This window comes from Anopheles merus, unplaced genomic scaffold (assembly GCF_017562075.2).
Source record: "Anopheles merus strain MAF unplaced genomic scaffold, AmerM5.1 LNR4000147, whole genome shotgun sequence".
NCBI classification, from domain to species: domain Eukaryota; kingdom Metazoa; phylum Arthropoda; class Insecta; order Diptera; family Culicidae; genus Anopheles; species Anopheles merus.
Genome location: NW_024427727.1, coordinates 9,530 through 74,828, shown reverse-complemented (window position 1 = coordinate 74,828; position 65,299 = coordinate 9,530). Strand labels below are relative to the sequence as shown.

At 41.8% G+C, this 65,299-nt stretch overlaps 4 protein-coding genes, 1 long non-coding RNA gene and 1 pseudogene across 6 annotated transcripts; 4 read left to right on the top strand and 2 right to left on the bottom strand.

The window, feature by feature from the left end:
* Positions 1-8,558: 8,558 nt before the first annotated feature.
* On the bottom strand, positions 8,559-9,495 carry LOC121601691. Its single transcript, XR_006006159.1, has 2 exons — positions 8,804-9,495; positions 8,559-8,738 (listed from the first exon to the last, which is right to left on the bottom strand). It is a non-coding gene; the product is annotated as an uncharacterized LOC121601691 (long non-coding RNA).
* A 1,091-nt stretch (positions 9,496-10,586) lies between these two features.
* Positions 10,587-25,670, top strand: LOC121601694 (annotated as a pseudogene).
* A 5,636-nt stretch (positions 25,671-31,306) lies between these two features.
* Positions 31,307-31,761, top strand: LOC121601693. The gene is made up of 2 exons (XM_041930502.1): positions 31,307-31,463; positions 31,527-31,761. The coding sequence occupies exons 1-2, from the start codon at positions 31,342-31,344 to the stop codon at positions 31,759-31,761; spliced, it is 357 nt and encodes a 118-aa protein (XP_041786436.1). The 5' UTR covers positions 31,307-31,341.
* On the top strand, positions 31,591-32,381 carry LOC121601696 (putative nuclease HARBI1). Its single transcript, XM_041930505.1, has 2 exons — positions 31,591-31,973; positions 32,043-32,381. The coding sequence occupies exons 1-2, from the start codon at positions 31,806-31,808 to the stop codon at positions 32,145-32,147; spliced, it is 273 nt and encodes a 90-aa protein (XP_041786439.1). The 5' UTR covers positions 31,591-31,805; the 3' UTR covers positions 32,148-32,381.
* Positions 32,382-53,601: 21,220 nt separating this feature from the next.
* On the bottom strand, positions 53,602-55,141 carry LOC121601692. Its single transcript, XM_041930501.1, has 2 exons — positions 54,377-55,141; positions 53,602-54,224 (listed from the first exon to the last, which is right to left on the bottom strand). The coding sequence occupies exons 1-2, from the start codon at positions 54,812-54,814 to the stop codon at positions 53,973-53,975; spliced, it is 690 nt and encodes a 229-aa protein (XP_041786435.1). The 5' UTR covers positions 54,815-55,141; the 3' UTR covers positions 53,602-53,972.
* Positions 55,142-62,089: 6,948 nt separating this feature from the next.
* LOC121601695 (integral membrane protein DGCR2/IDD-like) lies at positions 62,090-63,375 on the top strand. 2 transcript variants are annotated; one of them, XM_041930504.1, is made up of 4 exons: positions 62,090-62,238; positions 62,330-62,519; positions 62,682-62,750; positions 62,829-63,375. In XM_041930504.1, exons 2-4 carry the CDS (start codon positions 62,414-62,416, stop codon positions 63,029-63,031), a joined length of 378 nt encoding a protein of 125 aa, XP_041786438.1. In that variant the 5' UTR covers positions 62,090-62,238; positions 62,330-62,413; the 3' UTR covers positions 63,032-63,375. The 2 variants fall into 2 exon arrangements, with proteins under 2 accessions (XP_041786438.1, XP_041786437.1); XM_041930503.1 differs by having other exon boundaries at positions 62,090-62,519.
* Positions 63,376-65,299: the final 1,924 nt, after the last annotated feature.

The window sequence follows — 65,299 nt, the reverse complement described above, 5'->3', positions numbered from 1 at the left end:
AAAACTGACAGTTAGTTTTCCGCGTTGGCGAACGCTTCAAGTTCTCGAAGGAAAATTTCCATTTAAATCACGGCTGTGTTCTAATAAACTAAAATATTCACCCAAATTGATCTCCACCAAATACAGGCGGTCCCCGAGATACACGTACCTCTTATGACGCGGATTCGGAGATACGCGGTTTTTCCAATTTGACAGTTCTTTGAGCAATTGTACTGATTTGACACATCCATTGTGAAATACCAAATAATTTACGTATTGAACGAATGTAAAATACTATTAAAAGGTTTTTAAAATTGTTCAATTCAGTAGAAACATATTGTTATGTCCGCGTTGGGGTGATATAGGACGGAGGCCGATTAAAACTCCGGACACAACGTTTAAACTTTACAAACATATATTACAAAACTCCTTAAAGCTAACACGCTAAAAGGAACTGTCCGCGGCACGTCTGTGTTCCCTCGCTGCTGAACCCCGAAGAAGCACGATCGGCTTTCGCGCACGATCGCAGCCTCCCGATCGTTGACACCGAAACGTCTGACAGTTGTCGCACGGTCACGACAACCCAGAGTACCAATGTCGTGCTAGCGCCCGCAACACATATCAAATAATTAATATGGTGGCGAAAACCACCCTCTACTTGCAAAATTGCTCGAAAATTAGTGATATTAGTGGCTGGAAATCACGAGATTCGACTTACGCGGAAATTCGAGATACGCGGTATTTTGCGGCCGTTTTCGGTCCCCATTAACCGTGTATCTCGGGGACCGCCTGTATTGACCATGCAAAACGTAAACAATCCATCACCCGCTTGGCAAAGAGTAACTCATTTTGAAGCCTCTCGCTACCCCTGGCCTTAGTTTTAAAGGAATCATGCGACACACTCGCACTCCACTACCCCATCCCATGGAAAAATGCTCCCCCACATCGAGGTGTTGACCAAAATTTCGCTGTTGTGCATGAGAAACCACACTCGCACTCCTCCAGCCCTCCATAGCCGATCGCTCCCACCGTTGCGAAGATGGGAGAATTTTTTGCTCTGAGCGTGAGACCCTGAAGCGCAAAAGATGACACTATGTGTAAAGACGATCATAATTCGATATGGTCAAAATGCGTCGATTGTCGTTTCATTTATCTGGTAATGATGTTTTCACTTCATCATAATTTTAAACGTTCACAACTAGGCTGATAACAATATTTTCAAAGTAAATCAGAATAAAATCAATTCATTTGAAGTAAAATAAATTCCATTATACTTTATTTTGACCATATGATCAACACTTGTACATAGTGCCATTTACTTTGTATTCTTCACTCTCGCGCTGTGTTGTGATCGTTCCAAACTCATTGCCAGAACGAATGCAAATTTCATTTTGGAAGGATCGGTGTCGGAAGATGCAGTGAAAATTATGAAATGATAATAGAAAAGTGATTAAGTAAATCGTGAAAGATGTCAACGCAGGCGTAAATGCAGTTTGTTTTGTTACATGATCTACGGGTAAGTGCATGCATAAGAAGAAGCATCTTCCTAATGATGTTTGTGTTCTATCAATCGTATTACTTTTAATGTTTGTTTATTCTTCTATTATTTTCCATCACACCTAGCTATTTCATTACCAAAGCTCCTGATAACAGATCAAAGCAGATGGATCGGGCATACAGAGTCGCCGTTTAACTTAAAATATCTTCGTGATCGGTAAGTTTTAAATAGTAGTAGTTTTGTTCATCATTCTAATGCTCGATTTATCTTTCATTCCTCAGGCAAACGCATCAAACAGCATGTTTTTTCAACAGCATGCACCATCGGAGGAGCAAGCAGCTAACGTTTTGTTCGCCCAGCACGCACCATCAAGTATTGAAATGTTTTCAAATAGCTTTGTGAATAAAAAACTGCACACTTACTGTCGGAATTTCCTGGAATTTTTTGGTCGGGCTACGCTCGCGGGAATGGTGTGTCCGTTGAGGAGAAAGAAAGAAAGGGTGAGAGTGAGGATTAACCAAAAACGCGGCATTGAGAATGAGGGGAGGTGTGCTCAGTGCGCACGTTGGGACACTCACGATGCTTGAAATAAAATGTTAACAAGCATCGATTTCAAGCATGCATGTCGCGCAACATTTTGCCAAGCGGGCAATACATATACAAGCGGAAAACCATCTGTCAAAATCGTTGGCCAGGGGGGGGGGGGGTGGGGTTTCGCCAAAAGCGCTATAACTACACCTCATTATACATTCCACCTTGGGGTAGCCGAATGTTTTCGTTTATCAGTTACGCGTAACCGTAGCAATAGACGATGCGCAATCTCAGATTGCGCATATATTTATCTGTCAAACGGGTCGGTTTGATATATTTATCTGTCAAAAAAAAAATTATATATCTCGGACATATAATCTTGAAAATTTATGCGCAATCTTGGTGCATTCTGAAATTGTATGGAAATGACGTTTATATCTCAGGGTTGGCTACGCGAAATGACATATATTTTGATAAAACGAATATATGCGCAATCTGAGATTGCGCATCGTGTATTAATACGGTAATTCTGATCTTGTTTTTCAAGAATTCGTCTTGTTCAGTTCAACTCGTACAGGGAGTCTGCACTCAAATAAACTGATTCAAACTAATAATTTTCCTTATTCTGCCCATATCGCCGTGTGTTTGATGTCCAAAGAAGACGCGAAAATGAATCGGATTACAGGCGTCCCCCGAGTTACGACCCCCTCGAGTTACGACGATTCGTAGATACGACGATTTTGATTTTGACAGTTAAAAGTTGTCATTGACAAGAAATTGATGTATTTTTTTGAATTTCTGGGCTGATAACCGTTATACACACATTTCCAAAGATTCCACAACTACCCGATCTTGAATATACAATTGCGTTCATAAAAGCAGCAGTTCGTTTTAAATATATTTAAAAGACTTGTTAGCAGTAAGATAAATTTCATATATTCACTTTCTTATTTTTTTAAATACCAGTAACATACAATCTAACTAAATTGCTTCCCTTTTTATTTTACTTTATTTTTATTTTCAAGTTATTTCAATAAAACTTCAAAAGGCTGAGTTCAAAATAATAGCAGTATTGAAAAAAACTTATTAGAATTACACTTTTTTAATTTAAATTGTGCTCCATAATTTTTTTTCTTGTTAATTCATTACATTATGTTCCTTTTTTCGTGTTTAACCATTAGTATCCTGAAGCATTTCCTTTATTTTTAATAACAGCAGCACACCTTGCCGGCATAGAATCAACTAATGCCTGGCAACGGGAATCAGGTATAGCTTTCCATGAGTCCCGAAGTACTTTCCATAAATGTTCCAAATTTATAGGGTTAGCTTCAGAAACCGTGTATTTTATGTCCTTCCATAAATGCTAAAAAGGATTGAGGTCTGGAGACTGCGCTGGCCACTCCATAACATCGATGTTATTCGCAATAAACCAAGACTTAGCTCGTTTGCTAGTATGCTTCCATCCCCAACATCCCCAAGCCATGAGTTTTGCTCCTCCGTGTTTAATTGTTTTTACAGTATACTGGGTGCGACAGGCAACCTTTGGTGGACGTCTTACATACTCTCGACATCCTTTTGATCCAAATAAAACTATTTTAGACTCATCAGTCCACAAAATGTTACGCCATTTCTCCTTGGGCCAAGCAACACGAAGCTTTGCAAATTTCAGTCGATTTGAAACGTTTCGTTTTGTTAATAACGGTACTCTCCGAGGGCTTCGGCCTAGCAAGTTAGCTTCTATCAAACGTCTCCTAATAGTCACAGTGCTTACCGGTAGCTCTAGGTCATTTTTATTTTTTTTTAGATTTCGTAAACGGATTTTGCTTCCCATTTTAAAGCATTACTAATCATTTTTGCTGAACATTGTAACGTATCCTGAATATCTGTATATGTGTAATGATTAGACTTAATTTGAATTAATTCAATCAACCGATGAACTCAAACTGAGCACAATCCGAAGGCAGAAGAATAAAGGTAGAAGAAATAAACCGACACAGAAGTAGACTGAAGATGTTGCCGGTATGACGATCCGTAAACGAATGACGTTTATTGTTCATTGCCGCGCGCACGATGATCATAACAGCGGTCATGATCAAGTTTGACACACGAAGCACAGTGGCCCCATCGTGGTCATACACTCTTAAAAATTTTTGCCGAATCTCAGTTGTGCAGATCTCGGCAAAGATCTCGGTTAAATTTCTGTTGCCGACATCTCGGTTAATGTCATTTTGTTTTGACGTTTACGTTTAACCGAGATATTCGGTTAGAACAAATCGAGATTTCGGCAAAATATAAAAACATTTTATTTTTATTTTAGTGATTTTATTTGCGTATCAAATGGGTTTTTTATGTGATGGAAAGCGTTGGGACAGGCGCCGATTCAACCGCCGGATGGGGCACAGCGTTTGGATGTGGTACCGTTACAAGAAAATGAGCCGGACAAGGAGCGGGCACTGGTACAGGCACGGTTCTGTAAAGCGGGCAGAGTGAAACAAGTCTGAGTAAACCCTTTTTAGATTTCATGTGATCGAGTGTTGATACTTACCTCGTGTAGGTGACCGGAAATGAATCCTGGAGGTCTGAACGGTCTGGCAAAGGTTGAACCAACCGGATTAGCTTCCACATCTGATCCTTAAATAGGGACTGCTCCGAGCGACGCTCTGAAGAGCACCGGTTGCGTGCGCTGATGGAGTTTCCTAGCCCCAACCCCGCTTCATACCTGTGCTCGATCGCACGCTACTGATTCTCTTTTTTTCACGCTGAGAGACTCTTTTCACTTTTTTTTACATTTTTTATTTTACATCAATTTCTTCACACTCACTCCGAAAGGTTTTCGTTTCATTAGCACGAAATTAACAGAATGGCGAATGACAGATAGAATACCGAGCCTCGGCTAATCCAAGTAGTAAAGCTGAATTCTCGGTTATTTTGACGGATTATCTCGGTGACAGCAGTGTTAACGTATGTGCTCGGCATGTTGTGTTGCCGAGTTTCGGAACAAATTTTTATTTAACAGATATTTCAGTTTTAAATGGTACTGATTATCGGCTACTGGGTTTTTTCAACTGACATATCAGCAAGAATCGAAAGAGCCGACGGATTTCGGCAGTTTTTTTAACCGAGGTCGTGAAATATTTTTAAGTGTGTAAGATATTACATATGTTTTACCCTTTACTCTCATTCTTTTTATCAAATCTCTTTTCTCATCAGAGCAATGTTTACCTCGTCCCATTTCCTGTTCATTATTGAAATTTTTGTTGAACTAAGCGAACCATTGAATGATAATATTGAACTTGCTATACGTTTTAAACACGTCTCAGCACGTAACACAGCAAAACAGCTGCTTTTCTAGACAACGAAACGATACTTATCGATCAAATGATAAGCACTGCTATTATAATGATCAACTGCAAACCTGTTTCAATAAGCAAACACGAGCCCCAGCCAACAGAAAGAGACGGGAATATAAATGATAGTACTTCTTTGAAACGTGAGATGACACTACTACATTCTCAGGTGATAAGAGATCAAATCGTAGATCATATATATACAAAAACCGGTATCAGTATTCTAATGTGTGGCATACTGCTATTTTAATGAACACAATTGTATGTATAGTGTACGGCTTCTAAAATATAATTATTACATTATCGAACATTATTTTGAATAAAATACACGATATCATAGATTCCAACTCTTCAACTTCGGTTATAAACTTTATATTCATAAATATTCAACATACGTCTTTTTCGACTTACGCCTTGCTTTGGGACATTTTTTCGGTCCTAAATGTAGAGAATGGAAATAGCATAAGAGGAGCGAAAGAAGAGAGAACGTAAAACTTGTACTAAAACATCAAGAAAGTAATTAATTTTACATAGAAGAACGTAACCGGCTTTGCGACGTAACAGAGATTTCAAAAAGCCGGCGAATCAGAAAGAGATGGAAATGGAGAAGCAGAGAGAGAGATAGCAATATCAGGGCGAAATAAAACCCATACGTAGGAAACGTCAGGCTAGGAAAAGGAAGAAAATATCAAAAGAAGGAAACGGAGTCAGTCTTGTGTTTAGAGAAGTCGAGGACAGACGTAAAGGAAGAACAAGCTAATTATAATTTAAAGAACCCTTTAATTAGAAGGAACTTATATGAAATAAAAAGATGTCTAAAAGAACCTTAAATCACGACACCAAATACAGTCGTATCTCGGGGGACACCTGTATGTTGATTTAAAAAAAAAAAGATAGCTTCTTGTAATTATAATTGATATAGGCAAACATTAAAAAAAAATCGCGCTCCTTAATGCAATTGAACCGCATATAATATCCATTCCAGGATCCGATGGTGAAGGACCAACGAGTTCAAAAACATTGCCTTCCATATCCAAAGCTAGGACCGTAGAAATATCTGAACTTAAGTGCATTTATATCGAAACTAGTAAATAATTTGTTTGAAATGTTTACTAACTAATCAGGCGCTATATCCGCTTTGCCGTCCTAGCTTGTCCTGAAGACCTGTGTTGCGTACGACCTCATTATGAAGTAAAAGCATATATGCGGATGTAGCAAAGTAAAACACTTCAAGTTAAGACACTTCAGGTTAAAACAAAGTTCAAGCAAAACACGGCTCAAGCAATAGCGCGCGCTTCAGAAACGCAACAAACGCGCATATAAGAGATGAGAACCTAAATAAAGTAAGCGCATTCGAACACAAACCTCAGAATCGCTCGTTTCTTAATAGTCGGAGGCACTCTCCTTTCGACGAAGGAAAAATATACCCGACTAGGTGTAAAGCACCGGCGTTGGGCGCTGCGACGGAGCAACACATCCGCCAGCAGTATTAACCTGAAAGAACTTTACGGGGTATTTTGTGGCTAATGGCATGAGCTAAATACTACCAGCACTTCGAATTCTGATTTGTATGATTTAGAAACCGAGATCTTTTTGTTTATTTTTTTTACAGTCCTCCCATGTTCTTCCAATATTTTTCCATATGTTTCTCTTGTCCTATTAGCTTTCGCGGCTAAGGAAGTTTCGTCAGTTTTAAACAGGGTTCATGTCTCATTAGTAGTTGCCCCTTCTCCTAGGAAATAGTATTTCCACCTTTTGATCACTTATCACATCCAATATCCTGTAAAACAAGCAGGTGCCCCGGACTGGGATAACTGCTCCGGCACCAGTTCGTCAGACTCTTCAAAACGGCGCTGGTTTTCTTGCAGGAGCAGGGTTTGCTGTTTCCTTAGTCGTCTGTAGATCTCCACGTTCCAGGCGCAAGCTGCATGCTGCATTCTTCTCGGATAGTGCTCGTCTGCACTCTTCGTCGAACCATTCCTTTTTCTCTCGACGCTTACTTTTTTTTACTACATTTCACCATACGCCAGTGGTCTGCGAAGGGCATCCGGCAATGTTTTAGTTGGCCGGGAGCGCTTCCCCGAGTGCTGTCACGTTCCCCTCCGCCACATCTGCACACTTCAACCGGTACACGTTGAGTCTTGGGGTAGGCTGGCTCCGTTGGTTATCAATCACGGTGGGTTTCTGGCGCAGCTTCACCATGACCATGGCTGTACGGCTAATTGAGCATCCTGACGGAAACGAAGACCGACAGGATACAATGGCTGGGGCATGTTATGAGGATGCCGGACTCATGTCTTATCAAGAAGGAGTTCAACAGCTCAGCAGGAAGCGCAGGACACACAGCACATCAGGTGAAGCAAGATCTGTAGGAGATCCGGTGTCTACATCGATGGGAGGCTCTGCTTGGAAGTCTGTATCATACACCCTATGTTATGTTTAAACACTTTTGCTTTATTCAACACTTATTAAACATACGATATAAATAAAATACTAGATGAACAAACACTTTAAACGCATACTGTATGGGCCGCACACCAGCCGCACCGAGCGCCCCTGCCGAGAGCTCCTGCTCGATCGGCTCGCTAACACACTCTAACTGTGCGCTCGGCACAGTGAAATAATTTTATTTTTTAATTTCTCGTAGAATTTCATCACACGAGATTCTTTCCGTCCAAGAACAGTCCTGTGATCTAGTGATGGGCGTTTCGGAGCGCACCAACGGCTCCGGACTAACGGGTCCGGAGCCAGCTACGCTCCGACGGCTCCGTAGCCGGCTCCGCTCCAAGGGCTCCGCAACCGGTTCCGGACTAACAGCTCTGCACTCACGGCTCCATTCCAACAACTGCGGAGTCGGCTGCGAGTCCACTGTTCCAGAGCCGTCGACGAATCAACGGCTCCGAACTAACGGTTCAATAGAGACAGCATTGCATGCTAGCCTAATCAAAAAACGAATATATCTTCTCGTGGAAGCTAACACACGATGTGATTGCAGTATTGACATGTATGACGTCATAATATTTTTCATGTTTGATAGAGGCAGATAAACCCTATCCACATTATTTCACTTTTCATACAAATTATATGATAAAGAGAAGGAGAAAGAGATGAATATGAGGGTCACCGAGAAGAGCACTTGTGAAGGAAGAGTAGTGGCTGAGCCGGGGAGTAAATGTTGAACGGTCCTGTTGTAACAATTATAATTAGGAAATAAACTATAAGTATATTTGTGCTTATGCATAGTTGTTATTTAAGTTATTGTCCGCGGTTCCATGTCGGTTCGTTGCAGTCGTCATGTTCGAGACGATCGTCTATGCTGCCACTGTTGCCGTTCCAGTTCAAAGAAAACAAATATTCATTCCGTTTTGGCTGCAGCCTTATTCCTGTGGGGGACGATAATGCATGTCACCTTGGGTGTAGCTTAAGCAGTGTTTTAGTAAGGACATACCACACAAGCTTCTACCTTATCATCATCTCAGCACCGCAATTTCGAAGGAGGGATACGCATCATCATCGCTGCCGCAAGTTCGTCAGTGCCGTCACGGTCCTAGTTCGGGTCAAGTGCAATAGCGGAACGAAAGTGTTGCCGGTAGCATTTTTTGCACCAACTCATCACAGGTTCCCTGACCAACATAGTCAAAAGGGTGTCATCACATCGATACTCTTTCACTGAATTGTTCCGTGTCCGTTCCAATCCGAATAAAGGACGAGCTGTTATGCGCGAAGCGACATGGGATCTGGCCACTTCTCATACGAGGGGCAGCATCTGGGACAGCACAATAACCCAGTTTGGACACTGTTGCTGCTGGACGGCATGAACTCTCGTCCACTGAAGCTAGGACAGCAATACCAAACCTGTAGAACAATTGAAACTGATGAGACAATCCGACGATATCCAGGGCATGTAAGCAAAATTGACTTAGCATTAACCAATCCAACATAGAAGTCATATTCTATAAATGATATAACTAGTTAGCATGAAGAATAATTGTAGCAGTAATTTCGTCTTCTGTAAAGTTATTTATGTTGCTCGTGCCAAGCAACAGCTGGTCGGCATCTATTTTGACAGAAAAGTTGTAAACAAGGTATCCATAATGGTGACCCTCTCAAACGCTCTGTCGTAACCTGTATAGAGTCTAATAACCTTGATGCTGATGATTCTGCTGTGCCGCTCCCTGGGACGGCGGCAATAGTGTGACGACGATGATGATGACGATGATGATGATGCCGCGATGATGATGGTGCCGCGATGATGATGACGATGATGATGATGCCGCGATTATGCTTGCCCCAGGGCAGCAGCGATTTATCTTCGATGACGGCGGCAGAGATGAAAATACTCGGGCGGCATTGTTCCTCGCCCTCCTACGATGCGTTGGCTGCAGCCGGGGGAGAAATATGTATCCCGTTGGAACGGGGCTGCAGCCAGGGCGGCATGGCACATCGCCCTTCATTTATTCTGTGGCTGCAGTCGGAGCGCAATTGGCGACGCCCGTTCAACTGCAGCCGGGACGGCATGCTACCTCGTCCCATCTGGACACTGTGGCTGTAGCCGAGGCGCAATTGGCGACGCCTGTTCAACTACAGCCAGGGCAAAAGCGTTCGCGCCGATGTGGGCTGCTGTGTTGCAGCCGATGCAACTTGTGCGTTGCCGATCCTTCTGTGCTGCCGAGGCGGAATGTTACGTCGCCGTGGTGAGAGGCAGGGCTCGAGCCGCGGCGGAATTGCTGCCTCGCCGATGATGCGCTGAGCTCGAGCCGGGGCGGTATTGCTCGTCGCCGATGGATCGTTGTTTTGCTGTGTTGTGACGAGTAGAAAACGCCCTTAGGCACTCAGGAGCCGCGCGCCTCGGAACGTGAGTGTGTTCGGGTTTAGCCAGGGATACAAACGTGAGGACACTCTCGGATAAGCGGTCAAGCTAGTAGGAACGCGATTAGGAAGTAAGCGGAATAAAAAGTATCCTGTTAGCTGTATAAGTAAACGCGTGTTGTTTAACGTTTGATATTACGAACCACCCGAAAACGTAACAGTGGCGACGAGTGATAAAAAAAAGTGATGTTAAAAGAAAATTGTATGTGTATGTGAACATTAACATTATTCCGTGATAAAATTGGTGTTAAAGACAAATATAGCAGCGAGTGAATTGTACGAGAAAAAAAAAAGAACTATCAGTGAAAGAAGTATTGTGAAGAAAAGTGGACAAAATTCCGTCTAAACGCAAGCGCAGCAGAATGAATCCAAGTGGCAGCGAATCATCGGAAGAGGAGCAACGACGGCTTTCGCAGATGTTTTGGCAGCAGAGCGCAGCAGCCGTACTCCAGCCTGCAAGCGGATCGTCCAGTGCGTTCGTGTTGGGGTCATTGGACCAGCAAGCGCGCGGTCAAGTGGCGTCAGTGCAGAATCCGCCATCGCTTGTAACAGCGCCGGCACAAAAGGCGGGGGTGCCGCCATCGCTGAGTGCTGCTCCCGGGCAGAATGCGACGATATCGCCATCGTATAATACGGGACAAACGCTTTCTTCCCAACCACAAAATGCTTCGTCACCCGATCTAATGCAGATGATTTTACAATTGCAGATACAAATGAACCAGTTGATGATGCAGAAACAACACCAGCCAGAGCGTCAATCTGTGTCCGTTCCAGTGCTTAATCCGGAGCAAATACTGGATTCGTTAAGTTCCCATGTAAGAGAATTTCAGTATGACGAGGAAGCTAAAATTACTTTTGCGGCTTGGTATGCACGATATGAAGATTTTTTCGCAAAAGATGCATCGAGGTTGGAAGATGAAGCGAAAGTGCGTTTGTTAGTCAGAAAGTTAGGTGCTGCGGAGTATAATCGTTACGCTAATTTTATATTGCCGAGGTATACGCGAGATTTCAGTTTCCAAGAAACGATAAATAAGCTAACGGCTCTGTTTGGTAATAGGGAATCTCTATTAAGCAGAAGGTATAAGTGCCTCAATACAACAAAGGCTCGTGGGGAGGATTATTTGTCGTATGCGTGTCGTGTAAACCGTGTGTGTGTAGATTTTGAAATCGGCAAGATAAGTGAGGAACAATTAAAATGCCTAGTGTTTGTATGTGGAATTAAAAATGAAGAAGATGTGGAAATAAGGACACGTTTGCTATCGCGTATCGAAGATCGTACAGATATAACGCTAGAAAGCTTGACCGCCGATTGTCAGCGTATTATCAATTTAAAAGAGGACAGTGCTATGATAGAAAAAGTTCACGAGGGTAATGTTTATGCCGTAAAAAAAGATGTTAAACAGCAACAGGGGTTCCAGCACAGGCAACGAAGCAAGCAACAGTTAAAGTTTTACCGATCATGCTGGTCATGCGGAGGACAGCATTTACAACGTGATTGTACTAGAAAGCGTATTGTGTGCAACGTGTGTGGTAAACAAGGGCACATAGGGAAAAATTGCTTTCACCGAAGAAAACCGTTTGGATTCCGTCGAAGGAATGATAGTGCAGATCTACGTGTGGTTCGAGTAAATGCTATGAGCGTATGTGGTCGGCGGAAGTTCGTGCCTGTAAAACTGTTTGTTATAAGGTTTGTTACTGTGAGGTTACAATTAGATACAGCTTCGGATATTACGGTTATAGATCGTCAGTTATGGAAAAGAATTGGGAGTCCATGTTTAAGGCCAGTGACAATAAGAGCCAAAACAGCATCTGGTGCTAGGTTGCAGCTAAACGGAGAATTTAGAGCACAAGTTGGGATTAAAGAAAAAAGTCTAGTAGCAACAATACGAGTGGCTGATGCGAATTTACGATTGCTTGGTACAGATTTAATCGATCGTTTCAATCTGTGGTCTGTACCGATGGATAGATTTTGCTATTATATTTCGGAAAATCGAGAGAGGCCAGCGGAAAGTGTAATGTAGATAGAGCAAATTAAAGAGCAATTTCCGACAGTTTTTCGCAACACATTGGGATTATGTACTAAGGCAAATATAAAGCTGAAGTTAAGAGAAGGTGTTGCATCTATTTTCCGTCCCAAGCGGCCTGTAGCTCATGCCATGGAGAGTGCCGTAGATGATGAGTTGAATAGATTAGAAAAACTCGGAGTTATAACACCTACAAATTTTTCTGAATAAGCGGCTCCCATAGTAGTAGTAAGGAAAGCAAATGGGCAAATTAGAATATGAGGCGATTATTCAACAGGGTTGAATTCATCTTTATGTGCTCATGAATACCCGCTTCCATTGCCCGATGACATATTCGCAAAGCTATCAGGATGCCACATATTTAGCAAGATAGATTTATCTGATGCGTTCCTTCAAGTTCAGATAGACGAAGATTACCGACATATTCTAACAATCAATACGCATCGTGGCCTATACTACTATAATCGCCTCCCACCAGGCATAAAGGTTGCCCCAGCAGCTTTTCAGCAACTGATCGACACAATGCTAGCTGGAACTAAGAGAGTGTGTGTGGGTATATGGATGATTTAATCATCGGAGGCGCAACCGAAGCAGAACATGATAGGCATTTAAAGGATGTGTTAAAGCGAATCGAGGAATATGGATTTACGATCAGAAACGAAAAATGCGAATTTAAAACGAATGAAATAAGATACCTGGGGCACGAAATTGATAGTCAAGGTTTAAGACCAGATCCAAATAAGATTGCAGCGATAAGGAATTTACCGGAGCCTACAAACCTCACTGAGATTAGATCGTTTCTGGGAGCCATTAATTATTATGGAAAATTCGTGCCGAATATGCGACAGCTCCGATTTCGCTTGGATGAATTATTAAAGCACGGAGAGCGTTTCCAGTGGGATCATAAATGTAAAGAAGCGTTTGATCGGTTTAAGAAGATACTTTCATCAAATTTGCTCCTCGCGCACTATAACCCTAATGAAAAGATAGTGGTATCAGCTGATGCATCCTCAGTTGGGTTAGGAGCTACATTGAGCCATAGGTATGCGGATGGTAGTATGAAAGTGGTTCAGCACGCTTCGAGAGCGTTAACAGAGGCAGAGAAACGATATAGCCAAATTGACCGTGAAGGGTTGGCAATAGTTTATGCAATAACAAAATTCCACAGAATGTTATATGGACGGCATTTTTTTACTGCAGACGGATCATCGACCGCTATTGCAAATTTTTGGCTCTAAGAAAGGCATACCGATTTATACAGCAAATAGATTGCAAAGATTTGCATTAACTCTGCAATTATACGATTTTGAGATCGAATACGTAAGAACTGAGCAGTTTGGCAACGCGGATATATTATCCAGATTGATAAAAAACCGTTCGCAACCAGAGGACGATTATGTTATCGCCAGTATAGAGATGGAAAGAGATGTAAAGGCTATGGCGATAGAGGCTATGAGTAATTTTCCTATAAGCTTCAGGGAAATAGAAAGGCATACATCGGCAGACGCGATGCTACGTAAAGTGCGACATTATATACAAGATGGTTGGCCAACAAGCGTGTCTTACGGTAATGAGCTAGCATGTCTTAATAGCAGAAAGGATGCTTTAACGCTTATTGATGGTTGTATTCTTTTCGGGGAGAGAGTGGTGATACCACAAAGATTGCGAGAGCGTTGTTTGAAGCAATTGCACCAGGGTCATCCAGGTATGCAAAGAATGAAGTCAGTTGCACGAAGTTATATAAATTGGCCATTCTTGGATAGAGATATAATGGAGTATGTCAGAACATGTTCATCGTGTGCAACTGCCGCAAAATCACCACCACATGAATCTCCACAGGCTTGGGGTAAAACTAACACTCCATGGGAGCGCATACACGTAGATTATGCAGGACCCATTGATGGGGAATATTTTCTGATTGTAGTTGATGCACACTCTAAGTGGCCGGAAAAATTCAAGACACCAAGTGGTACATCAACAGCTACGATAACTATGTTGAGAGGATTATTCGCCCGGTTTGGCATGCCGGTGACTTTAGTAACAGATAATGGTACGCAATTTACCAGCGAAGCATTCAGTGATTTTTGTTTGAAAAATGGTGTGCATCATATGAGAACAGCGCCGTTCCACCCTCAGTCAAACGGCCAGGCCGAGCGTGGATTCGTTGTGGATTCGTTTAAAAGGGCATTGCGGAAGATAAGAATTGGTGGCATGGCGTTACAAGAGGCAATCGACATATTCCTGCAAACGTATAGAACAACTCCAAATCCTCAGGTAGAGCAGAACAAATCACCCGCAGAGCTCATGTTTGGAAGACATATTAGAACCTGTTTTGAGTTACTGCGGCCGCCACCAAGCCTAGAGAACCAAGCCACATACAACAGCACGAGATTATTCAAACAAAGCGATCTAGTATTTATCAAAGAGTATAGCCGAAACAATTGGAAATGGATACCTGCGGTTATAGTTAGAAAGATTGGCCACGTAATGTATCTGGTGCAAACAAATGATCGGCGTACTAGGAGGTGTCATATGAACCAGATAAGACAACGATTTTATGAAAGCACTGAAAACAGGTCATTAGCTAGCATTCCTCTAAGTGTTTTGTTGGAATCATGGAATTTACCGTTACCGCCGCAAACCACGATCAATCCTAGCGAGACAGAGACACCCGTTGCATGTACGTCTATACCTCAGACTCCTTCGACGTGCATGTTACAGCCAGAAAGCGCGTCACAGCCAACAATAGCATCATCAAGGTCGACGCAGCATACCCCTTGTCATCGCGAAGCCCAACAGCCACTTGCACCTCGTCGCTCTTCTAGAAATAGAACGGTACCACGAAGGTTTGCACCCTATCGTATGAACTAAAAGGGGGAGATGTTGTGACGAGTAGAAAACGCCCTTAGGCACTCAGGAGCTGCGCGCCTCGGAACGTGAGTGTGTTCGGGTTTAGCCAGGGATACAAACGTGAGGACACTCTCGGATAAGCGGTCAAGCTAGTAGGAACGCGATTAGGAAGTAAGCGGAATAAAAAGTATCCTGTTAGCTGTATAAGTAAACGCGTGTTGTTTAACGTTTGATATTACGAACCACCCGAAAACGTAACATGCTGCTGCTGCAGCTGGGCGGAATGCGTCCTCGCCCGATGAAGCTGGGGGCTGCAGCATGGGTGGAATGACCCCATTCGATGTTCCAGCAGCAAGGCGGAAAGCTGCCTCGCCTGTGGTGCTGCTGGCGTTGCTGAGGCTGCAACCCGACGACCTTCCTTGTCGCCGAGAGTGTGTGTTCGGCTGCCCCTGTGGTCGCCAATGATGGGACGGCAGCCGGGGACCTCGGTGTTGGCGGCGGTGGCGACCCAAACCGTTCGCGGTGTCGCGTAAGCACGGGGACTGGTGCCAACGCGATGGCCGCTGCGATGATGCAGCAAAAACGAGATGGGCCCGATCGCGATGGCGTCCGCGGGTTCTTGTTGGGATCCCCCTTACGCTGGAGGATCCCATCCTCGTCGCCACTGTTATGTTTAAACACTTTTGCTTTATTCAACACTTATTAAACATACGATATAAATAAAATACATGATGAACAAACACTTTAAACGCATACTGTATGGGCCGCACACCAGCCGCACCGAGCGCCCCTGCCGAGAGCTCCTGCTCGATCGGCTCGCTAACACACTCTAACTGGCCGCTCGGCACACACTAAGCCTTGCGCTGCTTAGTGTGTGCGGCAGTGTGCGTGACACACTCGCGTCCTCCTGGACGTTGACTGGTGGTAGCGCAACTGCCACGGCAAGTCCAGGGGTCGGCACGGCTGCCCACAACACCCTATGCTTTCTCAACGCTCTTTGATTTAAATTAAATGTTTTACATTAACCAACATTTTTCGATCCCTCTCAACAATACAGGGTTTTCGAGGATTATATAGACATGTTCAGCGAGTTGTAGATTCGTTCAGGCATATAATAGACTCTTCCAGCGAGATATAGAATTGTTCGGAAGTAGGCGTAGACATGTTCGGTTATACTGTAGAGCTGTCACTTTCGTACCCCTTGGACTGCAGCTTGGATCATTCTCATCAGGAGGTAAACAAACAGTTTTCGAAAAAATAAGCTTTTTTCAACTAATTTATGTATTAAACAGCTTGGGTAATGATTATTAACTACTTTTAGGACTTTTAAGAATGAAAAATTGAACCCTGCGGCACAGTGTGTAAACAAAACAAATGACAGCTCTACAGAATCGCTGAACATGTCTACGCCTACTTCCGAACAATTCTATATCTCGCTGAAAGAGTCTATTATATGCCTGAACGAATCTACAACTCGCTGAACATGTCTATATAATCCTCGAAATCCCTGTAATATCTGATGTTTTGTTGCTATGCAATGTAACTTGAATATAATGTATGACATGGTATATTTTTAAATTATCACGGAAGTAGTGAGATTTATCATGTGCCACACCCATAGCATTTACTCGTCATAATCCCAGTTAATTTATTAACACATCTAATTTTGTTCTGCTTTTCAGATGAAGACAATATTTTTTCGAACGACAATGCGAACGAATCAGTAGTTAATGTTTCAAATGAGCAGATGGATTGTTCTGATGACACAGGTACAGTATCGGACATTAAGATAGGACCCTGTTTTTTCATCGCACCGTGCACTTGTTTTACCACGTTACTTGTGTTTGTTTGTTTGTTTGTGTGTGTGTGTGTGTGTGTGTGTGTGTGTGTGTGTGTGTGTGTGTGTGTGTGTGTGTGTGTGTGTGTGTGTGTGTGTGTGTGTGTGTGTGTGTGTGGTGTGTGTGTGTGTGTGTGTGTGTGTGTGTGTGTGTGTGTGTTTGTGTGTGTGTGTGTGTGTGTGTGTTGTGTGTGTGTGTGTGTGTGTGTGTGTGTGTGTGTGTGTGTGTGTGTGTGTGTGTGTGTGTGTGTGTGTGTGTGTGTGTGTGTGTGTGTGTGTGTGTCTGTGTGCGAGTGCGCGGGTTTGTGTCTGAAAAACGTAGCTTGCCATGATGTCATATTGCGTTGAAAGTATTGATAATGTTTGTTATCATGTGAAACAGCGTGCGTACACACTTGGATAAAAGCTAAAATTTGCATCGACAGCAGCGCTTGTTCCTTGGACGAAAACGCAGGTGTGCTGATTCATGTGCATGCGACATCGATGCGAAATGGACACGCGCACAATAGCAAAGAACTCGGCATTCCCTCACAGGTGTTTCTCCAGTGCAGGCCATTGAAAGGCCTGCGTGCATCTCTGCGTTGAAGCTCGTGTGTGCATAGGAAACTTTGTGCGTGCCTTGAGCTTGCGCGCAGTTGTTCTTTTCAATGGGCGTTTTGTTTCATGATCGCGGCAGTATTCTGTTCTCGATTTAAATGGGTAGAAGCTCACTCACTTACTTATAGATAGTTTTTATCCATACACTTTTTTCGCTGCTCTACAACGATGTAATTCATCACGTGTAGAAGCGGAACGCAGGCTGAGCACGGGATCAGCCGTATCCAACTTTTTAACCAGCGCGTTCTTGACGGTCCAAGCAAGTAATGTTAGTAACAATAGGTCGAGGTAAACATTGTACCGATTATCAGCGCCATATGATAAAGCGAATGGCTGCTGCTGGCATTAAGCGCAAAACGATCGAGTTCATAATGGAACGATCGCGCTTTTGTGGCAGACGCGCTTCGGACAACCGAAACGTGCTTAGACAACCAAAACGCGCTTGGACAACCGAAACGCGCAAGTCAACCGGACGTCCTCAGAAGACCACGGTGAAAGAAGACCGTAAAATTGTTAATATATCGAAAAAACACTGATCGCGAGGGCGGTGGTCCTGCTTATTACATCAAAAACCTTACCCAAAACACAAAAAAACAACTACCAAATCTATCCGAAACGACATACTTGTGACAACAAACACACACACACACACACACACACACACACACACACACACACACACACACACACACACACACACACACACACACACACACACACACACACACACACACACACACACACACACACACACACAAACCTGGCCCAACGGGTGCATGCTGCGTTGAAAAAACCAGGGTCCTATCATTTTGTCCGATACTGTATGCCTTAACTTGTTATTTTCATTTAAAATGCTTAACAGTTCTACGTGCGTTTTAATTAAATGATTATCGAAACAAAAAAAAATTTAATACATTGAGTTTAAAACTATGAAAAACATATTATACATGGTCCACGCAAAATTTGAAATAATGGATGGTTAGACTCTTTTAAAACGTTTATTGCGTTATTAAGAAGACTAAGACAACTGATTAGCTAGCTTGCTCAAATTACCATTCGACGGAACCGAATGCTTGTGGAAGTTCAGATATAAAATAGGGATACATTACATATTTATAAACGCTTTACGATATGATTTAACGTTTTGATCATATTTCTCATCAAATTGTAAAATTTTTTGGTCTAAGAGTATTAGGCCGAAAATACACGGACTTGAACTTCGCGGCCGCGGAATTTCGCATGATGAAAAAGGTATGAATATGACAGTACGGAAAAGATGCTGTTGACAGTTTGTGTATGGGTTTGACAGCATTTCCGCATCCGCGGTCCGCAATTCCGGTTCGTGTATTTTCGGCTCTGTAGAGAGAGGTCTTGCAACCGAAATTCATAAGAAAAAAGAGCATTCTAATCTAAATGTGTTATTAACACTATTATTAGGTTATTAGGATATTTGTTGAAGTATGTTTTCTAATAAAACATAGGGGCTTAACAATTTGATTCCTTCCCATTATTCCTATCATTCCATGTTTTAAAGTTTTATTATTCTAAGAACCGGATTGCTGGTTCGGATGCGACTGGGTGTCAACTGTAACAATGCTTCTAGAAGACCCAAAAAAAATTCCGTTCCAATTTTTGGCGACACTTTCTATGTGTCAAACCGTCCTTGTTTTAGCATCAATGTACAGTCAGTCCAAAAAGTATTCGTCTAGCTGAATATTTTACAGAAAAAGGCGAATTATGGCTGCAATACGTATGGAGCGATAAAAGTAATGATGAGGTTTGATAAAGGGACCATCAATACACACGTTTTGCTAAAAAATAAGCATTTAAATAGTGCAATACCAACCAAAAATACATAAAAAACTAAAAAAGTCGTTTGATGGGCGCGCAAAAAGTCCATCTAGCTTTTTAGTTATTTATGCTGGGCAAACACTACGCAGACGTGAATAAAATTTATTATTATCAATCTGCTGGTGACTTCCTTCTAAATTAATGTATTTCTGTTGTTTCAATTGCACTTCAAGCGATCAGAGAGGCACTTAAGGCGGGAGAGTTAAATGATTGGAGCATGATGACGAAAATCATATCTTTAACTTATGCATAACCTATCCTACCCATTTTTGAAGGTTACAAAATGTGTGGGAGGCCTCGTTCCTTCATTTTATCAGAGTTTGGCCATTTTTCTGACACTAATAGTGTGACAAACTGCCATGAAATCAGTTATCCTTGACGGTTAATCTAACGAAAGAAGCGGGCTAATGTCAAAAAAATCAAATATTACTCAGTATTCAGTGCATTTTTTAATGGCCAATACGATCAGGAAAAGAGATGGGTCACATTTGGTTGATGGGTCATGCTGCATTTCATCGTAGCTGGTCATGTAATAGCTTGAATGAGTGAGTTGTTACAAACATGTTTTTTTTTAATAATACCATACACAGAAAGTGGCCAAATCTGTTAAGGTCCATCAAATAATTCAGGAATTTATTTCAAATTAGGCTCTACTATCATATTAAAACATGTTTAAATCGCCAAGGTCATACGGCCGACGTCTACCATAACGAAAACAGTCTACTATGATGCAGCATCAAAATCTCGTGTAACGGTAGCTCTATGGTGTCATGATACTAGGGCTCAGTGGGGAAACGTGAGCTAGAAAAAAGATTCAAATTGATAGGAGACGAGATGGGGAAACATATTCTTGCAGTTTTTAAGTACTTTGGGTGCCAGTTCTGAGAAATTGTACATAAAAAGTATCACATGTTTCAAGACCAGTCGAGCTGGAGAACATACAGAGCATTGTCATTTGCCCAACACACCAAACCTGCAGAAACTATACTGATGAAAACGATTTGGTAGGCTCTCAATGTGATATCAAATGCTAATTTTTCAATGGAACTAGGCCACGTGAACCGGAAATGCAATATTTCTCCCTGAGAATAATTGGAACAAGTCTTGTAGGATGAGTGGGTCAAAAGTATGCCTTTTTTGAGGTTCAAATGAGTTCATGCGTTATGCAAGTAGTCATCAATAGTCATAAATGCAATAACAAATAAGATCAGGACATTTTTTGATTCCATAACCTTTGTTTTCACACGCATATTACGCCAAAATCCTGATAGACGAATACTTTTTGGGCACCAATCAAATGACTTTTTAGTTTTTTTAATTTAATTTAGTTGTTTTTGAACTATTTCAATATTTATTTTTAGCAGTACGTGTGTATTGATAGTCCTTTCATCAAACCCCAAGATTGCTTTTACCACCCCATGCCTATTGCGGTCATAATTCGCCTTTTTCTGCAAAATATTCAGCTAGACGAATACAGGCGGTCCCCGAGATACACGGTACCTCTTATACGCGGATTCGGTGATACGCGGTTTTCCAAATTTGACAGTTCTTTGAGCAAATTGTACTGATTTGACACATCCATTGTGAAATACCAAATAATTTCCGTATTGATCAAATGTGAAATACCATTTCAAAACGTTTAAAACTGTTCAATTCAGTAGAAACATATCAAATAATTAATTTGGTGGCTTAAACAACCCCCTACTTGCAAAATTGCAAGTACGAAAATTAGTGATAATATCACGAAAATTAGTGATATTTTGGCTGGAAATCACGAGATTCGACTTACGCGGAAATTCGAGATACGCGGTATTTTGCGGCCGTTTTCAGTCCCCATTAACCGTGTATCTCGGGGACCGCCTGTATTTTTTGGACTGACTGTATGGCCTACTTCGATCGTAATGTCACGGGCGTTTCATTTCTGTGAAAAACGCACCAACCCGCGACAATCACGGCTGCCTTTGATTTTGTTGTAAAACTTTTACGTTTTTTGGAACAATGAGCTCGCAGAAAATTTGTTGCGGTACAGAAGTTGGAAGCCTACCAAGGGATCGAGCAGGCGGCAGAGAGCCTCGGATTGCAGATAAACGAGGCAAAGACCAAACTGATGGTGGCAACATCAGCGGGCCCACCAACAAATAATCAGAATCTACGTAGGCGTGACGTGCAGATAGGTGAACGCACTTTTGAAGTCGTCCCACAATTCACCTATCTTGGGTCAAAGGTCAGCAACGACAACAGCATGGAAGCTGAGGTGCGCGCAAGGATGCTGGCTGCCAACCGGTCATTCTACAGCCTGAAAAATCAGTTCACCTCAAAGAACCTGTCGCGACGGACGAAGCTGGGACTATATAGTACCTATATAGTACCAGTACTCACATACGCCTCTGAGACATGGACACTGTCCAAATCTGACGAAACCCTCTTAGCCGCGTTCGAGAGGAAGATGCTCAGAAGGATACTTGGCCCCGTATGTGTGGAAGGACAATGGAGGAGCCGCTATAATGACGAGCTATACGAGATGTACGGCGACCTCACTGTCGTACAGCGTATAAAGCTCGCCAGGCTCCGGTGGGCTGGCCATGTTATACGCATGGAAACGGACGACCCAGCCCGTAAAGTCTTTTTAGGCCGTCCACAAGGACAGAGGAGGCGTGGTAGGCCCGAATTGAGGTGGCAAGATGGCGTGGAGGCGTCAGCCATTAAGGCCGGGATAACGGACTGGCAGACGAAGGCGCGAGACCGTGAGCGGTTTCGGACACTCCTGAGGCAGGCCAAGACCGCAAAGCGGTTGTAGTGCCGGATAAACAAACAGAAGTTGGTCGTCTAGAAGCAGTGTAAAACAAATATTCTCTAAGCAACATATGCAATTTGGCGGCATAAGCGGGGAATTGAAAGGAAATTGATTTTATTTCATTATTTCAATATGTTATACAGACGGAATAGAATTCGGATTGTACATGACGGTCAAAATTGATCTCTCGCAAGTGGTCAATATGTAAAGTTGCTCATACAATGTAGTACAGTCTGAACTCATTGGTTGAACTTCGATTCCCTGCCAACTATTGAATATGTGCTTTTTAGTTGGCACGTTTCTCCATACAAAAAAATCTGAAATTTTTCTCGGCATGCCATGAGATTTTTGTGAAATTTTCAAAAACCGGGGTTTCCATACAAACGCATGCATTTTAATTGAACTGTCAGCCAACTGTCAAGCGTTCAACTAAAAAGCATGCCAACTAAAAAGCGTTCAACTATTGAATTCGGACTGTACGAGTATTCTTCTTCTTTTGCACAACAACCGTTGTCGGTCAGTCAAGGCCTGCCTGTACCCACTAGTGGAGTGGAGCTTGGCTTTCAGTGACTTTTTGTTACTGTAGCATGATACTCAGTCCTACGTATGGGGGCACGGTCTATTCGGGGCTTGAACCCATGACGAGCATGCTGTTAAGTCGTTCGAGTTGACGACTGTACCACCAGACCGGCCCTGTAGTACTATTTTTTTTATTCAGCATGAACGGTCCGAGAAGGCCGTATTGCTATACAGTAAGTATTCGCTAACTGGATGCTTTTTAACTGAAATGATTTTTAACAGGATGTTCGCTAACTGAGATGGATCCCAGTTAAAAATCACTTGTACGTCAAACGTACAACATCCGACATCCTACGCATGCGAATGGAAAAAGAAAAACCATGGGAATGGTTTTGATTTGATTGATTTGATGGTTATAATTTTCATTTCAAATAACGAACATCGTCCCCTAACAGGAAAGTAAAAATATCTCAGTAAGCGAACACTTACTGTAGTACTATATTAGAATAGTGCCAAAATATGAGCATATCTACTTATTTAATAACGACTCAATCAATAACATATTTATTATTTTGCATTTTGATCTTTACTTCATTAAATTCTAAAAAACAAAAGCAAAAAAGAAATGGATCCAAAAATACACAAGTCATTGGGAGCAAAAATTACCACGGGAAACAAGAAGTAAGAAAGGAAAGACGTTTGCATATTGCTAAATATGTGACCAGGATGTGAGAAGCACCGGTGGATTAGCCGACTTAAAAAAAAAACATGGAAAATCCACAAAACATATTAATAATAATGGAAAATTATCGGCCTCAGTACAATTTTTCGATCGAAAAAATTCGATCGATCCGGCTGTCATTTTGGTGTCATTTGACACTCATTTCGCCGCCAAGGTGTTCATTTTACTGGTCTTTTTGAAAACTGGTATACCATGACACTCACGAGCAAAATGAACTATGCTACAAAAATTCGATCGTTCCGCTTTGTATGGGGAAAAATCCGCGACGCATTGAGCTGCGGAAATTTTCGAATATCAGAATAATTCCATAAATCCATAAGGTTGATGGTTTTGAAAAACGTTATGTAATAGCAAGTTGGTAATTGTTTTGGGTCTTTTTCAATATTTTGTGTGATAAAAATTATTTGTTAAATATTTAAAAATGGTTAGCCTACACTAAATACTGAACTCGATGGGAATCGACTTCATATAGGAGTATGAAAGAAATAGTTATACTGTCTGTTTTACGTGAGCGCCTATCGAATTTTTTCGATCAAAAAATGGTGCTCAGGCCAAATGTCTCTGCTAGAGATTTAGAAAGTATTGTTGATCTTTCTAAACGCATTTTAAAGACTCCAATATAGCTCAAAATTTAAAATTAGATAGAACGAAAATTCAAGCTATTCAAACCAATGTTATCGGTAAAGCTGGATTCTAGGAGCTTCTACATATAATAAAACTAACTGCTTCAATTTACTAGTCGATGAGTCAACAGACCTTTCGGGAGTGAAATCTTTGGCCATGATCTTAAGAACGAGCATGTGGCAGACCGATCAACTTATTGTAAACGACTTTTTCTATCATATCGAAACGGTAGTGGATGCGAGCGCGGTTAACTTATATGAGATGATCAAAAAGAAGTATGAGTTGGATGATGTTCCATACAAATTTAATATGATCGGATTCGGTTCCGATGGTGCAAATGTAATGATGGGCGCACATCACTCAGTGGCTAGTATGATTAAGCAAGATTGCCCAAATGTCTTTATTATAAAATGCATATGCCATTCCTTAGCTCTTTGCTCTTCATATGCTTGCAAACATATCCCATGAACGGTTGAGCAGCTATGTCGAGATGTGTATAATTTTCTAAGCTCTGGAGGACAGCGTGGGAGTTATTTTAAGGAACTACAAACAATCGTCGCACTGAAGCCTCTTAAAATGCTGCATCCCTCTGCCACACGATGGTTATCGTTGGAATCAGTAGTAGTACGCATGTTGGAGAGGCATGATGTACTTTTGATGTACTTTAATTTGGTGGATGTTCGCGCCGACAAATCAACAAAAGAAAAAATGAACGCGATCCGGATAGGTCTGGAAGATCCAACAGTCAAGTTATATCTAACATTCTTGAAGTATATCCTACCAATAATCAACCAGATAAATAGATTCTTTCAATCAGAATCACCTGAACTCTGTCGGCTCCACGGCGACATTACAAGATTATACCGAACAATTCTGGACAACTTTTTAACTGCTCAATATATGGACGTCTTAAAGATGTGAGCAAAGTTGTGTTCTGCCAGCAAAATTACAAACCAATAGACAAGTTGTACATCGGCACAGAAAGTATGCAGCTAATAGAACAACTCCTACACAACCACATCATAAGTCAACAAACAGCAAGGGAGGTCACAACAAATATGATAAACTTTTATGTAACATTATATAACCAAATCACAAGCCGTATCGATTTAAGTGATCCTATTCTTATTCATTGTGCAATATCGGATCCAAATCATGTAGCAAACAAGAAATTTGAGGCAATATATCCATTGCTAAAAATGTTCCCTAACTTGATATCAGTAGCAGAGCTACAAGTCGTCGATATGGAGTATCGGGAAATAAGGAACATAGGGTTAAAGGATTTCCAACCAGAGGAGTTGATTTCTAGTGTAGCTTTTTGGAATAAAAGAATAAATGCTTAATCGTACGGCGCTCTGATGGAAATTTTGCATTTTCTGTACTGCGAAGAGTCGTACCAGCTTTGTTATCTCTTCCACATTCTTCGGCTTGCGTGGAAAGACTTTTTACCCAGTATAACCTTAATAAAACAAACTAAGGAATCGTTTGTCACCCGAGGCATTGGCAGGATTATTGGCTTCCAAAGAGTATGTAAAGTTACATAAAACATCGAATGGAGACATCGAAATCACCAGTGACATGAATAAGAAGTTTAACAGTAACATGTAAAACATGAAAAATTGGTAAGATGTTTGAAAGAAGATATATTTTTGATTGCCATTCCATTAACTAAACTGAGTTTTCGCAAAAAAAACAAAAAAATTGCAGACATCCGCGAGCAAAATTTGCCAAAATGTTAACCCTGTGAATTTGAAAAGTAAGTTTTGTTGCTGTTTTGATTTTGATAAACGAAAGCAAAGAGAAAAACTAAATAAGAAAGTTAGATAATTGATAAAACAATTCTAATCCATTCCACAGGTCTCAAACGTTTAAACGTGGTATTAATCTGGGATACCGAGAACTATGATTTACATTCAAGTTATGTAATAAATGATTTCAAATAAATGAATTTTATGAAGAGAAACGAATAAGCAATAAATGTGTTCAAATGATGTGCGGTATATAATAACCCTCCCCCCCCCCCTCCGCTCATCAACACTTTCTAGCAGGTTTTCAAATGTCAAAACCTACCGAAAAATACCGAATGTTTGTAAGGTCCTACCGAAAACTTCTTCTTCTTCTTTTGGCTCAACAACCGTTGTCGGTCAAGGCCTGCCTGTACCACTTGTGGGGTTGGCTTTCAGTGACTTTTGGATCACCCCCCCATAGCAGGATAGTCAGTCCCACGTATGGCGGCACGGTCTAGTTGGGGCTTGAACCCATGACGGGCATGTTGTTAAGTCGTACCGAAAACTACCGATAAAAATATAGAGCTCCTAACGAAATCCGCATAAATAATCTGGCCGAACTGATGATGTTGCTATGGTTATTGAATGATGTTTGCTCCAATCTGCTATCTTGTTCGCAGTTTCCTATAGAGTCTGTTCCCGAGTTACGCGGTTTCACGTTTTTTGACTTAAATACTATTGGCAGTAGTGCAAACAACCAGCGTTTTGTATGGTTAGGAAGGGAATTAATTTATTTCAGATAGAAACTTATAACCACAGTGAATCATAGGTTACTATGATTAAAGTTATTCGTTATACAAAATATCGGCATACTATCAACTCATAACACTCCTCCTTAAGCCGATTATTTTGTTATACCCATCAATGTCCGGCTACGTTCTAATTTGATGCGTTGTAGGGGTTTCGTTAATCCATCTGCAACCTGATCTTCGGTATTCAAATAATCGAGCTGCACAATTTTTCGATCCAACGCATTTTGTATAAAATGATGTCTAATATCAATATGTTTGGTTCTTGGTGTGTATCCACCATTTTTAGCAATACATATTGAGCTTTGATTATCACAAAACAACTTGATTGGGTCATGCTTACCAAACTGCGTTAAGAATCCCTGCCACCAGGACACTTCTTGTACAGCTGCAGATAATGCCATATACTCTGCCTCACATGTGGACAACGTCACCGTTGCTTGTCGTTTGCAACTCCAAGAAACCGCTCCTCCTTGGATTTTGAATATACAGGTGTCCCCCGAGATACGACTGTATTTGGGACCGAAAAAAAGTCCCAACGCAAGGCGTAAGTCGAAAAAGTCGTATGTCGAATATCTGTCAATGTAAACTTTATAACCTAAGTTGAAGAGCCGAAATCTATGATATAGTGTTTTTTATTTGAAACAATGTTCGACAATGTATTAATTGTACACAAAAAGTCGTTTACACGATATAGATATAGGTAGTTGTGGTATCTTTGGAAATGTGTGTGTAACGGTTATCAGCTCTACTTCTTCTTGTTTGGCACAACAATCGATGTCGGTCAAGGCCTGCTTGAACCCACTAGTGAAGTGAGCTTGGCTTTCAGTGACTTATTTTTACCATAGCAGGATAGTCAGTCCTACGTACGAGGGCACGGTCTATTCGGGGCTTGAACCCATGACGGGCGTGTTGTTAAGTCGTACGAGTTGACGACTGTACCACCAGACCGGCCCGGGTTATCAGCTCAGAAATTCAAAAATATACATCAATTGCTTCTCGATGGCAACTTTTAACTGTCAAAATCAAAATCGTCGTATCTGCGAATCGTCGTAACTCGAGGGGGTCGTAACTCGGGGTACGCCTGTATATCCACTTGTTGATTTACGATCATCTGCGTCAGCGGCCCAATCAGCATCTGAATAGCCGACGATCTTATTATCACCAGATGAGAAATACTTCAACTTCATAGAAGATGTCCCTCTGAGATACTGCATTAAATGTTTGACGGCCTGCCAGTGACTTGATCCGGGGTTGGTGTTGTACCGACTCAGCTGGTTGACAGCAAACAGGATGTCAGGTCTGGTACATTGAGCAAGATACATTAGGCATCCTATGGCTTCTTGATACGGTATATTCGCCATTTGTTCCAGCTCTTCTTCCTTTTGAGGCGACATTTTCGATGTAAGGCAGTGTTTATTGGAGTGGACGTGGCTTTTGAATCTTGCATGATGAACCTAAAACTGTTTCAATATAGGCTTCCTGATCCAGCGCTATTCCATCTTCCGAATACGTAATGCGGATCCCTAGGCAACTTTTTGCTGGTCCGAGATCTTTCATTTTGAACGTATTTTGCTCAACTGCACCTTCAATTGAATTTTCATGTCCACGTTATTTGAAAAATCATCAAGTCATCCACATACATTGCAACAAATAAAATTTTGCCTTTGTCAATCTTGAAGTAGACACACGTGTCGTATTTTGATTGCTTCATGCCTAGCTTCTTGAGCGCTGTGTCTAATTTCACATTCCACACCCGGCTTGATTGTTTTAGCCCGTATAGAGCTTTGTTTAGGCGGCACACCATTGTTCGCTTATTATGCTGCTCAAAGAATGGGGGTTGCTCCTATATATATACCTTGGAGAAAAGTGGTGATGGCATCCATCTGATCTACCATGAGATTGTGTCTAGCAGCGAGCGCAAAAAGGTATCTCAGTGAACTGTGACGTACCACTGGCGAGTAGGTTTCGTCGTAGTCCACCCCCTTTCGCTGAGAAAATCCTTTTATCACTAACCGTGCCTTGTGGCGGTCGATGTTTCTAGCAGCATCATACTTGGTCTTGAAAACCCATTTGCACTTAATTGATTTTCTTCCTTCTGGCAGCGCTGATAAACTCCACGTGTTGTTTTCCATCAGCGCCTGGTACTCTTTTTCCATCGCTACCTTCCATCGTTCGGAGCCGTTATGCGACAAAGCATCCTGATGGCTAACAGGATCGTCATCTGTAACTTCCCTCCTGGCGTTGGATTCGGTCATGGCAATACCACTAAATTCTCTAGCTGCTCGTGAACTGCTTTCCTCTGTTTTCTCAGCATTGTTCCTTCCTGGCTCCGGATTGCTGTCGATGAACCACTAGTTTGGCAACTGTTGGATTCATGCTGAGAAGGAAAGGAGCTAGGCAGTCCTTTTGTTGAAATTATGAAATCATTATAATTGCCTGGCAATCTGTGCTCCCGACCGCTGCGCCTCAACACCGGCGACCTTGCTGAATATGAATCTTGTCGCGGTGGGAGCACGGGGGTCACGTCGATCACAGAATTATCAGCAGCATCATCAGAATTAACCAATTTTCCGTCGAAATCTTCGCTAATATCTCCAACCTCATTGGAAAATTCATTGAAGGCTTCATCGTTATCGCTATCTTCTTCACTCGGCGGTGTTTAAGTCGAAGGATAGCTCGGTGCAAGAGAAATCGTCTCTTCGTGTTCCAAAAGGATCATCTTTTTTACACCTGTTTCCAGCTACGTTCGAATCTCGTGCCGTTTGTATCGAATCACAAACCGCCTGCTTCGAATCGGATGCCACTACGATCGAATGCGTGCATCGCCTTCAACTACGGTCGAATCGTGTGCCACTACGATCGAATCGTGTGCCGCTATCATTGGATTTCTGAAAGGTAAAGCATAGTAAACGGTTTGTTTACGGTTGCAAACTGCTTCCTTCTTTGCGGATGGAAATTAGTTTGTAAAATTTTAATAAAAGGTAATTATTCACTGATTACACGTAAAATACTTGTTATCAACGAATATCGTGGTCCCTTGTTGATGGTAAAATCCTTGTTTTCAACTAATATTCGGTGTCAGTTGTTGATGGTAAAATCCTTGGTTTCAACCAATATTCGTGGGGTTTACCTATAATCAGAGAATAAATCCCTTTTATTAGTATTTTACCAACGAAATGCCGTTGGCGAAGAAGGAAACAGCTTTCAAACGTAGACAAACAGTTTACTATGCTCTTGCTTTCAGAAATCCAATGGTAGCGGCACACGATTCGATCGTAGTGGCCTACGATTCGACCGTAATGGAATCCCGCTGTGCAAAGCGACGGAAGAAATCATGGCGTTCGGAGAATTTTATCATGCCTTCTTTTTCCCTCCAACGGCAAATTTGTCAAGCAGCTCGTCGAGCTACCCGTCCCTGGCTCCGCCTCATACCCCTCGCCTGAGCGCGCTGTCGAAGGTTTGGATGTGTTGGTGCGTCAGCCGGCCAATCGCTGTCAGCCGTCGTCCGTGCTTTTTCCCTCCATAGCGCTATCTCTTTCTCGCGTATGGCCAATGCTCGCGAGCTGTTATGGCGCTTACAAAAGCCGTTCACAATCATTGCGGTGATGAAGTTTAATTTTTACAAATCAAACCTAAAAAGCGCAATGAGTTCAATCGCTGGAATGTAAAAATGACTATGGAATGAATACGCTGAACCCTAAGTCGCATCAACACGTTCGGCATTGGCAGTCCCTGGGACATGTCATGCTTAATGCTTAACACGTTCAGCTCGATAACTTTGTTACCCTAAGCTTTTGGTTTCGTATGGTGTAGATTACACAGATATCTTGAGCCATCTGCGCGTGGGTGTGAGCGTGCGTGTGTGTGCAACACTTTCGCCAAATGTGTTTTCTTCCGCAATGTTATGATCCATCGGTCAAAGAAAGGAAGGTGTACATGAAAGGCGGAAAGACGAATTGAGGCCCCTGTAAATGGTAACTGATGAACGGGGGGGAGGGGGTACTGGCACACAGCTGTTGGGAGATTGAACAGTATACTTAAATTGCTGGCGGGAGGGGAGGGGGCATGGGAACCCTACGATCATCGGAAACAGGCCCTAAAATTGTTGTCGCCATAGGGGTGGGGAGGGGGAGGGGGCAAATGATTCTCCAGCCACGGGGCCCCAACGACCATCTTTCCGCGGGCCCTTGTCGCTAATACTCTGTCCACTTGTAAACATACGGCATACTACAGACTAGAGATCTTCGGCGACCGCCTAGACCGCCTACCGTTTGATCCGCCGCTGGTTCATGACGGTGTTTCTTTTGATAGTGAGGTGCATCCTTCCCCTGCCTGCTGCGTATGCATCGGGCAGGAGACAGTGTGGCAGTATGCAAGTTGCACGCTGGATAGGAGCGGTCCCGCGGCACCGCCATCATTCCGCACATCTGCATGCCCGTCGTTGGTTCTAACCGGTCATGAACAGTCCGCCGTAGCAAGAGCTGACTATAGGCCCGATTATTAAACACAAACGGAAATGACACAAGACAAGTTCGTCAAGACAAACGGAAAATAGACATGCATTTTGAAACCGTTCTTGTCATAGACAAGTTTCGTTAAATTTTTTCTTTCGTGAAAGCTGTGTCAAAGCCTTTGTCGATGTGTCAAAATGTTCAAAATCAAAATAAAAAAACGTAAACAAGTTTAATTAAGATACAGACGTTTCGCAAGCTAACAACAATCCTTGTTTTAAAAATCGAAATGATTTTCTCCCACTTCGTAAGTGACGATAGCAGCAGTGATGAAGAAACAACGGTTGATCTGGCAAAACAGCGCCGACTGCTTCGAAGTGTTTTCGACCCGTTACAGCTTTCTAACCAAGCGTGAGTTAAGCATGCAGCTCATTTGTGTAAACCGTGTTAAACATATGTGGTTGTTCTTTTCAGATTTAAGAAAAATTTTCGTGTAGCGAAGGAAATTTTCCTTGACATTCTGGCGGAGATCGAGCCCAAGTTCCCACCGGTTAAGGGAAAGGGGCTTAAGCCAAATGAAATTTTGGCTGCTGCTCTGCGATTTCTAGCTGAAGGCAGCTACCAAAATGGAACCGTTAATGATTACAAAATAGCTATTGCCCAGCCTACTTTCTCGGTAGCCTTTGCAAAGTGTTTGCAAAGTGTTTGAACATTATCGAAGAAACTCTTGGGAACAAATGGATCTCTTTAGCGATGGAACCAAATGAGCAACAAGATGCACGACGATACTTCTTCTCAAAAAGTGGCATTCCTGGTGTAGTGATGTGTGTTGATAGTACACACATAAAAATTATTGCACCTGTGGACGATTACGATCAGCATTATAACCGGAAGGGCTATTACAGCCTAAACGCGATGATTGTAAGTAAAGCTTTAAGTTTTTTCGTGTGATGTTGTGTACTTCAATATTTTTTTTCTACGTACCGGTAGATTTGCGACCATCTCATGAAAATTCGGTATGTGAATGCCAAATTTGGAGGAGCCAATCACGATTCACATATTTGGAATGTAAGTGGAATGGACAACTTTTTCTAAACAAAACATCGAAGCGGAGAAACTGCATTCAAGCTACTAGGTAATACATTAAACCATCCTATGGTGTTGCTTCCCGCAACTGGAATAGTGCTCGTTCGAATGTTTTGATTAAAACAATGCGCGGTTTCTTATAACGTCGTAACTTGTGTATTGCTCGTGATGTTACAAAAAAATCCGTACTTGTTCGAAAGAGACTTATGTTCTCCGCGGCCATCCCTTTTATACTTTTCTACTTTCTCCCGAAGACACACACTCTCTCTCTCTCTCTCTCTCTCTCTCTCTCTCTCTCTCTCTCTCTCTCTCTCTCTCTCGTCCTAATCCCGAAGAAAGGTCGTTTCCCTTAATTCCATGTCTCTTTACCTATGGGGCTCCCTCTCGTGGACGGTATCGTAACCTATACGCAGAGGCGGATTTATCCATCTCGGGGCCCTAAGCGGGGGATATAATTGGGGCCCCTGGTTTCCTTAAAAGTCCACAAAATTATATCGCATTTTTTAAATATCTTGTTACGAATACCAAACATGTCATCCTGATTTCGTTAGGGATTAATTTTCTTCTGTCGTTTTTTTATGGCAGTTAGTTAATTACTTTAATAGCATCTATCTTTTTCTTCTTTTATCTTTTAGCCGGTCTCATGGTACAGTCGTCAACTCGTACGACTTAACAACATGCCCGTCGTGGGTTCAAACCCCAAATGGACCTTGCCGCCATACGTAGGACTGACTATCCTGCTATGGGGGGAAATCAATTAGTCACTGAAAGCCAAGCCCACAAGTGGTACAGGCAGGCCTTGACCGAAAACGGTTTATGTGCCAAAGAAAAAAATCTTTTTCTTCATTGGCATAACAACTGTTGACGGTCAAGGCCTGCCTGTACCCACTTGTGAAGTGGGCTTGGTTTTCAGTGACTTTTTGTTACCGTAGCAGGATAGTCAGTCCTACATATGGAGGCACGGACTATTCGGGACTTGAACCCATGACGGTCATGTTGTTACGTCGTACGATTTGACGACTGTCCAGACCGGCCCAAATAGCATCTATAGCCTTCGTGTAATCAAGCTAACATATTTTGCATATTTTTAGGATGTGCATCATCGTTGTTTCCGGTAGTGCAAAAATAAGAACTATATTCACATACCAGCTATACTAGTGTTACTAGTGTTTGGTGTAAAGAAGCATTTCATTGTATGTAGTAGTTTTTCAACACAAGAACGGATAAGGTCGTTTTACTAAGCTAAGAGTCTTTTATATTGAAATGAATCAATGAACAATAAAATGATAAACTGTAGTTATCAAAACTCCAGACTTTCCGAATTTCAGTACAGATCTAGGCATATCTAGATAATGGCTTATCTGGAAAACCTGACAAAAAATCTGAATTTTACTTCTTATACTTTTGTATTTTTAGAGCAGAGTTTGCAATACATTTGTTTGCTCATTCATGTACATGAGCAGTGAAAGCCACTATACAAAACTTGTGTGATTTCCTGTTTCACAGATAAATAAAATGTGCCTGAAATCCAAGCGTCCGACAATGATTATCCTGCACGTATTTTTAGTCTTTTCGTCCTTCAGTAGATCAGGAGAGGATTTATTGTTTTTATATGGAAGAGTGCAAAGGTTTATAAAATATGTTTTGGCCTTCAAAAATTATCTCCAAAGTTCGTAACAACTTTTAATTGCTATAAACGTTATCAACACATTCCACACACTTACTTGTTAGAATGTACTACTTTGAGAATGATTTAGTTTTCCGTCCATTTGTGCATAAATAACAAAAAATAAATCGCTTATAAAAGTGAACTAACATGTGGAAGTTTAGCTCGGGGCCCCCTTTAGGCCGGGGCCCCCCGCGGCCGCTCAGTCCGCTTATAGGAAAATCCGCCACTGCCTATACGGTATTTTGTTTGTTTACATTTTGTCGGACCGTTGTACTGTCACAACACTCCCCCCCGTGTTTTGACGTGTCAATACACGCTAGTTTGGTCCGACCTCTATTTTTGCAATCTTAACTGCTGGTCTTTCTAATAATCGCCCACTTGCCATTTGTACGAGCACGCGCCTAACCTCACCATCAGGAGCTTGGTCTGCCCTAACTATTCGTCCTTTTGGCCAACTGCCCCGTGGTAAATTTTCATCGATAACTAGCACTAAATCGTCTACCTTTAAAGGATTGCATCTTGTAAACCATTTACTGCGCTTTGTTAACGTCGGCAGGTATGATTTGATCCATTTGTGCCAAAACAGATCCGCGTATTGTTGTGACGTTTCCCACGTGTTTTTAAGCGCGATCGCTGCATCATTAAACGCAGTGCAGGGTTTAACGCCCGCTGAGCTGCCTATTAGAAAATGGTTAGGAGTAATAGGCGCATCCTCCTCCCTATCAACCGGTACCTCTGTCAACGGACGGGAATTGATTGCGTTCTCGACTTCCATCAACCAGTTGCGAAAGATTTCATCGGTGGGGTTTCGAGCAAAACGAATTCCGTACAGCGTTTTCTTTACGGACTGAATTAGCCTCTCCCAGGCTCCTCCGAAGTGTGGCGCACCTGGGGGATTAAAAGACCAGTTAATAGAAGGTATATTGATCTCGTCTATAAGCTCATCCTGATTAATCTTTTGTAGGATCTGTAGGAGGAAATCTTTTTCTTCATTGGCATAACAACTGTTGTCGGTCAAGGCCTGCCTGTACCCACTTGTGAAGTGGGCTTGGTTTTCAGTGACTTTTTGTTACCGTAGCAGGATAGTCAGTCCTACATATGGAGGCACGGACTATTCGGGACTTGAACCCATGACGGTCATGTTGTTACGTCGTACGATTTGACGACTGTCCAGACCGGCCCAAATAGCATCTATAGCCTTCGTGTAATCAAGCTAACATATTTTGCATATTTTTAGGATGTGCATCATCGTTGTTTCCGGTAGTGCAAAAATAAGAACTATATTCACATACCAGCTATACTAGTGTTACTAGTGTTTGGTGTAAAGAAGCATTTCATTGTATGTAGTAGTTTTTCAACACAAGAACGCATAAGGTCGTTTTACTAAGCTAAGAGTCTTTTATATTGAAATGAATCAATGAACAATAAAATGATAAACTGTAGTTATCAAAACTCCAGACTTTCCGAATTTCAGTACAGATCTAGGCATATCTAGATAATGGCTTATCTGGAAAACCTGACAAAAAATCTGAATTTTACTTCTTATACTTTTGTATTTTTAGAGCAGAGTTTGCAATACATTTGTTTGCTCATTCATGTACATGAGCAGTGAAAGCCACTATACAAAACTTGTGTGATTTCCTGTTTCACAGATAAATAAAATGTGCCTGAAATCCAAGCGTCCGACAATGATTATCCTGCACGTATTTTTAGTCTTTTCGTCCTTCAGTAGATCAGGAGAGGATTTATTGTTTTAATATGGAAGAGTGCAAAGGTTTATAAAATATGTTTTGGCCTTCAAAAATTATCTCCAAAGTTCGTAACAACTTTTAATTGCTATAAACGTTATCAACACATTCCACACACTTACTTGTTAGAATGTACTACTTTGAGAATGATTTAGTTTTCCGTCCATTTGTGCATAAATAACAAAAAATAAATCGCTTATAAAAGTGAACTAACATGTGGAAGTTTAGCTCGGGGCCCCCTTTAGGCCGGGGCCCCCCGCGGCCGCTCAGTCCGCTTATAGGAAAATCCGCCACTGCCTATACGGTATTTTGTTTGTTTACATTTTGTCGGACCGTTGTACTGTCACAACACTCCCCCCCGTGTTTTGACGTGTCAATACACGCTAGTTTGGTCCGACCTCTATTTTTGCAATCTTAACTGCTGGTCTTTCTAATAATCGCCCACTTGCCATTTGTACGAGCACGCGCCTAACCTCACCATCAGGAGCTTGGTCTGCCCTAACTATTCGTCCTTTTGGCCAACTGCCCCGTGGTAAATTTTCATCGATAACTAGCACTAAATCGTCTACCTTTAAAGGATTGCATCTTGTAAACCATTTACTGCGCTTTGTTAACGTCGGCAGGTATGATTTGATCCATTTGTGCCAAAACAGATCCGCGTATTGTTGTGACGTTTCCCACGTGTTTTTAAGCGCGATCGCTGCATCATTAAACGCAGTGCAGGGTTTAACGCCCGCTGAGCTGCCTATTAGAAAATGGTTAGGAGTAATAGGCGCATCCTCCTCCCTATCAACCGGTACCTCTGTCAACGGACGGGAATTGATTGCGTTCTCGACTTCCATCAACCAGTTGCGAAAGATTTCATCGGTGGGGTTTCGAGCAAAACGAATTCCGTACAGCGTTTTCTTTACGGACTGAATTAGCCTCTCCCAGGCTCCTCCGAAGTGTGGCGCACCTGGGGGATTAAAAGACCAGTTAATAGAAGGTATATTGATCTCGTCTATAAGCTCATCCTGATTAATCTTTTGTAGAGATTCCCGCAATTCACGTTCCGCTCCTACAAAGTTTGTGCCTTTATCCGAGAGAATAACATTGGGAATGCCGCGCCGGGCAATAAAGTTTCGAAAGGCTAATATGCACGAGCTCGTAGTTAAGGAATGTGCTACTTCGATGTGAACCGCACGTACCGTAAGACAGGTAAATAATACTCCCCATCGTTTTTCCGTCTTTCTACCGTTGGTGACGTTAAAAGGACCAAAATAGTCTACCCCAGTGTAGGTAAACGGTCTCGCAAACGCAAACGGCGAGTACTTGGTAGATTCCCCATAATTGGTTCCTTAGGTTTAGCATTTCTTATACGACATAGTTCACACCTTGCCTTTACCCTGTTGCAGACTGATCTCAAAGCGGGTATGTCGTATAGCTGTCTTACTTCGTTCATAATCGTTCGCTGATTCGTATGCCCATAGCGCCAGTGGTAGCCTCGAATGATCAACTCAGTAACACTGCTATCGTTGGGGAGAATGATTGGCCGTTTAGTATTATCGCCTACGTAGCGGCATTCATCGATTCGCCCCATGACCCGTATTATTCCATCGCGTTCTAAATACGGGCTACGTTTGGCCAGCGGATTCTTCTTTGCTAATATTGCAGTTCCGTCACCAGACTTTTGAATTGTTCGATACTCTTCGGGGTATGCCTGCCGCTGTGCTTCAACGATGATAGTCTGTTCAGCTAACATTTTCTCATAGTTTGTCAACCGGCCTGTCGATCGGCTGTGCACGGGTGAACTGGCGTTGTTCATGAATCGCCACATATATGCTACCATGTTTACTAGCCTCCTCCAGCATGAAAATCGACCTAGATTAAAGAGAGCTTCTCGTGTGCAATGTATGTTAACGGATTTGCGTTTCTCTTCTTCAGTGCCGTTTCTTGTAGGTTGCTCTTGAATCCAGGATGATTCGGGATTAGATAGAAATGGTGGTCCCGCAACCCAGCGGCTGGTTATAAACTGACAGTCGATGTTCGACCACTTAGTTCCTTCATCGGCAACATTATCTTTCGTTGATACCCACCGCCATTGACGTACAGTCGTTTTATCTAGAATTTCTGCTACTCGATGGGCTACGAAGGTGTGGTACTCGCGGTGATCTGCGTTCAACCAGTGTATTACATCTTCAGAGTCGGTCCAGAATGTTGTGCTGTTAATGGGCTCCCGGTGTGCAGATATTATGTTGTGTGCGAGCCTGGTGCCTAATACTGCTGCCTGAAGTTCGAGTCGAGGAATTGACACGTATTCTAAGGGCGTCACTCTAGTCTTTGCCCCTACTAGAGATACTTCGATTACTTCGTCTTGCTCGTATCGGAAGTATGCTACTGCGGTGTAGCCATCACGGCCGGCATCTACAAATATGTGTAGTTGAAGGGCATTTACCTTTAATATAGAGCATTGCCTATAGAATCGCGGAATATATAGTTTTTCAAGCTTTGGCAATCCATTGATCCATTTTCTCCATTTAACTAACAGATTTGAAGGTATCGTCTCATCCCATTCTACTTTTGCTCGCCAAATCTCTTGCAGAATTACTTTTAGGTAAAACAAATAACCAGTAATTAGTCCGAGTGGATCGTACAGTGACATCAACACACTAAGGATCTGCCTTTTGGTTGGTACTATTTCTTCCTTTAGAAAGGCTTTAAGTGCTTCGGGGACCTTGAATTGGAAAGTGTCTGTAGAGGGATTCCACAACATTCCTAATATTTTATGTGACACTGCAGTGGCTTCAAGGCTGAGATCTTTACTTTCACAGGTGCTGCTTCCTACGATGTCCAAAACCTCCTTAGAATTTGACATCCAGTTGTGAAGTGGAAATCCACCCTTCATGTGGATATATTTTACTTGTTTAGTGAGTTGTACAGCTTCACTATCCGTTTCCACACTAGTCAAGAAATCGTCAACGTAATGATCTTCTTTGATGCATTTTACCGCGAGTGGGAATTGATCACTGAATCTTTCTGCGTTCGTATTTTTCACATACTGAGCACAACTAGGAGAACATGACGCACCAAATGTCATCCGTCGCATAATGTACTCTTGAGGTTCTTGCTCTGGACTCCAGTGCCATAAAAATCGTTGGCTTTGCTGATCTGTACTATTTATGCAGACTTGATGGTACATTTCGCTTATGTCTGCAGCTACGGCAATTTTATATTCTCGAAACCGAAATAAAATGTTAGGCAATGGGGAGAGAAGGTCAGGTCCAGTTAAACGCGCCGAATTCAACGAAACACCTTTAAACTGCGCTGCGGCATCCCATACGATCCTTAACTTATTGGGCTTGTTAGGATTGAACACCGGAAATATTGGCAAATACCATTTTCTAGGGTGATAGATTTCCTTTTCGCTTTGAGATAGTCGCTTAATGTAACCCTTTTCGACATATTCTCTTAGTTTTGTGTTCATGTTGTCCCATAGATGTTTTTCTCGATTCATTCGTCGTTCGAGGCAGTTTAGTCTCTTTAGGGCCATCGAATAGTTGTTGGGCAGTTTTATTTCATCGCCTCGCCACAACAGACCGGACGTGTATCGGTTCCCTTCCAACGTTGTTTTACTATTAAGTATTTCCAACGCACGCTCATCGCACTTCGAGCGAAACTTTCCTTCTTTAGAAATGACTACGTCATCTAACGCAAAACATCCTCTCATTGCAGCATCTATTCTTTTATCGATGTCTTGGCATTCACACGACACGACTCGGTGCACCGATACACTTGAAGTGATTCTATTTTCGTCGTGAACATCGCACTTTCCCGAGACAACCCAACCTAGGCGAGTCTTGGTGGCTACCGGCTCCTCCATAGACCGTTCAATTGTCTTAAGCGGTGTTGTGAGGAAATAATGATCCATCCCTATAATTAGTTTCGGTGCTGATGGATTGAATGATGACAGCGGGAGGGATTTCAAATGCTTGTACTTCGCTGCCAACTGGTTGCAGTTAATCGATTGTTCGGGTAGATCTAATTTCTTTACTGTGCGAACCAACTGCATACGGTATGAACGTTTATTGTTGCCGATAGCCAACACATTAAGGCTAACCTCCATAGACTCGTTTTCCTCACGTTGTTGTCCTCCTGTCCAACTGAGGCGTAATGGCTTCTTGGCTCCTTTTAATTGTAACTCGTGGCACAATTCATCTTTCATTAGTGTTATAGAGGAACCTTCATCTAATAATGCGACAGTATTTACTTTGTGCCCGTTGGCCTCTAATGTAACCGGCACATAACGAAGCATAATGTTATTTAGAGTGGTAGAATGCGAAAGGTTAGTACTTTGTCTACTCGTACTTACATGTTCTGCATTAGCCGTGCTTGGATTAGCTCGATATAGATGAAGGGACGGATGGTGTTTCCCGTTACATCCTGCCTTGCCGCATATAGTGTCCTGGGGGCATGGGCCATGGTGCTTTTTCAAACAGCTGCGGCACAGGTGCTGTCTTTTGACGTAATTCAGACGGTCCATCTGATTCATCCTCCAATAGGCAGCACAGGAAAGCAGGTTTGAACAGTCTCCGTTGCAAAGGCATGTAGTACCTTCGTTAACCATCGACTCACCCACAGAGTGTGTATTAACGTGGCGTCGCACTTGTGGTTCGTATTTCAACGGTTTCACGTACAGAACCGATTCCTTTATCCCCACTATCCATTTTCCGAACTCCTGCAGGGTTACAGCTGGTAAGGTTCGACAATGCATACCCCATAGCAACATCACTGTCGGGGGCAAACGGTCCACAAGCTCCTGTAATATCGGGCCATCATAACTAGTTTTGACCCCACTCGTCCTCACTGTGGCGCAAATCTTTTCAACTGAAAGAGAGAAATCGATTAGATTTTCAAGGCGATCGTGTTTAGGGACGGGTTGGCGTCGTATTTGCTCGAGGAGCGTAGTCACTACTGTCATCGGACGCCCGAATGTGTTCCGTAGTGTTTCCATGATCTTCGAAAGGTGCTCTCCCCTTCTCAATCTGCTTTGTACCGCTTTCAGCGCCTTTCCCTTCAGTGCTTGGCGCAGACGTGCTACATTTTCTCCGTCAGAATAGCCGCATAGTTTTGTAGTTTCCTCGAAACATGCTTCAAAGTGGGACCAATCTTCGGGGTTTCCGTCAAACTCTGGTAGATGCGCGCTTACGGCTTGTCGCGCTGATTTCTGGCTGCGGCTTAGGTCATGTGTCTGCTCTTGATCTTCGTAAATAGTAGAGCTAGGATGATATAGACTGGCACGGCGTCGCCCTCCATCCGGTTCGTCGCTAAGTCGTTCTAACACCGCTTCCATCAGCCTCTCAAGGCGCTGGTATCCCACTTCCTGTCTGGCTCTTGGTTGCGGTGTACCTATACCGTCCAAGATTTGGTTGAAGCGTCTGTTGAGTTCCCTCAGGGTGTCTTCAGTTACGGGATGGTCGGTCGGTAAATCAGTTGTTCGCGAAGAGGTACACGGATTCTCCAAATTAATACTGACCGGTCGAGCATGATGGATTGGCATAAGTGGGCGAAATGCCGCGCCCGGCTCCAACGGCATGACACTGGATGCTACTTGTCTCAGGGGTATTTGAGCACTTGGGCCGGCTTCTCCTATGGTAATTTGCTGACCTCCCATTGACACAGGAGGTGCTGCACTTTGGTGGCGTACACCGGCAGGGGGCGCAGCTCGCAAGATCTGTTGAGATGCTGCAACTTGCTCTAACTGACCTCCCGTTGGCGGGAAAGGAGCTGCACTTTGGTGAGGTACACCGGCGGAAAGCGCTGCTCGCAAGGCCAGTTGAGATGACTGACCATCATCTCTCGCTGTGGGGGTTTGGTTCTCCGTTATATTATGCCCTAACGGATTGGCATAGTGTTGCGATGGTGCTCTCATGGTAGGCGCTTGGGTTAGATGTAAGGGGGCCTCTTGAGGCAGATCCCGGCGCGGAGCTGGTGATCCTGGTGTGCACATGTGACAGAACCAATGTAGGTCGTACACTGAGTCATCCACGTTAGTGCACTGTAGATGAAATGCACGAGTGCAACGGCTGCACACCACACTGTAGGTTAAATCTGCTCCATTACAAACTGCACACACGGGGTCAGCCATTCTGTTAACACAGCAGGTCGTTCACCTTTTCGTATAACGCCGAGCGCTTTCCTCAAACGCAAACTTTTGACGCACTTTCGCGAACTTCCAATTAAAATGGATTTTTTTTGTAAAATGTTGCTTCCCGCAACTGGAATAGTGCTCGTTCGAATGTTTTGATTAAAACAATGCGCGGTTTCTTATAACGTCGTAACTTGTGTATTGCTCGTGATGTTACAAAAAAATCCGTACTTGTTCGAAAGAGACTTATGTTCTCCGCGGCCATCCCTTTTATACTTTTCTACTTTCTCCCGAAGACACACACACTCTCTCTCTCTCTCTCTCTCTCTCTCTCTCTCTCTCTCTCATCCTAATCCCGAAGAAAGGTCGTTTCCCTTAATTCCATGTCTCTTTACCTATGGGGCTCCCTCTCGTTCGGTATCATAACCTATACGGTATTTTGTTTGTTTACATTTTGTCGGACCGTTGTACTGTCACAACATATGGGTATTTGTTTATGTAAATAATCTTTTAACTTCTCACAGGTGATGCTGGATACCCGTCAAAATCATGGTTAATAACACCAAAACGTAATCCTGCTCCAAGCACACCAGAAGCTGCCTTTAATTAAAACCATTCTTTAGGTAGAGAAATAGTGGAGCGCATGATCGGGTTGCTCAAAAATAGATTTAGGTGTTTGTTAGGTGCTCGACAGTTGCACTACACCCCGTTAAAAGCAACTCAAATAACGAACGTATGTTGCATCTTACACAACATGTGTATTGCGTATGGATTGGAAGAGCTAAGCTCAGATGAATAAAAGGCAACGCAACTTAGCTAGTGGTCAAGTTCATTTATTTTTTTAAGTCCATCACATATGTTTGCATCACAAAAAGAGTTAATTCATCACAGTTCGCATAATTCACTTAATAAGTACATTAAACGCTAACTAACAACTAAAATCTTATCACAACAACTAAACAACTAAAATCACAAATCGGATTTGCGTTCAGCAGCCTCTTTTAACAAATCTGTGATATTTTCCAATATCACAACTGCCCTATTCAACGCGGCTGTGGACTCCTTTTGAGCTTGAATATTTTTTTTCATTAGGTCAAGAAGCTCCTGATTTTGACGCAACACCGCTTCCGTGTTCTGCCGCTTCCGACTTCGTTTTCTCTTTGCTTTTTCCGTTACAGTACTCTGCTCATTGTTTGGCGCCTCGCTGCCGTTGTTTGGCGCCTCGCTGCCGTTGTTTGGCTGATCTATGCTAATTGGCAACAATTGGTTGTTGTTGTTGTTGTTGTTGTTGTTGTCGTCGTTCAAATTTCCAAAAGAGCGGCCTGCTTTGCCTTCTATTGTGGCCTTCAAATTAGTTAAATCGGCCACTCTTTCTTCTACGTCGTTCAATGGCCTTTGCTGGAACGGACCGCCACCAGTGGCCAACAGAGATGCTTTATTCAAACGCAATTTTTTTTTACCGCACATTTGTAATCGAACCACACCTGTAAAACAAACAGCGAACATTAAAAGCAACATGTAAATATGTTGTGTTGCTCTTTTAATCTTACCCGCTTCCACGTTGCACCCGTTCTTATCGGCGGTCCCAGGGCGTTAAGGTGCTCAGCCATTTCCTCCCAGAAAGCGGTCTGGTCACCTTTGTACATCCCTCTGGCGATGTCAGGGACCTTTTCCAACTCATCTACCATTTGTTGGTACTGGGTTCGCGATGTCCGGGCGTCCTTGTTATTCCTAAAAGTGTATACAGTATTAGATGTGTTAATAACATTTGCTTATGCTGTTGGTTGTTGGAGAAGTTGCTAACTGAAGAAGTAGCTGGGATCCATTGCTGTCGAACGCAAATCAGGTGCGCATGCCCTTCAGCTTTCGACTATCATCGAACAACAGCAGAAGAAGGAAATACCAGCAGCTTCTTAAGCCGTAAAAGCAGCACGTTACCAGTATATTCAGGATATCACCATTTGTATGGATATGGCGGTATACAAATTTTTGTTAAAAATGATAAAATTTGATTATTTCTGAAATAAAATACTTACATTTTGTCGTGAAAGCAACAGCACCCACTCTGACCGACACAACACAAACAACAAACAATCTGAGATTGGCGCCTTTCCGTGGCAAACAGCTGACGGAAAGCAGTTTGACAGTTTTGGATTTCCGTTTGTGTTTCATAATAGATATCCTGGCAGTGTGCTTGTGAGTTTGTGTTTCGTCAAAACAAATTTTCCAACACACAACACAAACGGATGTCATAATACAAATCTTCCGATTTTGACAACTTGTCTTTACAATTTGTGTTTAATAATCGGGCCTTATATGGCGATGTGGTACTCAAGCCCTGAAAAGGCCAACATGATCGCGTAGACCGTAATGACATGAATAATAATAAGAAAAAGACCTTAAAACCGCCATCCATACCGGGGAAGAGTTTGTCTTGACTTTGTTGCTGCCGGGTCTACAGCCGTGGCGCGACAAATGCACGGGATACACTCGACCAAAGTGTTGAAGTTTACAATTGATTTAAGTATACTATGAGATACTGGTGTACAATTGATCATAGTACTCTATGAAATAGTGTTAACAGAATGTAGTTAATAAAATGATTATTCCATCAACCAGTAAAGGTGTTTTAGCTCTGTTAATAGGTTATGGGCCCAGTATAACCCAGGATAACCCAATTCAAGCCTTGAAGATTCTTTAAGTCATTCGAATAAATCCTCACGATGGGAGACGAAGAGAAGTTCCTCAAGATCAAGCCTTTCGACGGAACGGGTTTCAATAATTGGAAGTTCAGGATATTGGCGTCCCTGGAACAGTTGGAAATCGCGCACTGTGTCGAGAAGGAAGCGGAGGAAGAAGACTTCTGGGAAATCGTGCATGAGGATACAGCGGCTGTAAAGAAGGAGAAGGAGGAGCAGAAGGCGTTCCGAAATAAACAGGACAACAAGTGTCGTTCGGTCCTGATCGGAGGTGTCGCCGATAGTCACCTGTGTTGGGAGCCACCCTGTACAAGCCTTGACAGAGTTCGTCATGCGCCCGATGTTAGGCGACCGTATGCGTGAAAGCACGATCGACGCTCTTCGGGATAGAGAGATCGCTCTCTTCTCTCCCGACCGGCTAAGGCAAAGGACGTATCGTTTGGTCCGTGTGTAAAATATTACATTATATTAATAAAAGTTATTGTTGTTAAAGGAACTCTGTTCTTTGAAATACTTTAGAAGTTTTTTATTTTAACAAGTTTCTCTTTTATGCGACCGTTCTCGTCAATGGTTGATTTGCGACTGACTAAATGAATCGATCGTTCCTACACATATTAAAGTCTACTTCGATTACACGGCTACTTCGTTTACACCCCCTCTCGATCGTTCACTCCAAGTTTCTTCCTGAGGACTTCGAATCGACCAGCTTCTAAAGCTTTAGTAAAAATATCTGCTAGTTGATTCAAAGTTGAAATAGGTTCAACGATTATGTTTTCTTTTGCAATATGGTCCCGCACAAAATGGTATTTGATATCTATGTGCTTGACCCGTTTACATTCTAAATTTTTCGACATACCGATACATCCTCTGTTATCTTCAAATATTGGGACAGGTTTTATAAATCTTAGTCCAAGATCCTCCAAAAGTCCCTTCAACCATATAGCTTCAGCCGTAGCAGCACTTAAAGCGACATATTCAGCTTCACTGGATGATGTGGCTACAATTGTTTGTTTTTTGCTTGACCATGAAACTGTGTTTCCATAAACCTTGAATATGTAGCCACTAACTGATTTTCGATCAACAGTATCGGCTGCCCAGTCTGCATCTGCAAATCCAACGAGTTGTTCGATTTGTTCGTTCCTTTTCAAAGTCAGTACCAAATTCTTTGTTCCTTGGAGATACCGTACAATTCGCTTGAGCGCGATCCAGTGTTGGTGTCCAGAATTCTGTTGAAAACGACCCATATATCCAACAGGATAACAGATATCCGGACGGGTGGACATCATAACGTACATGAGACTTCCCAAAAGCTCACGGTAAGGTTCTGTTATACCGGCATCTTCTGTTCCAAGTTTCAGACCTTTCTCCATAGGTGTTCTTGAAGAATTACAATCTGCCATTCCAAATTTTTCAAGAAGTCGATCGATATTGGCAACTTGTGACAACTGCATAATTCCTGCATTTTTATCGTAGTCGATCTTGATTCCCAAAAAATATTTTAAAGTTCCACAATCCTTCATCTCGAATATTTCCAATAGTTTAAATTTCAGCTCCATGATGGTATTTTTGTTTGTGCCTGCTATTATCAAATCATCGACATATAGTACAATATATATGAAATCGTTACCTTCTTTGTTGAGCCAAGTGTAAAGGCAGTAGTCATGCTTGGAACGAACAAATTCTAGCTGCAACAGTGCGTCATTGAATTTTTCATTCCAGCAACGGGGGGATTGCTTTAGCCCATACAACGATTTTTTCAAACGGCACACCATACCCGGAGCAGCTTCTACGCCATGTGGAACTTCCATATAAATTTCTTCTTGAAGCTCGCCGTGAAGGAATGCTGTTTTGACATCCATTTGATGAAAATAACATCCCTTTTGGATACCAACGGCCAGTATTGTTCGAATTGTTGTTAGTTTTGCCACCGGCGCGTATGTTTCGTGATAATCCATTCCAGGCTTCTGCAGAAAACCCTTCACTACTAGTCGGGCTTTATACTTCACTGGATTACCATTCTCATCCTCCTTTACACGAAATACCCACTTGGATTTCAATGGTCTACACGATGTCGGTCGCTTCACTAATGCCCAAACATCGTTTGTTTTCATTGACAACAATTCATCCTCAATAGCTTCCATCCATAATGTACAATCTTCCCGATCCACGATTTCGCTGTACGCACATGGTGGTTCAGTTGACAACTGTCTATTTCTTCCAGCTGTTGCACTAAAGCCAGTGAAATAATCACGAAATTTTCTCGGGAGCCTTCGTTCTCGTTCACTATGTCGTGTTGCTATTGATTGTTCGCTTTCGCCAGTTTCGCGAGATTCATCATCACATATTGCATCGCGATATTCCTCGTTATTTTCATAAAAATCATCATGCGGTGTGGTTTCGTTTTCATCATTACGTGCGACATCTTGAAATGCTTGCGTGATATTGGCGGCGTCATCGTGTTCATCCATGTTGGTGTTGATTTCTTCTACGTTAACAGCATCATTATTATTATCCTCCGTTTCCCCCTCTTGCTGAAAACGGATAGAAATAATTTGTTTATCGTGATTTTCAACATCCTTCATTTGACAAAACGGGAAGCACTTCTCATCGAACTTAACGTCTCGCGCGATGATAATCTTCTCAGATCTTCGATCCCAAATACGATAACCGTTCGGAGCATAGCCGACCATTATTCCTTCAACACACTTATTGTCCAGTTTCTTTCTTTTCTGGTCCGGGATCCAAGTAAAAACCTTACATCCAAAAATTCGCAGCTTTCTAAAATCTGGTTTTACCTTCAGCCAACATTCAGCAGGTGTCATATAGCCCTCTAACGCGCTTGTTGGGCTGCGGTTTATCAAATATGTAGCCGTCAACACCGCCTCTGACCACATTCGCTTTGGCATGTTAGAATCAATAAGTATGGTTCTGACCTTCTCAACCAACGTTCTGTTAAATCGTTCTGCAACACCATTCTGTAGTGGAGAGTAGGCTACCGTACACTGCAATTGAATTCCTTTTTGCTTGTAATATGTTAGCTGCTCACTGGAACAATATTCTCGGCCCTGATCTACGGTTATTTTGCTTATTTTTCTCTCGAAGTGAGCTGTTGCCATTGCTTCATACTCTTTGAATCGCTCAAATACCTCAGACTTTCTTTTAATTGGATATACTACCGCAAAGTGCGTGAAATCATCTACGAAGCTAACAAAATATTTGGATCCTTTCCATGCAACAGGATCAATAGGACCACACACATCTGAATGTATCCTCTCTAGTGGGCGCGTGGCTCGTACTCGGTTGCCATCAAACGGTTCTCTACAAAGTTTCCCGAGAACGCACGTGTCGCAAAAACCAACCTGCTTAGGCTTTGGATCTAAACCAACTGCCATATTATGCCGCACTAAAGTGTCCATAGAGTGTTGACTTGCATGTCCAAGACGACGGTGCCATAGTGTACTCACCTCAGATGTACACATACTTGCAGATGATCCAGTCGTCTCCAGCTCTAGTTGCAACTCGTAAAGGTTTCGCCGCATATGAGCTACAGCAATCACTTCCTTCTTGTGTTTCATTATAGCCTTCTCACAGCCATTTTCGCGAGTGAAGAGAACATCAATTCCAGCTTCCGACATTTTCTTGACAGAAAGTAGGTTACTTCTCAACTCCGGTAGGTAAATTACGTTCTTGATTTCCACCGTAACGCCTTCATTGGTTTTTCCTGTAACGCTACCTTCGTATTCGCCTACCAAAGTTACACCGTGTTTGGCAACGTCCACGACGAACGGTTCGTTAAGTTTCCTTATATTCTTCAAATATTTTCTGTTGTTGATCAAGTGGTCACTGCATCCAGAATCAACGATGAAAGAGTCTACTGCGAGCTCTTTTTCTCCGATTTGAAGCTGCGATTTCACCATAAAACTTACAGTTTTCTCTGCCAAGACAGAGTTGGCGTTTCTGTCTTGCATTTTGGATCGACAATCCTTTTGCATGTGGCCTACTTTTCCGCAACGATGACATTTCCCTTTGAACTTTTTCTTCTGAAAACTTCCACCGACAAAAGCTGTTGATTTTTCTTCGCCACAGTAGTCTGCTCGATCTGTTCTCTATGCTTCTTCACCTAACAACCGATGTTTCACAATTTCTAGGGAGAGATCTTTATCGTCCATGTTTTCTAGAGCTGTCACTAATGGATCGTAACTGCTCGGCAACGTTATCAAGAGTTGAGAGACCAAATCGCTTGTTTCCATTTTTGCACCTGCAGTTTTCAACTGACGCACCAGGTCGTCGAATTCGGCAAGATGGTTTCGCATTGACGATCCTTCCTTCATACGTAACGTGGCCAACCGTTTGCGCAAGATCGTCTGACTTACCCCCGACTTCTTCGCAAAAGTGTCTTCAAGGGCTTTCCACATTTCCTTGGCTGTTCCCTTTTCTTCGACTATGGCTAGACAATCGTCTCCAACAAATCCAACCAGCAAGGATTTTGCCTTCCGGTCCATTCGCAAAAACTTGTTCCGCGGTTCTCCGACCGCCTCAGGAACGTCTTCTTCGAGCGCCTCCCAAACTTCCGAAGCTTCCAAGAACAAACGAACTCGAAAACGCCATTTTCCGTAGTTCGTTCCATTCAGCTGGGGAATGCCAGCACCTTCCTTTACTGAGGAGCCCATAACCTAAAGGAACTCTGTTCTTTGAAATACTTTAGAAGTTTTTTATTTTAACAAGTTTCTCTTTTATGCGACCGTTCTCGTCAATGGTTGATTTGCGACTGACTAAATGAATCGATCGTTCCTACACATATTAAAGTCTACTTCGATTACACGGCTACTTCGTTTACAGTTGTAGATCGAAGATACAAAAACCTGGAATACATAAAGGACAAGAAGAGTCCGAAGGAAATTTGGGATGGACTGAATGAAGTTTTCGAACGGAAGAGCTTGACTAACCGGTTCATGCTCAAGCGAAAACTTCTGGAGATGAAGCATGACGAATCTTCAAGTCTGGAATCTCACTTCCTTTGTTTCGATAAACTGATTCGAGAGCTCAAGTCGACCGGTGCGAAAATGGACGAGGAGGACATTGTGTGTCACCTAATGCTGACCATGCCGGTTTCATACGAGTCTGTGAATTTCGAAAATTTTCGACGTAAGTTTGATGGCAGTGTTTATTGGAGTGGACGTGGCTTTCGAAGAACCATGATGAACCTGGCTAAAACTGTTTCAATATAGGCTTCCTGATCCAGCGCTATTCCATCTTCCGAATACGTAATGCGGATCCCTAGGCAACTTTTTGCTGGTCCGAGATCTTTCATTTCGAACGTATTTTGCTCAACTGCAACGGCTCCGCCTCATACCCCTCGCCTGAGCGCGCTGTCGAAGGTTTGGATGTGTTGGTGCGTCAGACGGCCAATCGCTGTCAGCCGTCGTCCGTGCTTTTTCCCTCCATAGCGCTATCTCTTTCTCGCGTATGGCCAATGCTCGCGAGCTGTTGTGGCGCTTACAAAAGCCGTTCACAATCATTGCGGTGATGAAGTTTAATTTTCACAAATCAAACCTAAAAAGCGCAATGAGTTCAATCGCTGGAATGTAAAAATGACTATGGAATGAATACGCTGAACCCTAAGTCGCATCAACCCGTTCGGACCGGCGCTGATTTTCATCAACTTTCCTTTCCGCCGGCATCTAGAACGCAAGATGATTGTAAAACCGGCATACTGGAAAGTCCACTGGCAGTCCCTGGGACATGTCATGCTTAATGCTTAACACGTTCAGCTCGATAACTTTGTTACCCTAAGCTTTTGGTTTCGTATGGTGTAGATTACATAGATATCTTGAGCCATCTGCGCGTGGGTGTGAGCGTGCGTGTGTGTGCAACACTTTCGCCAAATGTGTTTTCTTCCGCAATGTTATGTTCCATCGGTCAAAGAAAGGAAGGTGTACATGAAAGGCGGAAAGACGAATTGAGGCCCCTGTAAATGGTAACTGATGAACGGGGGGGGAGGGGGTACTGGCACACAGCTGTTGGGAGATTGAACAGTATACTTAAATTGCTGGCGTGAGGGGAGGGGGCATGGGAACCCTACGATCATCGGAAACAGGCCCTAAAATTGTTGTCGCCATAGGGGTGGGGAGGGGGGGGGGGCAATTGATTCTCCAGCCCCGGGGCTCCAACGACCATCTTTCCGCGGGCCCTTGTCGCTAATACTCTGTCCACTTGTAAACATACGGCATACTACAGACTAGAGATCTTCGGCGACCGCCTAGACCGCCTACCGTTTGATCCGCCGCTGGTTCATGACGGTGTTTCTTTTGATAGTGAGGTGCATCCTTCTCCTGCCTGCTGCGTATGCATCGGGCAGGAGACAGTGTTTTTTTTTTTTTAGATCACGGACAGGTTTTATTGTTCTTATTGGTTTACACATTATATCCCCTGTCCTCGCCCACTCCCTTCCCTCTTGCCCCGCGAGGGGTCTATGAGGAAGGGCTTTTACTGCTCCTCGGAGCCTCTCTTTCCCGTGCGCCAGGCACCTAACACATGTTTATTTCCCCCCTTCTTTCCCTTTCATATTCGTTTTGTCCTCCCTGCCGCTCAGGATGCGGAGATCGCCCTTTTGACCATACTTTGGTCCTCCCTAGATCCTCCACAGACCACCAACATCATCTAGCGTGATGCCACGTCTGCCTCAGTCGCTGCAGTCTCTTCTGCACCGTTCATGCCTTGTCGAGACGCCTCGACCAATGTTCCATCCTCCTGCGAGATTACTCCACCGACACTGTGGCCGGATATTCGCCGACGCTCTTCAACTACCAGTAGCTGCCTGCGATAGCGCTCCTCAAGAGATCGGACTTCTGCCCGCCTCCCTACCGCTCTGGGTGGAGGTGATGGTGTTGGGTGGCGTCTACCCCGTTGCTCTTCTCTGGTGTTCCTCGCACTGTACCACGAGGTGCGGACATTCTCTTGGTTATGTTGATTATCGCCCACACGTGGGGCGCCTTGTTCGGCCAGCTCTCGCCGGGTTTCGTCCCAATCCTCCTGTAGCGCTGATGTTATCCGCTTGGTGGCCTCACATACATTACTCCAGTTCTCTGGGCTCTGGAGCATGTGTTCAAGCAGCGTTTCCGGGACGACTCCGTGCAGCAGCTCTGTTCGGGTTGAGTCGAATCGCGGACACTCGAACATAGCATGTTCTGCGCTCTCCGCAACGCCGGGGCATCGCGTACAGTCCGGGGACGACGTGAGCTGCATACCGCACAGGTGCTCCCGGAAAAAACCGTGACCGGAAAGTACCTGGGATAGGTGGAACGTGACGTCTCCGTGTTTCCGTGACTGCCAGGATCCCACGTCCGGAATTACGCGGTGTGTCCACCTGACGTATCTGCTGGCTCTTTCGTTGGCGGCGTCTGCGTCCACGTTGCTTGCCACTCTTCCATGGACCGCTGGCGCACCTCCCTCCGTATTGCACTGTTTAAACCAGTTCCACGGCGACTGTGCACTCGAGTGTCCTCCTTGATTGCCAGGCAGATCGGCAAGAGACCCGCAAGCAACACTACAGTCTCGTAACGAACCGTTCGGAACGTTCTGGCCACGCCAATTGCCGACTTACGTTGCACCCGACGAAGTAGACAGTGTGGCAGTATGCAAGTTGCACGCTGGATAGGAGCGGTCCCGCGGCACCGCCATCATTCCGCACATCTGCGTGCCCGTCGTTGGTTCTAACCGGTCATGAACCGTCCGCCGTAGTAAGAGCTGACTATATGGCGATGTGGTACTCAAGCCAAAAGCCCAACATGATCGCGTAGACCGTAATGACATGAATAATAATAAGAAAAAGACCTTAAAACCGCCATCCATACCGGGGAAGAGTTTGTCTTGACTTTGTTGCTGCCGGGTCTACAGCCGTGGCGCGACAAATGCACGAGATACACTCGACCAAAGTGTTGAAGTTTACAATTGATTTAAGTATACTATGAGATACTGGTGTACAATTGATCCCCCCATAGCAGGATAGTCAGTCCTACGTATGGCGGCACGGTCCATTTGCGGCTTGAACCCATGACGGGCATGTTGTTAAGTCGTACGAGTTGACGACTGTACTATGAGACCGGCTAAATTAACAGACCGGCTAAATAACCTATTAATAGAGCTAAAACACCTTTACTGGTTGATGGTTGAAAGAGGAATAATCATTTTATTAACTACATTCTGTTAACACTATTTCATAGAGTACTATCTATGAAATAGTGTTAACAGAATGTAGTTAATAAATTGTTGTTGTGGATATCTCCTTTCTACCTCTGTAAGACTCTTCGATGCGCATGCTATAATCCTTCTTTCTCCGTCTTAATAACCTTCTTGTTCCAAAAAAGCGCCTAACCCCCAGGGTGACGCATCAGTGTACAGAATGGTTTTGTCTTTTGCATCGAAATATCCTCTCTTAATCAAATCATTTTCTGTTGCAATTTTCAACTCCTCAAACGCATCCTGTTGTTCTTTTTTCCATTCGAATTTTACTTTTTTTTTAACAACAAATCCCTTAAGGGTTTTGTCCTATGCAAAAATCCTTTTATGAACGGGCTTATAAATGTTATCATGCCCAAAAACTCCGCACCTTGGACACGTCTTTTGGTCTATCGAACTTTAATATGTCTGAAATCTTCTCTTTGGTGGGGAGAATAACTCGTCCGTCGATTGTGAAACCCAAAAAATCAACTTTCTCCTGATTATATAAAGATTTTCCTCATTGATCGTTAGGTGATTTATCTCAATCACCCTTTTTACTTCCTTCACTAATTTCTCTAACTCCTCTAAAGATCACCCATAAACTAGAACGTCATCCATGTATACCACTAAATTCTTACAATCTGCAAATAACATCTCCATAACACTCTGAAACAACTCAGGTGCACACGACAACCCAAAAGGCAACCTCGTGAATCGCATCAAACCGTTAGCCGTCATAAAAGTGGTTAAATGGCGCACCTCTTCGTAAAGTACTATATGAAAATATGCATCCTTTAAGTCTATCTTAGTGAAAAATAATTTTCCTCCATTATGAGGTATGTCAGCCCACACTTTCTCAAGCGACGGCATTGGTTAGGGCTCACGAACTATCGCCTTGTTCACCTCCCGATAATCTATAACCATTCCGAAATCCTTCTGACCCTTCGGAACTAGCACCATTGGTGATACAAATGATATCGTGCTACGTCTCCTATCAGCCCTTTCTATAATCTGCCTTCTCTCCATGTCTTCAAGTCTTTCATTAACTGCTTTCTCGAACGCAATTGGGACGTTATATCTAATTATGCGCTTTGGTATCACTGATGTGTCTATTCGGAATTTTACCAGTTCCCCACCGATTTTCGGAAATTTGACCCACTGATCAGCCGCACCTGGCCCTGATTCACTGTTGCCGATGCTTGTGTTTCTCCCAACTAATTTGGCACAATTTATCTCCTTCTTTAGCAGCCCTAGCCCTATCCGTATTAATTTTAATTACTTGCCGTTTGAAAACCGAGAAGTGAAATCTCGGTACCGTTCACTACAAAAAACTTGGCCAAATGCCTGTCCAGCAGTTTCACCCCCACATAAGCCTTAAATGAACACATCACTTCTAACGGTCGATGAGTGGCATATCCTTTCAAAATTTCTTCCGGGTGCAATGTAATTAATGTCTTGAATTACAGAACTACATTCTTCCTTGATCCTCTCCCAGCCTTTCTTAGTTACCGTATTCACAGTCGCCCCCGAATCCACCAAGAATTTAAACTCCACCGATCCTATAACACAATTCACGATACACGGATCACTTATCACCCCAGGTGACGTCGCCTTGCCAGTTATCAGCTAAATATAAAAAAATAAAAAAGAAAAGAAAAGAAAACAAATAAGTATACCAGCACACGATTTAAATTTAACAAAAAGTGTAACTTTTAATTTCCTATATTTATTTCAAAACAAAAGAAACATTTTTTTCACTCCGGAACGTCAACTTCTACCTGGTTGACACGCTTGGCTTCTTGTTTCATTCCCAATGTATTATGGTTTCTTTTTGCTGCAAAGCAAAATTCGGCAAAATGGCCGGTTCTTCCACAGGAGAAACATTTCGCGCGAAATGCTTTGCATTGGCCCCAACCGTGCGCACGTCCGCACTTCGTACAGAGTCGCATTCCTCCACGCATTTCCTCATTGTTCTGTACTCGAGAACCTGCAGCTCGCATTTTACTCCACATTGTCTCGTAAGGCTTATATCGATTAGCCGGAACTTTCGCCAATACGTTCACCGATCTTATCAATGCTCGTCGATCATCTTGACTTTGCGCGGAGTTCCCTTCTTCTCCTTCCGGCTTCCTCTCCACCTCTTCCGTCCGAATGAAAGCGAGATGTTTTCCATGGCTAATTACTCGTTCTAAATTGTCACCGAAAAAGTTTGCCATTTCGTAAAGTTTAGCAGATATTTCTGGAACCGATCGCCGTTGCCTGCATTATCTCTTCCTCACGCTGCGCACCCACGAACTCGCATAACACCGCTTGCTTTTCAAGACGCAGCACCCAGTCCGCAAATGGTTCATGCACTTTCATCTTCATCTCACGGAACTTCATCCTCTCTTTTGATGCGTCGCACTAATCACTAAAATAATCGTCAAGTGCGCGGATAGTTTCGTTGTAAATATCCTCCGATTCAGACGGCAAATTTCGCTGCTGCATTTCGATGATGCTCAACAAATAGCTTCCCGCAAAAATCTATAGGCCCGTTACACGGGTTTTTGAATCAACAAGCGCTTTGCATGCCACTATCCTCTCAAACTTATCTCGAAACCGTATCCATTCCGCCATGTGTTTCCCAAGCGGCATCGCTGCCCGCACAACAAAATCGAGCAGTTTTTGAGCTCGCTTTCTAGCTCGCTTTCCGCCGAAACCGATCGAGAGAGCGAGCAGAAACGTCCGAAGAACCGAACGAAGCTCTTGATCGGTTGAAGCGTTTACGGTATTTCGAGAGAGCGCGCTGTATGTGTATGTTTCTTTTTGACAAAAAAGCTCCGGTACGCGACCGTGTTGGCGCAAAAATGATAATGGCCGAAAAATAGTTCACACCCACGATCTCTTTCTCCCCTCCTTCCCCTCTTCTCTATTCTTTTTCCTCACTTTATCATTGTTGGTTCTTGCTCTCTAGCTACATTGAGCGAGAGGTTGAAAAGTTTTCGATCGCTTTGCGCAGCGGGTGTGTATGTCTCTATTTGACAAAATAGAAATTCGCGCGAAATGTTTCTCCTGTGGAAGAACCGGCCATTTTGCCGAATTTTGCTTTGCAGCAAAAAGAAACCATAATACATTGGGAATGAAACAAGAAGCCAAGCGTGTCAACCAGGTAGAAGTTGACGTTCCGGAGTGAAAAAAAAAAATGTTTCTTTTGTTTTGAAATAAATATAGGAAATTAAAAGTTACACTTTTTGTTAAATTTAAATCGTGTGCTGGTATACTTATTTGTTTTCTTTTCTTTTCTTTTTTATTTTTTTATATTTTAGCTGATAACTGGCAAGGCGACGTCACCTGGGGTGATAAGTGATCCGTGTATCGTGAATTGTGTTATAGGATCGGTGGAGTTTAAATTCTTGGTGGATTCGGGGGCGACTGTGAATACGGTAACTAAGAAAGGCTGGGAGAGGATCAAGGAAGAATGTAGTTCTGTAATTCAAGACATTAATTACATTGCACCCGGAAGAAATTTTGAAAGGATATGCCACTCATCGACCGTTAGAAGTGATGTGTTCATTTAAGGCTTATGTGGGGGTGAAACTGCTGGACAGGCATTTGGCCAAGTTTTTTGTAGTGAAGTGTATATATATATTTATATTTATATTTATATATATACACACACATATATATATATATATATATATATATATATATATATATATATATATATATATATATATATTATATATATATATATATATATATATATATATATCTGTTCCTTTTTAAATTCTTCAACATAATGTTGTTTTAATATAAACATGTAAGAATACAAGTAAACAAGTAAATATATATATATATATATATATATATATATATATATATATATATATATATATATATATATATATATATATATATATATATATATATATATATATATATATATATATATATATATATATATATATATATATATATATATATATTTACTTGTTTACTTGTATTCTTACAAACTTACATGTTTATATTAAAAAAAACATTATCTTGAAGAATTTAAAAAGGAACAGAGTAAATTGTCTGTTTTACCTAATGACATTCATATTGGGATCAGAAACAAATTTAACAAATAATTACACACGTGCATGTACATGCTTACTATTAAGGTTATCGTTGTACATAAATGTAATAAAATACATTTTCATTATTATTATGTTTATAATTATCTTTCTCATTATTTAAAAAAAAACACTGATGCATTTATACATCTTTTTGTTCCTACATAAACTGCATGATTACATTGACAGATAAAATTGGATGCAACGATCCGACGGAATCAAAATTTGCGATTTCGTGGTACGCCGAACAATATGAAATTGTTTTTTTATATAATGGCTAAACCATTCTAATCATGAAAATTTTTGCAATATGAGCCAAAATAGCGTTTGACAAAAGCATCCGATAAAATCGCATCGGATGAGCGTTGCCACCGCCCTAAGAGGTACCGTGTATCTCGGGACTACAGTCTGTTCCCGAGTTATCCGGCGCTCTAGCACCAATCGAACACGACATCGAACACGAAAAATGTATGGGTTTTTGATATGTTTGTCTTGTTTGTTTGTTTGTGTCTGACAGTGCACCTCATATGATGTGGTCATGTGGTCAACAAACCCAGTTATATAGGTTACATAGGTGCAACGACCATGAAAATGTGAATACATTATCTTACACTCATGTTTGATCAGAAAATGTGTTGAAACTTTTAAGTTTACATCGATTTTTCGTTTTTTTCATGAATGAAAAACATGATTTTTTTCGTACAGTTTTGAAATGTTCGGGTAAGACGGACACCTGATATGGGAAAGATGGACACCATGAAGGCTAAGATGAACACCTTTAGAAAACGTTGGAAATTGAGTGTTTTACAGTATTTTATAAAATTCTATCGCTTTCCACACCCTGGTACGTTTATAAACCAATTCTTGGCCAATTGCAACGACGATTCATTCAGTCGTGAATTTAGGAATTTTAAGCGGCGCTCCTAATAGAACGAAGCATGCAGAATCTAAGGCATCTTTTTTAATATCGGACACTAACAGTGGACGTTACACCAGCTTACAGAATAACAATTCAAAACTTTGCTTTAGGAAATTATTCCGCGGAAAGTACTCGACCACTGCATATTTGAGGGACTTGTTAATAGGTCAGCAGTTACTTACATTGAAGATTGAACTTTTTCATATATGTAAACCCATAGAATCTTTCATCTATTCCTGAACGATTTGATATCAGTACTTTATCTTTTTTTTATTAAAGTTGTCCAAGTCATGACAAAACATTGGATTTCGTGAAGCGCCTCATCAGCGTCGAACGAGTAGTATCATAACGTATGACTGCTATTTTGACTGGTGTTTCATTTCTCGCTTATTTATTACTTTTTTCTAGTTGCGTAATGTTTCATATCTTCAAAATACCCTTATTTGAGGTGTTTGAAGAAATACATATATTCATCACCAATTGATATAAGAAGTAAAATAGCTCAACAAATTCGGTGTCCATCTTTCCCTATGCCAAAGTGTTCGTCTTTCCTGCTTTGGTGTCAGGATGTTTAAACCAGCAGAAAACAAGATTTTTTATTTTTTTTATACTCGTTCTTTCGCCAGTTTTTTGCTTAACAATCATGACAAATCGTTCATGTAATAAAACTTCCAAAAATATAAACAATGCAAGTTACAGAGCTTAAGACCCGCAGTAATCAAATTACATCCACAAAGGTGCGCACGATTGAAAATTAGTTTTGTTCATGAATTTAACCAATTTCGCATATATTACACGAAAAATGGTCTCAAATGTGTTGTTTAACCTTCAGTTTGGATTCTACATTGTTGAATTTCTCAAAAATTACCTTTTTCATGCATTTTTAAGAAGTGTCCGTCTTACCCGCAGTGTCCGTCTTTGCCTACCTTCCCCTACTTTTATACACTTTATAATTTATTTGATAGGATTCATGCAGAAGATTTTGATATTTTTGGCTTTTAAGTGATTTAAGTTTATTGGTAAAAATGCAATTGATAGCGCATTAGACAATTCTTGAAGCAAACCCGGATGACAATTTCAGCACGGAAAATCGAGTTGACATATGATGCAAGTCGCTTTCCGTTCCGCTTTCAGACGAAAGCGATCTCACTTTGAGCAGCGTGCTGTGAGAAAAAAGTAAGGGAAAATCAGTGCAATCATCGTCATGGTAGTCATGGCGAAAAAAAGGTATTCCCCTCTTTCGCTTTTTCTACCGTTACATCCCTAGTACACTCTGACTCTTCCTTTCTATTCAGTTTATCTGTTGACTTGTTGTACTGCCATGGTTGGATTTGATCCGCAGTACATCAAGTCAGAACAGCTCTATTAAACATGTAAACCATTGAAGGCTTCGAAATCTAGGACGTTTAAAGGGCACCAGTAGACGCATCGAATCTTGAAGCAGAATAGATCCACGTACAAGTGAAAATATTGACGATGATATCGTGTTGCCTTTGATGATTTCTAGGTGTTCAAGAAACAACAAGGGATGGTGAAGAGCAAACGATGGAGAGTGCAAGTAATGAATTTTGTTTTCGTTAATTGCGGAAACTAAATTTGATTCTTTTTTAATGGTAGCTGCTGATTTAGGATCCAGGCTAGACAAAGAAAAAGGATTTGGAGAAAATTTGTGAAAACAGAATGTATAAATCCTCCAAGTACAAATATTGACTGAAGCAATTCCAATGTGACTAGCAGTGGAAAAGGAGTGTACGCTCTCTAAGCAGGGATGAATTTGCAAATGACGCAGGATGTAAGAACACTGCAAAACAGCACATGTTATGTACATGTGGCCAGCCGGCTCTGTCACTCTATTTACACTACAAACCATAAAAAGCACGTGATTTTATTTAGCTTTTATAGGGTTCTTTGCCGGGTGTTTTTTTTTTTCAAGTTTATTAGGCAGGCCTTTAGGTTTTAGGCCTTTCTGTGATTCATAGGAATGTTTTAGAATTGTGCATGCAGGTCAGAACTACAAAATATATTACGAATCAATACAATTATACTATTTTTGAAGTAATTGATTAGATGTGTATTTCCTTCAGTTTTAATGTGTTCCATCGAATTCAGTTGTTTAAGTGTCGAACATCAGTGTCGGCCAGGGGCCCCAAAAAAGGCACCTATGACCCGCTCACAAGTTAAATTGCTACTCAATCCTTCTCTGGTTAGGACATTTAATACAATCCCTGCTAGACGCTTCAATCAAGCCTCTACTTTCGTGTGACCGCTTAGGGCCTCCATTCGTCTTAATCCGCCATTGCTAACAATCAAAAATATCCAAAACATGGCCTTTCATGTAATATTAGATGGCTTTTGTGGACCATTATTTTCCGTTTTAAATTCGACTCGATGCGTATCATCTCTAGGTATTTTCAATCCATGTAATATTTCTCTTGATTTTCAACGTTAATGGTCATCGCACAACTGGGTATCTTCTTCATCGTCAAACGCTACTTCATGTTTTGTTGATGCCTGTGATGGAGACGAATCATCCTCTGCAATTTTAAAACTTTTTTATATTGACAACAGCACTTTGTTGGGTATTTTACACTTACCTATAGGCTGCGAATCAATTATTGGTACGGGAAGATGTTCATCATCTTCCCATGTTTGCCCTCACGTTTTCTTCAAAGCATCGTGTGTCTGATACAACATTTCACTATATTTTAACTGATTTGGGATATTTGATATGCTCTTTCAACAAAAGAATTGAGAAATGTAGACCGCGAGCAATTATTGCACGTTTTACAAATGTAAAAAATTCGTAGATGATCCAATGTTCTCCTAAAACCACAACACAATGGCGGCTCGATGTGGGGAAGATATTTTTACTCACTCCAAAATCCGACCTCATCATGATTTCATCATGTGAGCGGCTGTTGCTTGATCATCTCATTAGAGCAATCATCGGCGATAGATTTGCTCACCATACAAACAAAATCATCTCGCCTCAGCGAGGGGAAAAAACAAGCTTGCTCAGTACGCAGGAGGAAACGATGATAGCCTCTCAGTATGGGTTGAAGCAGCTGTCATTGAGCTCGCCATAGTGAGAGTAGGCTGGATTGTCATTTGGGTATTGTCGCCGATTTGACGTTTGATCTGTCAAATTTAAAAAATTGCGTATCTCCGAAGCGGCGTAACTCGGAAACAAACTGTACCTGTAATATATTTGACTTGAAATTTGCAGCATAGGGTAACTGTACCAGTTTTCGGCAGTGTACCTATTTTCGGCAGGATAGCTAAAAACGTGAAATTCTGCCCAAATGTGGTAAAAAATTTCACAAAACACAATTTTGTAGTGAAAGTGTAATTATTTGATATTCACATACGAAGTTTCACACCATTTCATTACGTATTTTTCAAAATATCAAATAAATTGTGCTTTTTTTCGGCAGCTTTGCTGTCAGCCAATGGTTCGGCAGGTTTTGTGATTAAGAGAATCAGAACAGTAAAACAATGAAAAAGTGGTGTATATTAAAGATTTTATGCTTATTTAATTTATTCTAACTTGTTCGGTATTTTAAAATCACGATAAACAGGTTATTTTTCACTTTAAATGCTGCCGAAAATAGGTACACAGTAAATGTTCATTTTTGACAGCTCAATGTTGTGGGCTCCTGCCGAAACTCGGAACAATAACACACCTTGGATTTGGCTGAATATTTCTTTAAAAATTGATCAGAACACTACAATGCGTATATCGATACATAATATGACCTTTCTTGTACCAAATATCACCAATTTTACGACAAACAATGCACTAACTTAAGAGAAAAATAAATATTTGTAAGCCAATTCGCACCGTACGCTATGACCATCAAACTGACCTAATGGCTGCTCTGTTTAAACGTCGCATCAAAATGGCTGTCAAAACGGGCCAAAATAAGCAACATAAAATTATTATTTAAAGTGCTTTTTAACATCAGTATTAGGAAAGTAAGAGTGTAAAATTGCTTTAAACAATTTTTTGTACATATTTACATAGAAAATAACATTTTCTGACCCGTATTCGCGCTGCCGAAAATAGGAACACAACCTGCCGAAAATAGGAACAAACTGCCGAAAATAGGGGCAAAAGCAATGTTTGCATTTTTACGAATATTTATGAAAAAGGGCTTTGAACCGGCAAATAAAAAATAGTGTAACATATTATGATAGTTTATCAACCAGAATAACATCACTTTCATGAAAAATAATAAAAAATGTTTATTTGTGAGCAGTTTTTGTGAAACTGCTGCACTAGCGTGCCGAAAACTGGTACAGTTACCCTACTTGATGGAATAATTATCATTAATATGTGTCAATTCTATATCCAAATTTAAACTTAAATTTCTTGGATTTTGTCCAATTCTTAGGTTGTTTTTCATCGTGTGTGTGTTTCTGTTCTGTGATTCTTTAAAGGGAGTGTGAGAAATTTTCTAGGCGTTTGCGCAGTTAATGCTTACATCAACTAAAGTTTATCGGCTACAGTAGCAACAGTAATATCATTGATGTTCTTGTTAAATTAGAGCATACATTTGCCCAACATTTTAGATGTATTCGAATGAAGTTTAAAAGATTTCCAATATTGTGATGTGATTATTATGTAGTGAGTATCTGATACAATTTTAAAGTGTTTAATTGTGTCGAATTGTGCAAAGAACGTGGAAATTTCAATATTGGCGCACCTATCTTTGCAGCCATTTTAATTTAAAAAAAAGAAAAAGAAGTGAATTGCAATTAAACTATCAGAAGAACCTTATTTTTGTGAAATTACTTCCACAATGATGGCAATGAGTGCAAAAAGAAATAAAAAATCTAGTTTTGATTTACATGAGCGCTGGCTTTGGTATAGTATTGTATTGCTACTTCATATACCCTATACTATTGGTAAGTTGGAGTTGTATAAACAATTTGGAAATGCAGCCAAACATGATATTATTGAAAGACAATAATATTTAATATTTTACTCATACATGCTCAATTATCAATTGGATGTATTTGTGATAATAGTGGAGCAGAATTTTACCACACGATTTTTACCAATTTTAGGTGCATATGGAAACGTGGTGTCGCTTCCGGGAGAGTGCCGTGATATGAATGGCAAGAAAGTAGAACAAGGTAAATGACACTCAGAAAGAATGATGATTCTTACTTTTGACCATAACCATAACTTTTTATTCTCTGCATCGTTCATAGATGCACACTATGTGCCTCCTGGATCGGATACGTGTAGATTGTGTTTATGTGACAATGGTCATCCAAAGGCATGCAAAGCTGTGCTTTGCTCACCGCCTCATGATTGTAAATCCTTTCAGATTGGTAGTTCATGTTGCGAATTCATCTGTTTAGATGATACAATAGGCAACACTACGGATAAAACCTACGACATCGGCATGTGACTAGTAGCTACTGGAGTGATTGTTACATTTTCTTTAACCTTGCTTTTCTTCATAATTAGTCGCTTAAGGCATCGTAAAAGTCGTGCCCAAGAAGGTCGCGAAGCCATCGATGATTCTAATCAACGCAATATGGTTAACAATGTGAGTTACATGGGAGGTAGTATTGGCTATCTCGGTGGAGGAACAATGAATATGGATTATTCGTATGTAGACCATGCCATAGCTCCGCACTACCAGCTTTGGAAACCACCAGGAGCATATTACACGAGGGGGGAAGCTCCACCTCCTTACGAGGAAGCAATAGCCATCGCTCATGCCGAGTCCTTGAGTTCGTGTACCGTCAGGTAAGATTAAGAGTGGAAGAGTTATTTATTTTAGATTTGTATGTATATTGTTAATATAACCTTTTCTGGTTTCTGGGACTGATGAAATTATATGTTATAATACAGAAAATTCTACGCATAAACACCAAAAAAACATCGTAAAATTTGTCCTATTGGTTCTTTTATGTAATTATGAAAGCTAAAATTTCAGCCTTCACCTGATATTATTGAATCTGTTCAGTCAGAAAGCAAGGAGCAGTGTACCAACCGAAACAAATATGGCATCATACTTCAAGTGAGGAACATATTAGAGTACCCGTGCATATATCCTTTTTTTAATTCAACAGACCTCCGATTGTTCTCAAATATCTCGTAAAATTGTGAAATTTTAAGACAGATTTACAAAACAGTACATAGTAAAATCATCAAAGCACGCAATTTGCTATGGATCTAATTGTCAAACCAGATTTTCTTCTTCTTCTTTCGTTTTTAGACTTCAAATTGCACGGGATCATCCCACCTGATATATCAACTTCATAACACTTTGGTTAAATCATAATAAGTGATCGTTACCAATTGGCAATTTACTGGCTGCGATTTACACCTGTTCTCACTTTCCCTTGAATCTTTATCCGGTTGCTATGGATCGCAATCCATGAGAATGGATCGCAATCAGCTTCGCAACTATGCGCGGTGCATAGTTTATTTGGTGACCGCTAGGCGTACCTCACGATTCTCCTTACAACAGGCGATTTGAAAAGCAACAATTTCATATTGTTCTATGATTGAACCCAATTGAGAACTTTTGTTGAAAACCCATTTTTAAGCAATGAATAACATTTGACAGATTTGTCAGCTTCTACGCATCAGAATAGATTTCCAACCAGACCGTAACTCCATAGCATGTTATATCCGGTTGAATTTCGAAAGCCTGAACATGACTGAACGACCACGTAGGTCATAACGCCGAAAAAAAAGAAGATTGTGAAGGTTTGTTTGGAAAACTTAGTCCAATAATCAAAAAAGTATGAATAGTTATGTAAGCTTCACATAAAAAATACGATTAGATTTTACAGTTTAATGTATTCATTATTAAATTCTTTCCTTGGGATTCAAATGTGTCCCGCGGTCACTAAATAAACTATGCGCTACAATGAAATTTGCGCTAAAATCTGTCAAATATTATTGATTGCTTAAAAATGGGGTTTCAACACAAGTTCTCAATTGGGTTCAATCATAGAACAATATGAAATTGTTGCTTTCCAATTCGTATATTATGAGGAGAACCGTGAGGTATGTCGAGCGGTCACCAAATAAACCAAATCTAAGGGTAGCTGAGAGCGATCAAAACGTAGTTGAAAACGATTCAGACGTAGTTGATTGCGATCCATTCTCATAGATTGCGATCCATAGCAACCGAATAAAGATTCAAAGGAAAGTGAGAACAGGTGTAAATGCCACCCCTACAGTGGCGGGTCTAGCCTCTCCGAGGCTCTAGGCGTTATGGTAGACGGGCCCCTTTACCAAATCCATCTAGGGGGGGGGGGGGGGGGGGGGGGGGTTGTTAAATGGTGTACGAATCATGCACTGCAATTTTCTAAGTTTGCTGCAGTAACATTTTTTACTGAAAGTTATTGAGTAATACATGGTTTTGTCGTTTCACTGAATATTTGTAAAACAAATTACTGAAAATGCATTTATTTATTCTGTCAAAACGACATGTAAGTCAGTTTGAGCCTCAAAAGAAAATATAATGCGATGCCCGCTTGCTCGTGATGAACAAAAATTTGATTTGGGTAAGCGGTTACTTACAGACACCCCGATAAAATTTTAGGTGCATATTCGGCTTGCGGAATTAACGTTTTGGTTGAGAAAAATCTTCACACCACTTTGCTGTTCTTGCTGAAATTTCATGATTACCGTGAGTGCATACCAAATCAACAAA

Bases quoted from the DNA above. Each gene is read 5' to 3' on its own strand.
- LOC121601693 (XM_041930502.1), top strand. From the start codon at position 31,342: ATGATTTTCTCCCACTTCGTAAGTGACGATAGCAGCAGTGATGAAGAA. The intron at 31,464-31,526 runs GTGAGTTAAGCA...TGTTCTTTTCAG, and splicing joins TTACAGCTTTCTAACCAAGC to ATTTAAGAAAAATTTTCGTG.
- LOC121601696 (XM_041930505.1), top strand. From the start codon at position 31,806: ATGGAACCAAATGAGCAACAAGATGCACGACGATACTTCTTCTCAAAA. The intron at 31,974-32,042 runs GTAAGTAAAGCT...ACGTACCGGTAG, and splicing joins ACAGCCTAAACGCGATGATT to ATTTGCGACCATCTCATGAA.
- LOC121601692 (XM_041930501.1), bottom strand. From the start codon at position 54,814: ATGGCAAACTTTTTCGGTGACAATTTAGAACGAGTAATTAGCCATGGA. The intron at 54,225-54,376 runs GTAGAAGTTGAC...TTTTATATTTAG, and splicing joins AAGCCAAGCGTGTCAACCAG to CTGATAACTGGCAAGGCGAC.
- LOC121601695 (XM_041930504.1), top strand. From the start codon at position 62,414: ATGATGGCAATGAGTGCAAAAAGAAATAAAAAATCTAGTTTTGATTTA. The intron at 62,520-62,681 runs GTAAGTTGGAGT...TACCAATTTTAG, and splicing joins TCATATACCCTATACTATTG to GTGCATATGGAAACGTGGTG. The intron at 62,751-62,828 runs GTAAATGACACT...CATCGTTCATAG, and splicing joins TGGCAAGAAAGTAGAACAAG to ATGCACACTATGTGCCTCCT.